Consider the following 72,089-nt stretch of genomic DNA (forward strand, 5'->3'; position numbering starts at 1 on the left):
GTGTAGTTCGTTTGCTAAGAGCTTTTCTAATGTCAAGTATCGTTTCCTTAGACCATGAGATTGTGCAACTCCTGGATACCGTAGGAATGCTTTGGGTGTACCAAACATCACAACATAACTGGGTGGCTATAAAGGTGCATTACAGGTATCTCCGAAAGTGTCTGTTGGGTTGGCACGAATCGAGACTGGGATTTGTCACTCCGTATGACGGAGAGGTATCTCTGGGCCCACTCGGTAATGCATCATCATAATGAGCTCAATGTGACTAATGAGTTAGCCACGGGATCATGCGTTACGGAACGAGTAAAGATACTTGCCGGTAACGAGATTGAACGAGGTATTGGGATACCGACGATCGAATCTCGGGCAAGTAACATACCGATAGACAAAGGGAATTGTATACGGGATTGATTGAATCCCCGACATCGTGGTTCATCCGATGAGATCATCATGGAACATGTGGGAGCCAATATGGGTATCCAGATCCCGCTATTGGTTATTGGCCGGAGAGGTGTCTCGGTCATGTCTGCATGGTTCCCGAACCCGTATGGTCTACACACTTAAGGTTCGGTGACGCTAGAGTTGTTATGGGAAATAATATGTGGTTACCGAAGGTTGTTCAGAGTCCCGGATGAGATCCCGGACGTGACGAGGAACTCCGGAGTGGTCCGGAGGTGAAGATCGATATATTGGACGAAGGGTATTGGAGTCCGGAATTGTTCTGGGAGTACCGGGTGACGACCAGCGTGACCGAAAGGTGTTTCGGAGGCCCCGTCAAGCGTTGGGGGGGGGGGCTTATGGGCCAAGGGGAAGGGGCACACCAGCCCACTAAGGGGCAGTGCGCCCCTCCCAACCCCTCTCACGTAACGTGGAGAGGTGGGGGCGCCTCCCCTAGGGCAGCCACCCCTCCCGGCTTGGGGGGCAAGTTTCCCAGGGGTGGGGGCGCCCAAACCCATCTAGGGTTTCCCCTGTGGCCGCCGCCCCTCCCCTAGGGAACCCTAGGGCGCCTCCTCCACCCCCTTCCCCCTATATATAGTGAGGGAGAGAGAGGGCAGCCGCACCCCTTGCCTGGCGCAGCCCTCTCCTCCTCCAACTCTTCCTTCTCCTCCGTAGAGCTTGGCGAAGCCCTGCAGGAATACCACAAGCTCCACCACCACGCCATCGTGCTGCTGGAGTTCTCCCTCAACTTCTCCTCTCCCCTTGCTGGATCAAGAAGGAGGCGACGTCCCCGGGCTGTACGTGTGTTGAACGCGGAGGCGCCGTCCGTTCGGCGCTAGATCGGATCTTCCGCGATTTGAATTGCCGCGAGTACGACTCCATCAACCGCGTTCTTGTAACGCTTCCGCTTAGCGATCTTCAAGGGTATGAAAATGCACTCCCTCTCTCTCGTTGCTAGCATCTCCTAGATTGATCTTGGTGACACGTAGGAAAATTTTGAATTATTGCTACGTTACCCAACAGTGGTATTAGAGCTAGGTCTAAGCGTAGATTCTATGCACGAGTAGAACACAAAGTAGTTGTGGGCGATGATTTGTCCGATTTGCTTACCATTACTAGTCTTATCTTGATTCGGCGGCATTGTGGGATGAAGCGGCCCGGACCGACCTTACACGTACTCTTACGTGAGACAGGTTCGACCGATTGACATGCACTGGATGCATAAGGTGGCTAGCGGGTGTCTGTCTCTCCCACTTTAGTCGGATTGGATTTGATGAAGAGGGTCCTTATGAAGGGTAGATAGAAATTGGCATATCACCGTTGTGGCTTTTGCGTAGGTAAGAAACGTTCTTGCTAGACACCCATAGCAGCCACGTAAAACATGCAACAACAATTAGAGGACATCTAACTTGTTTTTGCAGGGTATGCTATGTGATGTGATATGGCCAAAAGGATGCGATGAATTATATATGTGATGTATGAGATTGATCATGTTCTTGTAATAGGAATCACGACTTGCATGTCGATGAGTATGACAACCGGCAGGAGCCATAGGAGTTGTCTTAATTTATTGTATGACCTGCGTGTCAATGAAAAATGCCATGTAATTACTTTACTTTATTGCTAACCGTTAGCCATAGTAGTAGAAGTAATAGTTGGCGAGACAACTTCATGAAGACACGATGATGGAGATCATGATGATGGAGATCATGGTGTCATGCCGGTGACGAAGGTGATCATGCCGCGCCTCGAAGATGGAGATCAAAAGACGCAAGATGATATTGGCCATATCATGTCACTTTATGATTTGCATGTGATGTTTGTCATGTTTACATCTTATTTGCTTAGAACGACGGTAGCATAAATAAGATGATCCCTCACTAAAATTTCAAGAGATGTGTTCCCCCTAACTGTGCACCGTTGCGAAGGTTCGTTGTTTCGAAGCACCACGTGATGATCGGGTGTGATAGATTCTAACGTTCGCATACAACGGGTGTAAGCCAGATTTACACATGCGAAACACTTAGGTTGACTTGACGAGCCTAGCATGTACAGACATGGCCTCGGAACACAAGAGACCGAAAGGTCGAACATGAGTCGTATAGTAGATACGATCAACAAGGAGATGTTCACCGATGATGACTAGTCCGTCTCACGTGATGATCGGACACGGCCTAGTTGACTCGGATCATGTATCACTTAGATGACTAGAGGGATGTCTATCTGAGTGGGAGTTCATTAAATAATTTGATTAGATGAACTTAATTATCATGAACATAGTCAAAAGGTCTTTGCAAATTATGTCGTAGCTTACGCTTTAGTTCTACTAAAGATATGTTCCTAGAGAAAATTTAGTTGAAAGTTGATAGTAGCAATTATGCGGACTGGGTCCGTAAACTGAGGATTGTCCTCATTGCTGCACAGAAGGCTTATGTCCTTAATGCACCGCTCGGTGTGCTGAACCTCGAGCATCGTCTGTAGATGTTGCGAAACATCTGACATACACGTTTTGATGACTACGTGATAGTTCAGTGTGTGATGCTAACGGTTTAAAATTGTGGCACCAAAGACGTTTTGAAACGTCGCAGAACATATGAGATGTTCCAAAGACTGAAATTGGGATTTCAGACTAGTGCCCACATCAAGAGGTATGAGACCTCTGACAAGTTTCTTAAGTCTGCAAACTAAGGGAGAAAAGCTCAATCGTTGAGCATGTGCTCGGATTGTCTGAGTACTACAATCGCTTGAATTGAGTGGGAGTTGTCTTCCAGATGAGATAGTGATGGTTCTCCATAGTCACTGCCACCAAGCTATTAGAGCTTCGTGATGAACTATAACATATCAGGGATAGACATGATGATCCTTGAGCAACTCGCGATGTTTGACACCGCGAAAGTAGAAATCAAGTAGGAGCATCAATTGTTGATGGTTAGTAAAACCACTAGTTTCAAGAAGGGCAAGGGCAAGAAGGGATACTTCATGAAATGGCAAATCAGTTGCTGCTCCAGCGAAGAAACCCAAGGTTGAACCCAAACCCGAGACTAAGTGCTTCTGTAATGAGGGGAACGGTCACTGAAGCAGAACTACCCTAGATACTTGGTAGATGAGAAGGCAGGCAAGGTCGACAGAAGTATATTAATGTGTACTTTACTAGTACTCCTAGTAGCACCAGGGTATTAGATACCGGTTCGGTTGCTAAGTGTTGGTAACTCGAAATAAAAGGCTACAGAATAAACGGAGACTAGCTAAAGGTGAGATGACGATATGTGTTGGAAGTGTTTCCAAGGTTGATGTGATCAAGCATCGCATGCTCTCTCTACCATCCAAATTGATGTTAAACCTAAATAATTGTTATTTGGTGTTTGCGTTGAGCATAGACATGATTGGATTATGTTTATCGCAATACGGTTATTCATTTAAGGAGAATAATGGTTACTCTGTCTATTTGAATAATACCTTCAATGGTCTTGCACCTAAAATGAATGGTTTATTGAATCTCGATCGTAGTGATACACATGTTCATGCCAAAAGATATAAGATAGTAATGATAGTACCACATACTTGTGGCACTGCCACTTGAGTCATATTGGTATAAAACGCATGAAGAAGCTCCATGTTGATGGATCTTTGGACTCACTCGTTTTTGAAAAGATTGACACATGCGAACCATGTCTATTAGTATATATGCATGAAGAAAGTCCATACAGATGGATCGTTTGGACTCACTTGATTTTGAATCACTTGAGACATGCAAATCATACCACATGGGCAAGATGACTGAAAGGCCTCGTTTTCAGTAAGATGGAACAAGAAAGCAACTTGTTGGAAGTAATACATTTTGATGTGTGCAGTCCAATGAGTGCTGAGGCATGCAGTGGATATCGTTATGTTCTTGCTTCACAGATGATTTGAGTAGATGCTGAGTATATTTACTTGATGAAACACAAGTCTGAATTATTGAAAGGTTCAAGTAATTTCAGAGTGAAGTTGAAGATCGCCGTGACAAGAGGATAAAATGTCTGTGATATGATCATAGAGATGAATATCTGAGTTACGAGTTTGGCACACAATTAAGAAATTGTGGAAATTGTTTCACGACTAATACCGCCTGGAACACCATAGTGTGATGGTGTGTCCGAACATCATAATCGCACCCTATTGGATATGGTGCATACCATGATGTCTCTTATTGAATTACACTATCGTTTATGGGTTAGGCATTAGAGACAACCGCATTCACTTTAAATAGGGGACCACGCAATTCCGTTGAGACGACACCGTATGAACTATGGTTTAGAGAAACCTAAGTCGTCGTTTCTTAAAAGTTTGGGGCTGCGACGCTTATGTGAAAAAGTTTCAGGATGATAAGCTCGAACCCAAAGCGGATAAATGCATCTTCATAGAATACCCAAAACAGTTGGGTATACCTCCTATTTCAGATCTGGAAGCAAAAGCGATTGTTTCTAGAAACGGGTCCTTTCTTGAGGAAAAGTTTCTCTCGAAAGAATTGAGTGGGAGGATGGTGGAGACTTGATGAGGTTATTGAACCATGACTTCAACTAGTGTGTAGCAGGGCACAGGAAGTTGTTCCTGTGGCACCTACACCAATTGAAGTGGAAGCTTATGATAGTGATCATGAAACTTCGGATCAAGTCACTACCAAACCTCGTAGGACGACAAGGATGCATGCTACTTCAGAGTGGTACGTAATCCTGTCTTGGAAGTCATGTTGCTAGACAACAATGAAGCTACGAGCTATGGAGAAGCAATGATGGGCCCGAATTCCGACGAATGGCTCGAGGCCATAAAATCCGAGAGAGGATCCATGTATAAAACAAAGTATAGACTTTGGAAGAACTACTTGATGGTCGTAAGGCTATTGGGTGCAGATGGATTTTAAAAGGAAGACGGACAATGATGGTAAGTGTCAACATTAAGAAAGCTCGACTTGTCGTTAAGATGTTTTCCGACAAGTTCAAGGAGTTGACTACGATGAGATTTTCTCACTCGTAGCGATGCTAAGAGTCTGTTGGAATTATATTAGCAGTTACTGCATTATTTCTGAAATCTTGCAGATAGGATGTCAAAAACAAACATTGTTTCCTCGACGATTTTCTTGAGGAAAGGTTGTATGTGATACAACAAGAAGGTTTTGTCAATCCTGAAAGATGCTAACAAGTATGCATAGATCCAGCAATCCTTCTAAGGACTGGAGTAAGCATCTCGGAGTTGGAATGTACGCTTTGATGAGATGATCAAAGATTTTGGGTTTATGAGAAACTTGTATTTCCAAAAAAGTGAGTGGGAGCACTATAGAATTTTTGATGAGTATATGTTGTTAACATATTGTTGATCAGAAATGATGTAGAATTTCTGGAAAGCATACAAGGTTATTTGAAAAGTGTTTTTCAATGGAAAACCTAGATTAAGCTACTTGAACATTGAGCATCAAGATCTATAAGGATAGATAAAAAAAGCTTAATAGTACTTTCAAATGAATACATACCGTGACAAGATTTTGAAGGAGTTCAAAATAGATCAGAAAAGAAGGAGTTCTTGGCTGTGTTACAAGGTGTAAGTATTGAGTAAGACTCAAGACCTGACCACGACAGAAGAGAGAGAAAGGACGAAGGTCGTCCCCTATGCTTTAGACGTAGGCTCTACAGTATGCTATGCTGTGTACCGCACCTGAAGTGTGCCTTGCCATGAGTCAGTCAAGGGGTACAAGAGTGATCCAGGAATGGATCACATGACAACGGTCGAACTTATCCTTAGTAACTAGTGAACTAAGGAATTTTCTCGATTATGGAGGTGGTAAAAGAGTTCGTCGTAAAGGGTTACGTCGATGCAAACTTTGACACTAATCCGGATGACTTTGAGTAGTAAACCGGATTCGTATAGTAGAGCAGTTATTTGGAATAGCTCCAAGTAGCGCGTGGTAGCTACATCTACAAGATGACATAGAGATTTGTAAAGCACACACGGATCTGGAAGGTTCAGACCCGTTGACTAAAAAACCTCTCTCACAAGCGAGATATGAACAAACCCCATGGGTGTTGGATTCATTACAATCAAATAGTGATGTGAACTAGATTATTGACTCTAGTGCAAGTGGGAGACTGTTGGAAATATGCCCTAGAGGCAATAATAAAATGGTTATTATTTTATTTCCTTGTTCATGATAATTGTCTATTGTTCATGCTATAATTGTATTAACTGGAAACCATAATACATGTGTGAATACATAGACCACAGCATGTCCCTAGTAAGCCTCTAGTTGACTAGCTCGTTGATCAATAGATGGTTATGGTTTCCTGACCATGGACATTGGATGTCATTGATAACGGGATCACATCATTAGGAGAATGATGTGATGGACAAGACCCAATCCTAAGCATAGCACAAGATCGTGTAGTTCGTTTGCTAAGAGCTTTTCTAATGTCAAGTATCGTTTCCTTAGACCATGAGATTGTGCAACTCCCGGATACCGTAGGAATGCTTTGGGTGTACCAAACGTCACAACGTAGCTGGGTGGCTATAAAGGTGCATTACAGGTATCTCCGAAATTCTCTTTCCGTTTAACCTACTCAAACAAGTTTTTGCAACAGTAAAATTTGACCTAGATCCAGATTAGCCAACGAAGTTTCTTTCTTTCGCCGTTTGACTTTCGTTGCTTCTTTCGAGTTGATTCTTTTTGCAAACCGGAGTTCTTAAGCTGAACTTTCTGGTTGGATCTTTCATTCGAGTTTTACCTGTGCATTAGATGAGTACTGATTGTATGCTTGTTTGTTTGTGATAGAGTACCCGGAGTGTGCCGCTTGTTACTTCGACTCGTTAGGTTTTGCGGATCATCAGCAAGGCAAGTAACACTTTGATCATACTTTCCATACCCAGTTTTATTGCATTAGATCTATTCCTCAAACATTGCATGATTAGGATCTGATTAAATTGTGGGAATTGGGAAGTAGTTGAGGTAGTACCTATTACCTGTTTTCTTATCAAACCCTTGGGAGTTACTTCTACGTTGCTTTTATTATTGCCATGCTATGCTCGTAGACGTGGATTTGGGTTTGAGTGATATTCACGACAGATGTGAGTTGTTTATTAATGGTACAACTTAAGGTGGCAACTAAAACTCACATCTGGGTGGATTGAGGCACCTGGAGAACCCAGTGTTGTCTATATGTATAAGGTCCGCCACCCAGGCTCAAAGGGATCATAAGATTATTCATGCTGGAAACTTCCGTGTGCAGCCACAAGCTATTATGGGCTCTAGCATAGTTGAGTAGGTTACAAGATCTCTTGAAGAGGTGGACTAGCAGATGTAGGGGAAAGTAGGTGTACCGGTCCATCCAGAGTAAAGAGTGATTGTTTCTGAAAGACTGTGTCTCGGTCATCCGTTTCTCAAACATCATGTAGTGCGAGAACCAAGCGGAGGCGATCGAGTCTTGTGGGGAAAAGTGCGCAAACCTCTGCAGAGTGTACAAACTAATCATGGTTAGCCGTGTCCCCGGTTATGGACAACTTGAGTATCTAGTACCTGGATTATCATTTGAATCTCATCACCATGTTACTTATAATTAATTTTGTTGGGTTAATGATGACACTTAATTGGGATTGAGTTGGAGGTACCTTCTCAATGTTTCACAACCACCATGATAGTTAATTAAAATTTATTCCTTTGAAGTAGGATAAAATTGGCTTTTCGCAAAACTGTAACCATAGAGCTTTCCACCAGCCATATATGCATATAGTATAGCATTATTATTGTTCATTGCTCTCTATGTGTTACTTTGCCAGCATATTCTATGTGCTGACCCGTTTTCGGGCTGCAACGTTTCATGTTGCAGACTTTTCAGACGACGAGTAAGGTGCCTTAGGTCGTGGTCTTATACTCAGTGATGCCGCTGGAGTGATGGACTCACTTATCTTCCAAGTCTTCCGCTGTTATCGTTATTAGATGGCCTTAAGCCATGTTTATCATACTTAATCTCTTCGGAGATATTCGATGTAATAAGTGTGTGATTGCTACTCTGTTATAAATCCTCCATTTGTACTGTGCGTGTCAGCATTACTGATCCAGGGATGACACTGGTGCACAGCAGCACAGGCCATTTGAGGTCTGGTCGCTACAAAGTTGGTATGAGAGCACACGCTGACTGTAGGACACGACCACTAAGCTTAAGCCCTAGAAAGCCTCTCTCTTCTCATTTCTGACCCCTCTCCACTTTCTACTCTTTTAGGAATGGCGAATGCAAGAAGCAAGTTCATGCAACCAGATGAAGACACGCCGTTTGGTCGACACTTGAAGGAAGTCACCAAGTACTTGAACATAGGAATACCAAGCATCACCGGAACCTACAACGCCACATTACCTGAAGAGGAGAGCTGGAAGATTCAAGTTCACATTCCAGGAAGGACGTTTGTGCCAATTACGGAACCCATGAGATTGGTTTTCGAAGCACCAACTTGGAGTTTAGGGAAGAGCATGGCCGCACACATCGCCATGGGACGCATTGGAGAAGTCTACCACCAGGAGCTTAAGGATACAATTTATCAGATTTGTGGACGTCGAGACGCACAATGGGAGATGATCAAGACCAAGAAGGATGGGTCAATTGCAGCTTTCATCCAGGAGCAGAACCAACATATTCGTCGCCAGGAGAACCAGATGTGCACGAACAAGGAAGAACTGAAGAAGGCATTAACGAAGATCAAGGAGCTCCAAGAAGAACTCAAGGCTACATGCGAAGATTATTTGGAGGAAATCAACGCACTAGTGGGGAAGATTGACGACCTGGAGAAGAAGATTGGAGCATTCGTGGGAAATCCAGTGCCAAAAGCAGAAGTCGACGAATGCACTTGTCCGGATAACTACATCATCATCGACGACACCGACTCGGAACCAAGTGAAGACGCAGACATCATGGAGTCTTCAACGGATCAGAATTTCTAGTAGACCACCATATCAGTAGTAGTTTTCCCCCATTTAATAGTATAGTTCAAGCACTTTGTAACGCTAGTTACATCGATTGTTTTGCCTTGTTTGAATTGATTGAGTGATATTGATTGAATTTGTCTCATGAGCATATGGGTAGTGTTTTCTCTCTAGACCTCATTCTATTCTTAACTCTCATCTTTTCTAAACCTATCAGATGCCTCCGAGACGCGACACCGGATTTGTTTTCCCGCCAGAGATCACCCAGTTGATTCAGCAACAGAATGCCCTGATGCAAGTGTTAGTGCAGAACCAAGGCAACAACAACAACAACCCACCGCCACCACCACCTGTTGATCACTTAGCCTGTTTCTTAAGGCTAAACCCGCCGGTGTTTTCCAGTAGCACCGAGCCGATTATAGCAGATGATTGGCTCCGCAAAGTTGGAAGGGAGTTGACCACTACAGGATGCACAGATGCGGAAAGAGTGCGTTTTGCCGCACATCAGCTTGATGGACCCGCAGCATCATGGTGGGAGAATTATACAGCCACGCACCCTATTGACACTGTCACATGGGACCAGTTTCAGCAAGCTTTCTGTACAGCTCATGTTTCAGCAGGAGCTATGGCTATGAAGAAGCGTGAGTTCCGTAACCTATGCCAAGGAGGGCGCACCGTAGGCCAGTATGTGGAGGAATTCAGTAAGTTAGCACGTTATGCACCAGATGACGTTGCTACAGACGCTGCCAAGCAAGAGAAATTCTTGGAAGGACTGAATGATGAACTGAGTATGCAGTTGATGGTAGCAACCTTCAACAACTACCAGGAGCTGGTAGATAGAGCTCTCATGATTGAAGGGAAGCAACAGCAGATTGAAAACCGTAAGAGGAAGTATGGACAAGGGAAGTACAATTCTGGAGCCCAGCAGAAGCCACGATTTACCCCGAAGCCGGGAGGACAGTTTCAGCATACCCATGGAGGAGGTAGTTCGCACAACCATAATGGCTCCAAGAATGGTAATGGGAATGGAGGAGGAAACGGACAGAACCGCACCAACCCATCTACCCCAACCAAGAGAGATCTAAGTCACATTACTTGTTTCAAGTGCCAGAAGACGGGACATTATGCTACTGATTGTCCCGAAGCCCAAAATGGAAATGGCAATGGAAGCTTTGGGAAGAAGCCGAACCCGTTCAACAAAGGACATGTGAACCACGTGAGCGTGGAGGAGGTTGAAGCTCAGCCTAATGCAGTAATAGGTAAGTTTTTGGTTAAGTCATTTACTGCAACCGTTCTTTTCGATACGGGTGCATCGCATTCATACATATCAAGGGGATTCGTAAACAAGTTTAAGATGTCCACCCAAGTTCTCAAAACCCCTATGTTAGTAACCTCGCCAGGAGCAGAGTATATGGCCACCCAAGGATGTTTTCAGATACCATTGGCCATTGGTAGGCATGTTTTCCCCTCAGACCTCATTGTTTTGGAATCGCAAGGTTTGGATGTGATTCTGGGAATGGATTGGCTATCGTTGTATGGAGGAAACATTGATTGTGCCAGCAAGACAATTTTGCTTACCACCCCGGAAGGAAAAAGGATCAAGTATGTATCCCGGCATATGCCGAAGAGGACTCAAGTAAATTCCTTATCAGGAGTTGTACAGGAGGAAGTACCAGTGGTGAAGGATTTTCCGGATGTATTTCCAGTAGAGTTGCCAGGCATGCCACCAGATAGAGACATTGAGTTTTGATTTGAACTTTTGCCAGGCACAGGGCCAATATCTAAGAGACCGTACAGGATGCCCGCAAAAGATTTGGAAGAAATCAAGAAGCAGATCAAGGAGTTACTGGATAAAGGCTATATTCGCCCAAGTTCGTCACCTTGGGGATCCCCAGTACTTCTAGTGGAGAAGAAAGATGGATCACTGAGGATGGTTGTTGATTACCGAGGTTTGAATGAAGTGACCATCAAAAACAAGTACCCACTGCCGATGATCAATGATTTGTTTGACCGCTTACAAGGAGCTAAAGTATTTTCCAAGATTGATCTACGATCAGGATACCATCAGTTAAAGATTCGAGAGCAGGATATACCCAAGACGGCATTTACCACCAGATATGGATTGTATGAGTATACCGTTATGTCATTTGGTCTGACTAACGCACCTGCCTATTTCATGAACCTGATGAACAAAGTGTTTATGGAGTTTTTGGATAAGTTCGTCGTGGTGTTCATTGATGATATTTTAATCTTTTCCAAGGATGAAGAAGAGCATGAGGAGCATTTACGATTGGTACTTGAGAAGCTCAGAGAACATCAATTATATGCCAAGTTCAGCAAATGTGAGTTTTGGTTGAAGGAAGTTGGATTCCTTGGACATGTTATTTCTGGAGAAGGAATAGCAGTAGACCCTGCCAAGGTTGACACAGTGACAAGTTGGGAATCACCCACGACAGTTGGAGAAATCCGGAGTTTTCTTGGACTTGCAGGATACTACCGGAGATTCATTGAGAATTTCTCAAAGATTGCTAAGCCCATGACTGAGCTATTGAAGAAGGACACCAAATTCAATTGGACTGAGGAATGTGAAGCTAGTTTCCAAGAGCTGAAGAAACAATTGGTTACATCCCAGTGTTGATTATGCCAGATCAACGCAAGGATTATGAAGTTTATTGCGACGCTTCTCGTCGAGGACTTGGAGCAGTGCTTATGCAGGAAGGAAGAGTTGTGTCGTATGCTTCACGACAACTTAAACTCCATGAGAAGAATTATGCTACGCATGATTTGGAATTAGCAGCTGTGGTGCATGCATTGAAGACGTGGAGACATTTTCTCATCGGAAACCATTGTGAGGTGTACACGGATCACAAGAGTTTGAAGTACATTTTCACGCAGAAGGAGTTAAATCTCAGACAGAGGAGATGGTTGGAGCTCATTAAAGATTATGATATGAGATTGCATTATCACCCTGGAAAGGCTAACGTAGTAGCAGACGCGTTGAGCCGCAAGAGTCATATCAACACCCTCATGACAGGAGAGTTACCTCAGGAGTTAGCCGAGGACCTTCGCGAGCTATGTTTGGAGATAGTCCCTAGAGGCTATTTAGCGACATTGGAGATTCAGTCTACCTTGATGGAAAGGATCAGAGAAGCTCAGAAGACAGACAAGGAGATTGAAGAGATAAAGGAGAAGATGAGCAAAGGAAAAGCCAAGGGATTTCGTGAGGATGAGCACGATACCTTATGGTTCGAGGACCGCGTATATGTGCCAAATGATCCGGAGATCAGGAAGTTGATTTTGCAAGAAGCCCATGATTCACCGTACTCGATTCACCCAGGGAATACCAAGATGTATTTGGATTTGAAGAATACTTTCTGGTGGACCGGAATGAAGAAGGATATTGAGTATGTAGCAGTTTGTGATGTATGTCAGAGAGTGAAGGCAGAGCATCAGAAGCCAGCAGGATTGCTGCAACCATTGCCGATACCCGAATGGAAGTGGGATAAAATAGGCATGGATTTTATCACAGGATTACCCAGGACTCGTTCAGGCTATGACTCGATATGGGTTGTAGTCGTTTGACGAAAGTGGCTCATTTCATTCCAGTGAAGACCACTTACACCAGTGCTAAGTTGGCAAAGATATACATGACCAGGATCGTATGTTTGCATGGAGTTCCGAGGACCATTGTATCAGACAGAGGAACCCAATTTACCTCGAAGTTTTGGAAGCAGTTACATGAAACATTGGGAACCAGGCTGGAATTTAGTACAGCTTTCCACCCACAGACAGATGGACAGACCGAAAGAGTCAACCAGATTTTGGAGGACATGTTGAGAGCATGTGCACTAGATTATGGATCCAGCTGGGACGACAATTTGCCATATGCAGAGTTTTCGTATAACAACAGTTATCAAACCAGTTTGAAGATGGCCCCTTTCGAAGCCTTGTACGGAAGGAGGTGTAGAACCCCGTTGTTATGGGACGAAGTTGGAGACCGTCAGTTGTTTGGACCAGATTTGATTAAGGAGTCTGAACAGAAAGTAAGGTTGATTCGCGATAGGCTCAAGGTAGCCCAGTCCAGGCAGAAGAGTTATGCTGATTCTAAACGAAAGGAGACCGTTCACGAAGTCGGAGACAGAGTGTATCTTCGAGTATCACCCCTTCGAGGAGTGATGCGCTTTGGAGTTAAAGGAAAGTTAGCGCCCCGTTTTATCAGACCATACAGAGTGTTGGAACGTATGGGAGAAGTTGCCTACAAGTTGGAATTGCCCGAAGGATTGTCTGGAGTACATGATGTATTTCACGTTTCGCAGTTGAAGAAATGCCACGCAGAGATGGCTGAGATACCACTAAGAGATACTGTGCCACTGGAAGCGATACAGTTGGAAAGTGATTTGACTTATGAGGAGAAGCCAGTTAAGATTCTCGAGTATGCCAGCCGAGTTACCCGCAACAAGGTTATCAAGTTTTGCAAAGTTCAGTGGAGTCACCACACAGAAGATGAAGCCACCTGGGAGCGAGAGGAAGATCTACGGAAAGACCACTCCCACCTGTTTCCTAGCCAACCCGAATCTCGAGGGCGAGATTCATCTTAAGGGGGGTAGGTTTGTAACATCCCAAATTTTCAATTTGGTATGTTATACATAGATCATCATTGCATATCATGTTTTGTTGCATTTTGACAAATCCTCGATAAATCCTAAGCAACTCAAGGACCCTCGGAGAGAGTTGGGGATTTTCTCGAATTTTCATATTTGATTTTCATCAAATAATAAGACGAGGATTTTGGTTTTAATTATTTTCTCTCCGGAAAAATATTTCATTTAAAAAAAATAAACGAGAGGAGAAAACATGACTTCTCCAAAAAAATTGAAATACTGGAGGAAAAATGTTAAAATCATTATTTGGATTTTATTTGCAATTTTTATTGCATTAAAAATATTGCATGTTTTCAAAATATTTATTTTGATTTAAAAAAATGTTCACCCTATTCTAGATTTTCTAACTAGACAGGGAAAATTTATTTCATATTTTTCTGATTTTTATTTATTTTTCTATGAATTTTTTTCCGCGGAACTTTTATATAAAAAAAACGAGCGACGCCCGCTGGGCCGAAGCCCAGCCGAGCGCCGGCCCACCCCGCGCCTCTCCTCTCCGCGCACGGGAGCCCCGCCGCCGCCATGACCGAGTCCGGCCGCCGCACGCCTCCCCTCGCCGACCCCTCCCCCAAGCCACCTCGCCCCCCTCCTATATATATACCCCCCTCTCTTTCCTCTCACCGCCACCGCCGCCCTCATCGCCGCCGTCGTAGCCCGCGCCGCCGCCCCTCGCCTCGCCGCACCCCCCAGAGCCCCGCACCCCGCCGCCCGGAGCCCCGCCGGAGCTCTCGCCGGAGCCCGACGAGGTACTGCCCGCTGCCCCGTTGACTTTGCCGGTTTTCGTTTTAAAAAAAACCCTTCGTTTAAAAAAACCCTAGATCGGTTTTTTTTGGTTTTATTATTTTGCGAGCGTTCACCGAACCGTTCGTTTTAACGAACGCGTTCGTCGGTTTTTCTCTGTTAACGAACGTCCGTTATTTAACCGTTCGTCCGTTTTTCTTTTTCGTCGGATTTTTCTCGTTATTTTCTCGGATTCGATTTCTGATCGAATCTTCGATTCTGTTTAACTTCTCGCTCGTTTATCGGAATCAGGCGATTCAAGCGCCTAGAGTTTCGTCTCGAAATTCTCTTTCCGTTTAACCTACTCAAACAAGTTTTTTCAACAGTAAAATTTGACCAAGATCCAGATTAGCCAATGAAGTTTCTTTCTTTCGCCGTTTGACTTTCGTTGCTTCTTTCGAGTTGATTCTTTTTGCAAACCGGAGTTCTTAAGCTGAACTTTCTGGTTGGATCTTTCATTCGAGTTTTACCTGTGCATTAGATGAGTACTGATTGTATGCTTGTTTGTTTGTGATAGAGTACCCGGAGTGTGCCGCTTGTTACTTCGACTCGTTAGGTTTTGCGGATCATCAGCAAGGCAAGTAACACTTTGATCATACTTTCCATACCCAGTTTTATTGCATTAGATCTATTCCTCAAACATTGCATGATTAGGATCTGATTAAATTGTGGGAATTGGGAAGTAGTTGAGGTAGTACCTATTACCTGTTTTCTTATCAAACCCTTGGGAGTTACTTCTACGTTGCTTTTATTATTGCCATGCTATGCTCGTAGACGTGGATTTGGGTTTGAGTGATATTCACGACAGATGTGAGTTGTTTATTAATGGTACAACTTAAGGTGGCAACTAAAACTCACATCTGGGTGGATTGAGGCACCTGGAGAACCCAGTGTTGTCTATATGTATAAGGTCCGCCACCCAGGCTCAAAGGGATCATAAGATTATTCATGCTGGAAACTTCCGTGTGCAGCCACAAGCTATTATGGGCTCTAGCATAGTTGAGTAGGTTACAAGATCTCTTGAAGAGGTGGACTAGCAGATGTAGGGGAAAGTAGGTGTACCGGTCCATCCAGAGTAAAGAGTGATTGTTTCTGAAAGACTGTGTCTCGGTCATCCGTTTCTCAAACATCATGTAGTGCGAGAACCAAGCGGAGGCGATCGAGTCTTGTGGGGAAAAGTGCGCAAACCTCTGCAGAGTGTACAAACTAATCATGGTTAGCCGTGTCCCCGGTTATGGACAACTTGAGTATCTAGTACCTGGATTATCATTTGAATCTCATCACCATGTTACTTATAATTAATTTTGTTGGGTTAATGATGACACTTAATTGGGATTGAGTTGGAGGTACCTTCTCAATGTTTCACAACCACCATGATAGTTAATTAAAATTTATTCCTTTGAAGTAGGATAAAATTGGCTTTTCGCAAAACTGTAACCATAGAGCTTTCCACCAGCCATATATGCATATAGTATAGCATTATTATTGTTCATTGCTCTCTATGTGTTACTTTGCCAGCATATTCTATGTGCTGACCCGTTTTTGGGCTGCAACGTTTCATGTTGCAGACTTTTCAGACGACGAGTAAGGTGCCTTAGGTCGTGGTCTTATACTCAGTGATGCCGCTGGAGTGATGGACTCACTTATCTTCCAAGTCTTCCGCTGTTATCGTTATTAGATGGCCTTAAGCCATGTTTATCATACTTAATCTCTTCGGAGATATTCGATGTAATAAGTGTGTGATTGCTACTCTGTTATAAATCCTCCATTTGTACTGTGCGTGTCAGCATTACTGATCCAGGGATGACACTGGTGCACAGCAGCACAGGCCATTTGAGGTCTGGTCGCTACAGGGAGAGGTTGGGGAAGACTCCGTCTAGCAGCAGCACGACGGCGTGGTGGTGATGGAGGAGCGTGGCAATCCTGCAGGGCTTCGCCAAGCACCGCGGGAGAGGAGGAGGGAGAGGGGTAGGGCTGCGCCAAAAGAGAGGTGTTCTTATGTGTTTGCAGCCCCAAATACCTCAAGTATATATAGGGGAAGGGGAGGGGCTGCACTCCCATCTAGGGTTCCCTCCCCAGGGGTGGCGGCAGCCCCCAAAACCCATCTAGGGTGCGACCAAGGGAAAGGAGAGGGGGCGCCCCTAGGGTGGGCCTTAAGGCCCATCTGGACCTAGGGTTTGCCCCTCCCACTCTCCCTGCGCCTTGGGCCTTGGTGGGGGGGGGCGCACCAGCCCACCTGGAGCTGGTCCCCTCCCACACTTGGCCCACGCAGCCTTCTAGGGCTGGTGGCCCCACTTGGTGGACCCCCGGGACCCTCCCGGTGGTCCCGGTACATTACCAATAGCACCCGAAACTTTTCCGGTGACCAAAACAGGACTTCCCATATATAAATCTTTACCTCCGGACCATTCCGGAACTCCTCGTGACGTCCGGGATCTCATCCGGGACTCCGAACAACATTCGGTAACCATGTATATCTATTCCCTATAACCCTAGCGTCATCGAACCTTAAGTGTGTAGACCCTACGGGTTCGGGAACCATGCAGACATGACCGAGACGTTCTCCGGTCAATAACCAACAGCGGGATCTGGATACCCATGTTGGCTCCCACATGTTCCACGATGATCTCATCGGATGAACCACGATGTCGGGGATTCATTCAATCCCGTATACAATTCCCTTTGTCAATCGGTATGCTACTTGCCCGAGATTCGATCGTCGGTATCCCGATACCTTGTTCAATCTCGTTACCGGCAAGTCTCTTTACTCGTTGGTCACATTGTGCACATTATGATGATGTCCTACCGAGTGGGCCCAGAGATACCTCTCCGTTTACACGGAGTGACAAATCCCAGTCTCGATTCGTGCCAACCCAACAGACACTTTCGGAGATACCTGTAGTGCACCTTTATAGCCACCCAGTTACGTTGTGACGTTTGGTACACCCAAAGCATTCCTATGGTATCCGGGAGTTGCACAATCTCATGGTCTAAGGAAATGATACTTGACATTAGAAAAGCTCTAAGCAAGCGAACTACACGATCTTGTGCTAGGCTTAGGATTGGGTCTTGTCCATCACATCATTCTCCTAATGATGTGATCCCGTTATCAACGACATCCAATGTCCATGGTCAGGAAACCGTAACCATCTATTGATCAACGAGCTAGTCAACTAGAGGCTTACTAGGGACATGGTGTTGTCTATGTATCCACACATGTATCTGAGTTTCCTATCAATACAATTCTAGCATGGATAATAAACGATTATCATGAACAAGGAAATATAATAATAACCAATTTATTATTGCCTCTAGGGCATATCTCCAACAGTCTCCCACTTGCACTAGAGTCAATAATCTAGTTCACATCACCATGTGATTAACACTCACAGGTCACATCACCATGTGACCAACATCCAAAGAGTTTACTAGAGTCAACAATCTAGTTCACATCACTATGTGATTAACACTCAATGAGTTCTGGTTTGATCATGTTATGCTTGTGAGAGAGGTTATTAGTCAACGGGTCTGAACCTTTCAGATCCGTGTGTGCTTTACGAATATCTATGTCATCTTGTGGATGCTACCACGCGCTACTTGGAGCCATTTCAAATAACTGCTCTACTATACGAATCCGGTTTTCTACTCAGAGTCATCCGGATTAGTGTCAAAGTTCGCATCGACGTAACCCTTTACGACGAACTCCTTTTCACCTCCATAATCGAGAAAATTCCTTAGTCCACTAGATACTAAGGATAAGTTCGACCGCTGTCATTTGATCCATTCCCGGATCACTGTTGTACCCCTTGACCAACTCATGGCAAGGCACACTTCATGTGCGGTACACAGCATAGCATACTGTAGAGCCTACGTCTAAAGCATAGGGGACGACCTTCGTCCTTTCTCTCTCTTCTGCTGTGGTCAGGTCTTGAGTCTTACTCAATACTCACACCTTGTAACACAGCCAAGAACTCCTTCTTTGCTGATCTATTTTGAAATCTTTCAAAATCATGTCAAGGTGTGCGTTCTTTGGAAGTATCATCAAGCGTCTTGATCTATCTCTACAGATCTTGATGCCCAATACGTAAGCAGCTTTATCCAGGTCTTCCTTTGAAAAACTCCTTTCAAACAACCCTTTATGCTTTCCAGAAATTTTACATCATTTCGGATCAACAATATGTCATTCACATATACTTATCAGAAATGTTGTAGCGCTCCCACTCACTTTATTGTAATACAAGTTTCTAACAAACTTTGTATAAACACAAAAACTTTGATCACTCTATAAAAGTGTATATTCTGACTCCGAGATGCTTGCTCTAGTCCATGGAAGGATCTCTGGAGCTAGCATACCTTTTAGCATCCTTAGGATCGACAAAACCTTTCTGATTGTATCACATACAACCTTTCCTTATGAAAACTGGTAAGGAAACTTGTTTTGACATCCATCTGCCAGATTTCATAAATGCAGCTAATGCTAACATGATTCTGACGGACTTAAGCATCGCTACGGATGAGAAAATCTCATCGTAGTCAACTCCTTGAACTTGTGAAAATACTCTTTGCCACAAGTCGAGCTTCATAGACGGTAGCATTACCGTCCATGTCCGTCTTCTTCTTAAAGATCCATTTATCTCAATGGCTTGCCGATCATCGGGCAAGTTCACCAAAGTCCATGCTTTGTTCTGATACATGGATCCTATCTCCGATTTCATGGCTTCTAACCATTTGTCGGAATATGGGCCCACCATCGCTTCTCCATAGCTCGTAGGTTCATTGTTGTCTAGCAACATGACTTCCAAGACAGGATCACGCATTACTCTGAAGTAGTACGCATCCTCGTCGTCCTACGAGGTTTGGTAGCGACTTGATACGAAGTTTCATGATCACTACCATAAGCTTCCACTTCAATTGGTGTAGGTGCCACAGGAACAATTTCCCGTGCCCTGCTACACACTAGTTGAAGTGACGGTTCAATAACCTTATCAAGTCTCCACCAACCTCCCACTCAATTCTTTCGAGAGAAACTTTTCCTCGAGAAAGGACTCGTTTCTAGAAGCAATTACTTTTGCTTCCAGATCTGAAATAGGAGGTATACCCAACTGTTTTGGGTATTCTATGAAGATGCATTTATCCGCTTTGGGTTCGAGCTTATCAGCCTGAAACTTTTTCACATAAGCGTCGCAGCCCCAAACTTTTAAGAAACGACAACTTAGGTTTCTCTAAACGGTGTCGTCTCAACGGAATTGCGTGGTGCCCTATTTAAAGTGAATGCGGTTGTCTCTAATGCCTAACCCATAAACGATAGTGGTAATTCGATAAGAGACATCATGGTATGCACCATATCCAATAGGGTGCAGTCATGATGTTCGGACACACCATCACACTGTGGTGTTCCAGGCGGTATTAATTGTGAAACACTTTCCACAATGTCTTAATTGTGTGCCAAACTCGTAACTCAGATATCTCTATGATCATATCATAGACATTTTATCCTCTGTTCACGACGATCTTCAACTTCACTCTGAAATTACTTGAACCTTTCAATAATTCAGACTTGTGTTTCATCAAGTAAATATTCTCAGTATCTACTCAAATCATCTGTGAAGTAAGAACATATCGATATCCACTGCGTGCCTCAGCACTCATTGGACTGCACACATCAAATGTATTACTTCCAACAAGTTGCTCTCTTGTTCCATCTTACTGAAAACGAGGCCTTTCAGTCATCTTGCCCATGTGGTATGATTTGCATGTCTCAAGTGATTCAAAATCAAGTGAGTCCAAACTATCCATCTGCATGGAGTTTCTTCATGCATATATACCAATAGACATGGTTCGCATGTCTCAATCTTTTCAAAAACGAGTGAGTCCAAAGATCCGTCTACATGGAGCTTCTTCATGCGTTCTATACCAATATGACTCAAGTGGCAGTGCCACAAGTATGTGGTACTATCATTGCTATTTTATATCTTTTGGCACAGACATGTGTATCACTGCGATCGAGATTCATTTTAGGTGCAAGACCATTGAAGGTATTATTCAAACAAACAGAGTAACCATTATTCTCCTTAAATGAATAACCGTATTGCGATAAACATAATCCAATCATGTTTATGCTCAACGAAAACACCAATCTCGATGGTAGAGGGAGCATGCGATGCTTGATCACATCAACTTTGGAAACACTTCCAACACATATCATCATCTCACATTTAGCTAGTCTCCGTTTATTCCGCAACTTTTATTTCGAGTTACTAACACTTAGCAACCGAACCGGTATCTAATACCCTGGTGCTGCTAGGAGTACTAGTAAAGTACACATTCATATAATGTATATCCAATATACTTCTGTCGACCTTGCCTGCCTTCTCATCTACCAAGTATCTAGGGTAGTTCTGCTTCAGTGACCGTTCCTCTCATTACAGAAGCACTTAGTCTCGGGTTTGGGTTCAACCTTGGGATTCTTCACTAGAGCAGCAAATGATTTGCCGTTTCATGAAGTATCCCTTTTGCCCTTGCCCTTCTTGAAACTAGTGGTTTTACTAACCATCAACAATTGATGCTCCTATTTGATTTCTACTTTCGCGGTGTCAAACATCGCGAGTTGCTCAAGGATCATCATGTCTATCCCTGATATGTTATAGTTCATCACGAAGCTCTAATAGCTTGGTGGCAGTGACTATGGAGAACCATCACTGTCTCATCTGGAAGATTAACTCCCACTCGATTCAAGCGATTGTGGTACTCAGACAATCTGAGCACATGCTCAACGATTGAGCTTTTCTCCCTTAGTCTGCAGGTTTAAGAAACTTGTCAGAGGTCTCATACCTCTTGACGTGGGCACTAGTCTGAAATCCCAATTTCAGTCTTCGGAACATCTCATATGTTCTGCGACGTTTCAAAAACATCTTTGGTGCCACAATTCTAAACCGTTAGCATTACGCACTGAACTATCACGTAGTCATCAAAACGTGTATGCCAGATGTTTCGCAACATCTACAGACGACGCTGAGGTTCAGCACACCGAGTGGTGCATTAAGGACATAAGCCTTCTGTGCAGAAATGAGGACAATCCTCAGTTTACGGACCCAGTCCGCATAATTGCTACCATCAACTTTCAACTAAATTTTCTCTAAGAACGTATCTTAAACAGTAGAACTAAAGCGTAAGCTATGACATAATTTGCAAAGACCTTTTGACTATGTTCATGATAATTAAGTTCATCTGATTATTTAATGAACTCCCACTGAGATAGACATCCCTCTAGTCATCTAAGTGATACATGATCCGAGTCAAACTAGGCCGTGTCCGATCATCACGTGAGACAGACTAGTCATCATCGGTGAACATCTCCATGTTGATCGTATCTACTATACGACTCATGTTCGACCTTTCGGTCTCTTGTGTTCCGAGGCCATGTCTGTACATGCTAGGCTCGTCAAGTCAACCTAAGTGTTTCGCATGTGTTCCGAGGCCATGTCTGTACATGCTAGGCTCGTCAACACCCGTTGTATTCGAACGTTAGAATCTATCACACCCGATCATCACGTGGTGCTTCGAAACAACGAACCTTCGCAACGGTGCACAGTTAGGGGGAACACGTCTCTTGAAATTTTAGTGAGGGATCATCTTATTTATGCTACCGTCGTTCTAAGCAAATAAGATGTAAACATGACAAACATCACATGCAAATCATAAAGTGACGTGATATGGCCAATATCATCTTGCGCCTTAGATCTCCATCTTCGAGGCGCGGCATGATCACCTTCGTCACCGGCATGACACCATGATCTCCATCATCGTGTCTTCATGAAGTTGTCTCGCCAACTATTACTTCTACTACTATGGCTAACGGTTAGCAATAAAGTAAAGTAATTACATGGCATTTTCATTGACACACAGGTCATACAATAAATTAAGACAACTCCTATGGCTCCTGCCGGTTGTCATACTCATCGACATGCAAGTCGTGATTCCTATTACAAGAACATGATCAATCTCATACATCACATATATCATTCATCACATCCTGTTGGCCATATCACATCACATAGCATACCCTGCAAAAACAAGTTAGACGTCCTCTAATTGTTGTTGCATGTTTTACGTGGCTGCTATGGGATTCGAGCAAGAACGTTTCTTACCTACGCAAAAGCCACAACGTGATATGCCAATTTCTATTTACCCTTCATAAGGACCCTTTTCATCGAATCCGATCTGACTAAAGTGGGAGAGACAGACACCCGCTAGCCACCTTATGCAACTAGTGCATGTTAGTCGGTGGAACCTGTCTCACGTAAGTGTACGTGTAAGGTCGGTCCGGGCCGCTTCATCCCATGATGCCGCCGAATCAAGATAAGACTAGTAACGGCAAGTAAATTGACAACATCGACGCCCACAACTACTTTGTGTTCTACTCGTGCATAGAAACTACGCATAGACCTAGCTCATGATGCCACTGTTGGGAACGTAGCGGAAATTCAAAATTTTCTACGCATCACCAAGATCTATCTATGGAGTAATCTAGCAACGAGGGGAAGGGGAGTGCATCTAAATACCATTGTAGATTGCGATGCGGAAGCGTTGCAAGAACGCGGATGAAGGACTCGTACTCGTAGCGATTCAGATCGCGGTTGGTTCCGATCTAAGCACCGAAGGACGGTGCCTCCGCGTTCAACACACGTGCAGCCCGGTGACGTCTCCCACGCCTTGATTCAGCAAGGAGAGAGGGAGAGGTTGGGGAAGACTCCGTCCAGCAGCAGCACGACGGCGTGGTGGTGATGGAGGAGCGTGGCAATCCTGCAGGGCTTCGCCAAGCACCGCGGGAGAGGAGGAGGGAGAGGGGTAGGGCTGCGCCAAAAGAGAGGTGTTCTCATGTGTTTGCAGCCCCAAATACCTCAAGTATATATAGGGGAAGGGGAGGGGCTGCGCCCCCATCTAGGGTTCCCTCCCCAGGGGTGGCGGCAGCCCCCAAAACCCATCTAGGGTGCGGCCAAGGGAAAGGAGAGGGGGGCGCCCCTAGGGTTGGCCTTAAGGCCCATCTGGACCTAGGGTTTGCCCCCTCCCACTCTCCCTGCGCCTTGGACCTTGGTGGGGGGCGCACCAGCCCACCTGGAGCTGGTCCCCTCCCACACTTGGCCCACGCAGCCTTCTGGGGCTGGTGGCCCCACTTGGTGGACCCCCGGGACCGTCCCGGTGGTCCCGGTACATTACCGATAGCACCCGAAACTTTTCCGGTGACCAAAACAGGACTTCCCATATATAAATCTTTACCTCCGGACCATTCCGGAACTCCTCGTGACGTCCGGGATCTCATCCGGGACTCCGAACAACATTCAGTAACCACGTATATCTATTCCCTATAACCCTAGCGTCATCGAACCTTAAGTGTGTAGACCCTACGGGTTCGGGAACCATGCAGACATGACCGAGACGTTCTCCGGTCAATAACCAACAGCGGGATCTGGATACCCATGTTGGCTCCCACATGTTCCACGATGATCTCGTCAGATGAACCACGATGTCGGGGATTCATTCAATCCCGTATACAATTCCCTTTGTCAATTGGTATGCTACTTGCCCGAGATTCGATCGTCGGTATCCCGATACCTTGTTCAATCTCGTTACCGGCAAGTATCTTTACTCGTTCCGTAGCACATCATCCCGTGATCAACTCCTTGGTCACATTGTGCACATTATGATGATGTCCTACCGAGTGGGCCCAGAGATACCTTTCCGTTTACACGGAGTGACAAATCCCAGTCTCGATTCGTGCCAACCCAACAGACACTTTCGGAGATACCTGTAGTGCACCTTTATAGCCACCCAGTTACGTTGTGACGTTTGGTACACCCAAAGCATTCCTACGGTATCCGGGAGTTGCACAATCTCATGGTCTAAGGAAATGATACTTGACATTAGAAAAGCTCTGAGCAAGCGAACTACACGATCTTGTGCTAGGCTTAGGATTGGGTCTTGTCCATCACATCATTCTCCTAATGATGTGATCCCGTTATCAACGACATCCAATGTCCATGGTCAGGAAACCGTAACCATCTATTGATCAACGAGCTAGTCAACTAGAGGCTTACTAGGGACATGGTGTTGTCTATGTATCCACACATGTATCTGAGTTTCCTATCAATACAATTCTAGCATGGATAATAAACGATTATCATGAACAAGGAAATATAATAATAACCAATTTATTATTGCCTCTAGGGCATATCTCCAACAGGGAATTGTATACGGGATTGATTGAATCCCCGACATCGTGGTTCATCCGATGAGATCATCGTGGAACATGTGGGAGCCAATATGGGTATCCAGATCCCGCTATTGGTTATTGGCCGGAGAGGTGTCTCGGTCATGTCTGCATGGTTCCCGAACCCGTAGGGTCTACACACTTAAGGTTCGGTGACGCTAGAGTTGTTATGGGAAATAGTATGTGGTTACCGAAGGTTGTTCAGACTCCCGGATGAGATCCCGGACGTGACGAGGAACTCTGGAGTGGTCCGGAGGTAAAGATCGATATATTGGATGAAGGGTATTGGAGTCCGGAATTGTTCTGGGAGTACCGGGTGCCGACCAGCGTGACCGAAAGGTGTTTCGGAGGCCCCGGCAAGCGTTGGGGGGCCTTATGGGCCAAGGGGAAGGGGCACACCAGCCCACTAAGGGGCTGTGCGCCCCTCCCAACCCCTCTCACGTAACGTGGAGAGGTGGGGGCGCCTCCCCTAGGGCAGCCACCCCTCCCGGCTTGGGGGGCAAGTTTCCCAGGGGTGGGGGCGCCCAAACCAATCTAGGGTTTCCCCTGTGGCCGCCGCCCCTACACTAGGGAACCCTAGGGCGCCTCCTCCACCCCCCTTCCCCCTATATACAGTGAGGGAGAGAGAGGGCAGCCGCACCCCTTGCCTGGCGCAGCCCTCTCCTCCTCCAACTCTTCCTTCTCCTCCGTAGAGCTTGGCGAAGCCCTGCAGGAATACCACAAGCTCCACCACCACGCCATCGTGCTGCTGGAGTTCTCCCTCAACTTCTCCTCTCCCCTTGCTGGATCAAGAAGGAGGAGACGTCCTCGGGCTGTACGTGTGTTGAACGCGGAGGCGCCGTCCGTTCGGCGCTAGATCAGATCTTCCGCGATTTGAATCGCCGCGAGTACGACTCCATCAACCGCGTTCTTGTAACGCTTCCGCTTAGCGATCTTCAAGGGTATGAAGATGCACTCCCTCTCTCTCGTTGCTAGCATCTCCTAGATTGATCTTGGTGACACGTAGGAAAATTTATAATTATTGTTATGTTACCCAACAGGTAGGCGCGCCCCCTGCCTCATGCCCTCCTCGTTGATTGCTTTACGTAGACTCCAAGTCCTTTGGATCATGTTTGTTCCGAAAATCATGTTCCCGAAGGTTTCATTCCGTTTGGACTCCGTTTGATATCCTTTTCCTTCGAAACACTGAAATAGGCAAAAAAACAGCAATCTGGGCTGGGCCTCCGGTTAATAGGTTAGTCCCAAAAATAATATAAAAGTGTATAATAAAGCCCATTAAGCATGCAAAACAGAATATAATATAGCATGGAACAATAAAAAATTATAGATACGTTGGAGACGTATCAAGCATCCCCAAGCTTAATTCCTGCTCGTCCTCGAGTAGGTAAATGATAAAAACAGAATTTTTGATGTGGAATGCTACTTGGCATAATTTTCAATGTAATTCTCTTAATTGTGGTATGAATATTCAGATCCGAAAGATTCATGATAAAAGTTTAATATTGACAGAAATAATAATAATACTTCAAGCATACTAACTAAGCAATTATGTCTTCTCAAAATAACATGGCCAAAGAAAGTTATCCCTACAAAATCATATAGTCTGGCTATGATCTATCTTCCCCACACAAAATATTTAAATCATGCACAACCCCGATGACAAGCCAAGCAATTGTTTCATACTTTTGGTGTTCTCAAACTTTTCAATCTTCACGCAATACATGAGCGTGAGCCATGGATATAGCACTATATGTGGAATAGAATGGTGGTTGTGGAGAAGACAAAAAGGAGAAGATAGTCTCACATCAACTAGGCGTATCAACGGGCTATGGAGATGCCCATTTATAGATATCAATGTGAGTGAGTAGGGATTGCCATGCAACGGATGCACTAGAGCTATAAGTATATGAAAGATCAAAAAGAAACTAAGTGGGTGTGCATCCAACTCGCTTGCTCACGAAGACCTAGGGCAATTTGAGGAAGCCCATCATTGGAATATACAAGCCAAGTTATATAATGAAAAATTCCCACTAGTATATGAAAGTGATATCATAGGAGACTCTCTATCATGAATATCATGGTGCTACTTTGAAGCATGAGTGTGGTAAAAGGATAGTAGCATTGTCCCTTCTCTCTTTTCTCTCATATTTTTTTCTTTTCTCTTTTTTTTCTTTGGGCCTTTTCTCCTCTCTTTTTATGGCCTTTTTTTATTATTTAGTCTGGAGTCTCATCCCGACTTGTGGGGGAATCATAGTCTCCATCATCCTTTCCTCACATGGGACAATGCTCTAATAATGATGATCATCACACTTTTATTTACTTACAACTCAAGAATTAAAACTCAATACTTAGAACAAAATATGACTCTATGTGAATGCCTCCGGCGGTGTACCGGGATATGCAATGAATCAAGAGTGACATGTATGAAAGAATCATGAACAGTGGCTTTGCCACAAATACGATGTCAACTACATGATCATGCAAAGCAATATGACAATGATGGAGCGTGTCATAGTAAACGGAACGGTGGTAAGTTGCATGGCAATATATCTCGGAATGGCTATGGAAATGCCATGATAGGAAGGTATGGTGGCTGTTTTGAGGAAGGTATATGGTGGGTGTATGATACCGGTGAAAAGTGCGCGGTATTAGAGAGGCTAGCAATGGGGGAAGGATGAAAGTGCGTATAATCCCTGAACTCACCATTAGTCATAAAGAACTCATATACTTGTTGCAAAAATCTACAAGTTATCAAAGCAAAGTATTACGCGCATGCTCCTAGGGGGATAGATTGGTAGGAAAAGACCATCGCTCGTCCCCGACCGCCACTCATAAGGAAGACAATCAATAAATAAATCATGCTCCGAGTTCATCACATAATGGTTCACCATACGTGCATGCTACGGGAATCACAAACTTTAACACAAGTATTTCTCAAATTCATAGCCACTCAACTAGCATGACTCTAATATCATCATCTTCATATCTCAAAACAATTATCAAGCATCAAACTTCTCATAGTATTCAACACACTCATAAGAATTTTTTTACTAATCTTGGATGCCTATCATATTAGGACTAATTTTATGATTAAAGAAAATTACCATGCTGTTTTGTAGGACTCTCAAAATAATATAAGTGAAGCATGAGAGAACAAAAGTTTCTATAAAACAAAACCACCGCCGTGCTCTAAAAGATATAAGTGAAGCACTAGAGCAAAAACTATATAGCTCAAAAGATATAAGTGAAGCACATAGAGTATTCTAATAAATTCCGAATCATGTGTGTCTCTCTCAAAAGTGTATTCAGCGAGGATGATTGTGGTAAACTAAAAAGTAAAGACTCAAATCATACAAGACGCTCCAAGCAAAACACATATCATGTGGTGAATAAAAATATAGCTCGAAGTAAAGTTACCGATGGACGAAGACGAAAGAGGGGATGCCTTCCGGGGCATCCCCAAGCTTTGGCTTTTTGGTGTCCTTAGATTACCTTGGGGGTGACATGGGCATCCCCAAGCTTAGGCTCTTGCCACTCCTTGTTCCATAATCCATCAAATCTTTACCCAAAACTTGAAAACTTCACAACACAAAACTCAACAGAAAATCTCGTGAGCTCTGTTAGCGAAAGAAAAGAAAACACCACTTGAAGGTACTGTATTGAACTCATTCTTTATTTATATTGGTGTTAAACTTACTGTATTCCAACTTTTATATGGTTTATAAACTATTTTACTAGCCATAGATTCATCAAAATAAGCAAACAACATACGAAAAACTGAATCTGTCAAAAACAGAACAGTCTGTAGTAATCTGTAACTAACGCAAACTTCTGTAACTCCGAAAATTCTGAAAAAATAGGAAATCCTAGATAATTTGTTTATTGATCTACTGCAATTGGAATCAGTATTTTATCACGTTCTGGTGAATTTAAACAATTGTTTTCGTGAACAGAAAGTTTCTGGAATTTTCAGCAAGATCAAATAACTATCATCCAAGAAGGTCCTATAGGTTTTACTTGGCACAAACACTAATTAAAACATAAAAACACATCTAACCAGAAGCTAGATCAAAGATTTATTCCTAAACAGGAGCAAAAAGCAAAAAACTAAAATAAAATTGGGTTGCCTCCCAACAAGCGCTATCGTTTAACGCCCTTAGCTAGGCATTGATAATTATAATGATGCTCACATCAAAGACAAGATTAAAGCACAAAGAGAGCATCATAGAACATGTGATAAACACATCTAAGTCTAACATACTTCCTATGAATAGGAATCTTATAGGAAAACAAATTATCATAGCAAGCAAAAACTAGCATATGCAAGGAAGCGGAAAGAAACAATAGCAATCTCAACATAACGAGAGGTAATTTATTATCATGAAAATTTCTACAACCATATTTTCCTCTCTCATAATAATTACATGTGGGATCATAAGCAAATTCAACAAAATATCTATCACATAAAATATTTTCAACACGATCCACATGCATGCAAAGTTGACACTCTTCCAAAATAGTGGCATTAACATTAACTAAAGTCATGACCTCTCCAAACCCACTTTTATCAAAAAAATCATAAGACTGAACATTCTCCAAATATGTGGGATCTAAAGTTGACAATCTTCCAAACCCAGTTTCAATATTATTGCAAACACTATTATCAATCTCATATTCATCAGGGGGCTTAAATAAATTTTCAAGATCATAAGAAGAATCACCCCAATCATGATCATTGCAACAAGTAGTAGACATAGCAGAACTAGCATCCCCAAGCTTAGGGTTTTGCATATTATTAGCACAATTGACATCAAGAGAATTTATAGTAAAATCATTGCAATCATGCTTTTTATTCAAGGAGCTATCTTGAATCTCTTCATAAATTTCTTCATCACAATTTTTAGATTCACGAATTTCAAGCAAAACCTCATAAAGATAATCTAGTGCACTCAAATCACTAGGAATTGGTTCATCATAATTGGATCGCTTAAAAAGGTTAGCAAGGGGATGAGGATCCATAAACTTTTAGCAAGCGAAGATGCAAGCAAAACGAAGACACATGGCAACAAAAGATCAAACGGAAGGAGGGCGAATAAAACGGCAAAGGTGAAGTGGGGGAGAGGAAAACGAGAGGCAAATGGCAAATAATGTAATGCGAGGGATAAGAGTTTGTGATGGGTACTTGGTATGTCTTGACTTGTGCGTAGACTCCCCGGCAACGGCGCCAGAAATGGCTCGTTGACGGCAAATCAAATCTTGACTTGACTTGGCGCGAATCTCCCCGGCAACGGCGCCAGAAATCCTTCTTGCTACCTCTTGAGCACTGCGTTGGTTTTCCCTTGAAGAGGAAAGGGTGATGCAGTAAAGTAGCGTAAGTATTTCCCTCATTTTTTGAGAACCAAGGTATCAATCCAATAGGAGACCACGCGCGAGTCCCACGCACCTACACAAACAAATAAGAACCTCGCAACCAACGCGATAAAGGGGTTGTCAATCCCTTCACGGTCACTTACGAGAGTGAGATCTGATAGATATGATAAGATAATATTTTTGGTATTTTTATGATAAAGAGTAAAAAGTAAAATAAACGGCAATAGAAATAGCTTGTTGACGGGAGATTAATATGATGGAAAATAGACCCGGGGGCCATAGGTTTCACTAGTGGCTTCTCTCAAGAGCATAAGTATTACGGTGGGTAAACGAATTACTGTCGAGCAATTGATAGAATTGAGCATAGTTATGAGAATATCCAGGTATGATCATGTATATAGGCATCACGTCCGCGACAAGTAGACCGAAACGATTTTGCATCTACTACTATTACTCCACACATCGACCGCTATCCAGCATGCATCTAGAGTATTAAGTTCATAAGAACAGAGTAATGCTTTAAGTAAGATGACATGATGTAGAGGGATAAACTCATGCAATATGATATAAACCCCATCTTTTTATCCTCGACGGCAACAATACAATACGTGTCGGTTCCCTTTCTGTCACTGGGATCGAGCACCGCAAGATTGAACCCAAAGCTAAGCACTCTCCCATTGCAAGAAAGATCAATCCAGTAGGCCAAACCAAACTGATAATTCGAGGAGACTTGCAAAGATAACCAATCATACATAAAAGAATTCAGAGGAGATTCAAATATTGTTCATAGATAATCTTGATCATAAACCCACAATTCATCGGATCTCGACAAACACACCGCAAAAGAAGATTACATCGAATAGATCTCCAAGAAGATCGATAAGAACTTTGTATTGAGATCCAAAGAGAGAGAAGAAGCCATCTAGCTAATAACTATGGACCCGAAGGTCTGAGGTAAACTACTCACACATCATCGGAGAGGCTATGGTGTTGATGTAGAAGCCCTCCGTGATCAATGCCCCCTCTGGCGGAGCGCCGGAAAAGACTCCAAGATGGGATCTGACGGGTACAGAGAGTTGCGGCGGTGGAAATAGGGTTTTGGCTCCGTATATGGTGTTTCCAGGGTATATGGGTATATATAGGAGGAAGAAGTACGTCGGTGGAGCAACGAGGGGCCACGAGGGTGGAGGGCGCGCCCCCTGCCTCATGCCCTCCTCGTTGATTGCTTTACGTAGACTCAAAGTCCTCTGGATCATGTTTGTTCCAAAAATCACGTTCCCGAAGGTATCATTTCGTTTGGACTCCGTTTGATATCCTTTTCCTTCAAAACACTACAATAGGCAAAAAAACAGCAATCTGGGCTGGGCCTCCGGTTAATAGGGTAGTCCCAAAAATAATATAGAAGTGTATAATAAAGCCCATTAAACATCCAAAACATAATATAATATAGCATGGAACAATCAAAAATTATAGATACGTTGGAGACGTATCAAAGCCTAACCTGTATGACTATGGTAATGAGTATCTCTATCCGGACTAAGCCCTCCGGTTTATATAGACAACAGAGAGATCTAGGGTTACACGAGGCCGGTTACAGAAGGAGGAATCTTCATAATCGGTCGCCAAGCTTGCCTTCCACGCCAAGGAGAGTCCTATCCGGACACGGGTGCAGTCTTCATATCTTCACAGCCCATCAGTCCGGCCCATGATTAACAGGCCGGACGCCCGAGGACCCCTTAGTCCAGGACTCCCTCAGTAGCCCCTGAACCTGGCTTCAATGACGAGGAGTCCGGCACGCAGATTTGTCTTCGGCATTGCAAGGCGGGTTCCCCTTTCCGAACTCTAAGATTGTCTTCGGACGTAATGATTGTATCCGGACCTGTATCACACACCACACGCAACCGGAGAGAGAGAATATAATACTCCATGAGTCCAATCCGCTGACAACTTTTTTACAACATGACATCACGTCTGCCCGGTCGTAATTTTGAACCGTTTTTCGTCTGTCGCTTCACGTTTCGAGACGCGGTTGCCATTGGCACGTCTTGTCAAAGCAGAGATCGTGTCCCCTTATTGCGGGATTCTTTATCGACATGGACATGGGTAACCCAACCGTCTTTAGGGTACAACTCCTTGGAAATAGGCAAGCTTTAAGGTCCAGGAGGAGGTGTTCGATATCCACAGCCTTTATAAAGGGGAACAGACCCGTCTTTCTTCTCCATGCTTGCTTCTTCCTCAATCCTTACTACCTCGAGTTCCAACACCCAGGTTTCTATCGCTGCAAGCCTCAGTCATGTTCGGATCCAGCCGTCGAGGCCGGTGGGTGGCTTCTTCTGTCACGGAGGAGGATATCGCAAAGCTTCGGGCGGCAAGGTATCTGACCGCAGAAATCCTCCATCGGCTTCCCACGGAAGGGCAGGTTATCCCTACCCCCAGATCCGGCGAGAGGGTCATGTATGTGTCCCACTTCCTCCGAGGATTAGGGTTCGCCCTTAATCCCTTCGTCCGGGGGCTCATGTTCTATTATGGACTAGATTTTTACGATCTCGCCCCGAACTCTGTTCTTCTCATCTCGGCGTTTATCGTCGCGTGTGAAGCTTTCCTCCGAACTCCTCCACACTTCGGCTTGTGGCTCAAGACCTTCAATGTGAATCCGCAAGTGATAGAGGGGGAGCAGGCGGAGTGTGGTGGTGTCACAGTGAGCAAGCTTACCAGCGCAGCTTGGCTAAAAGGATCCTTCATAGAATCTTCCAACTTATGGTAGCAGGAGTGGTTCTATATCACCGAGCCCCGCGGGTCCAAGTAGGCAGCTGCGCCTGCGTGCCGATCCAGCCCCCAATTCGGCTTGCATCATGGATTAACAAGGGGTTGGACTGGGGATTAGTCGATGAAGTGCGAACTCTCCAGAGTCGCATCCGCAGCCTTATTGAGAAGGACATTGATCTTATCAACATTATTCAGGTTATGCTAGTCCGCCGGACCCTGCCGTGCCAGCGACGGCCTCTCCGCATGTGGGAGTTTAATCCGGAAGGGCCACAGACTCTTCAGCACTTCCTCGGCAATACGCACGAGGGAATGTGGAAATTATTTTTCGGGAAACGAAAGCAATGGCCGGACACCACCGAAGATATTGGTCTTGACTGCAACCATCCGGACACCTCGGTAAGCACTCAATTTCCGAACACCTTTTAGTCGAACGTACCGTAATTTGGCACTGAGCAAACCATCTTTTTCCAGGGCTGGATAAAGAAAGTGGAACGAATCAGGTGTCCGGCCCCTCTTCCAGAAGACTCAGCGGACGCCGTGCTAACGAGGATGCTGGCCCCGACACCATACCAGGTGCTTATGAAGGAGGGCAAGAACAGGGAGACTAGATGTGACCCCTGTTCTGGAGATGAATTAAACATCGTGTCCGGGGAAATCAAAGTTTCTTCGCCCAAAGACAAAGGTGCAGGAGGAGCGAACGTCCCCTCTCCCCATGGCAAGAAAAGGGCTGCCCCCAAAGATCGGGAGGGGAGGTCTCCCAAGAGAGGCAAAATGCCATCGTCGGGCGGCTCGGGCTTTGCAAGCGACATCGTTCCGCAGTTCCATCATGAGGACAAGCCTCCAACCAAATAGTAAGTGAAGCAGGGTGCTTTAAACATGTCCTGCTCCTTCCTTGTTACCGAAGTAGCATCTAATATATATATATATCTTTGCAGTCTGGCGCACAGTTGTCCTCAGCAATCTTCTTCCTCAGGAGATCTTCTCCCGGAGATGATGGAGAGCGATACGCCTCCCCCGTCCTCCTCGCCCAACAGGGCAGACGACTTCGAGGTGTCGTCGCGGAGGGTTTCTCCCGACCGACAAGCAGTGCGGGGGGCGAAGAGAACCTTACCCGAAGGTGGTCCATCCGTTGCTCGGGGTTCGGGGGCCAACAATGAAGGTCCCGGACTATCCGGTTTACAGCCAGAGATGATTCTGGAGACGAGTGAACGGGTTCCTTCAAAGGAAGGCCGTACTCCCGCGGCGGCTTCTGAAGATCCAGAAGCACCGGATATGTTGACGAGCCTGCTGCGTCAGGCGTCTGTCTCAGAGGAACAACGTACCTTAATGCGTACGGTGGTTGAGAAGATTCTGTCCGCGAAAAGCGGATTGAATGAAGCCTTTACGAGCTTGCTAAGAGGCTTTGAGGTTTGTGATATAATTTATCCAACTGTACCTTAAGCACAAAATGCACCTGTGTATAGATAGTATCCCCTGAGACTCGGATTGCCATCCCAAGGGAGGCGATCGGAGGATCAAAAAGATATGCTCAGGTAACAATCTGATGTAATTGAAACACATGCCGTTTCTCCCCTGGCGACTGTCCGGACTTCGGAGGTAGCCGAGCTGCAATGGAAGCTTGATGTGGCGGCGGATGACATTGCGTTAATCAATATGCGTCTTGACGAATCGCAAGGTATGTATTCGGAGCAGCCTGTACACATACATATTTGTAGCATAAGCATGACGCTGAAAGTTGTATAGTGGGATATGCATGGCTGCAGATGGTGCCGCCGCCGTTGAGATTCTTCGGGCGGAGCTGGCCCGGCCAAGGAGCAGGCCCGGTTTAGTAATGCGGCTGCCGAAAAGGCATCGGCTGAATTAAAGGCCGAACAAGCTGCTCGGTGCCAAGATGAGGAGAAAATATCCACGATGGCGCTCGAAGTGAAAAATGCTACTAGCCGCTGTGAATTCCTTGAGAAGGAGAATGAAGCCAAAATGGCTGAACTTGAGAAGGCCTTACGAGAGGCGAGAGAAGCGCGGTCTGAATCCAAAGCAGCCCGTGAGGAAATCCGGCAAGCAGGGGAGATTGCGGCTGGTAAGCCCTTTTTGCTATGGACTAAGTTCGGCGATCCGAACTATGCTCAGCTTAACCAGGTATGGAGTTCTCCGGACGAGTTTTTAGACTTGCCGAAGAGCTCTTCCAATGCAGCGCAGTTTTACCAAGCGCGAGAGGGGTATGCAACAGAGAGACTTTTCTGGTCACAATTTGGTGCGTCAAAGCGCCCTCTGCTGCTGAATGAACAGATGTCCCAATGGGCCGAGCTTCATAAGATATCCGGCGCTGCCATGAAGAACATCGTAGTCCGGCTGTGGCTGACTGAACCTGTTCCGAATAGCTACTTCAATTTGGTGCAGCGGCTTCTTGATGCGGTGCCACGTATCGACGTTGTGAAGCGGTCGACGTGTATTAAGGGTGCACGGATGGCCTTTGCCCGTGTCAAGACATACTTGGGGAAGATGAAGGCCATTGATGTTGCGGCGAAGAGTCTGCCCAAGGGCAAGGACCATCACGCACTGGAGCATTATTTTGAAGACGTCTTAGAGGCTGCCTGCTTGATAGAGGGTCAATGCTCAAAAGATATAGTATTCGATTGAGGTGTAAGGAAATTGTAAAAGACAATTTTATATTTAATCTATTTTTATGTTTTGCTCGAAAGCTTTTGTTCCTCCTGTGCGGCCGTTTTTATATAATCTGAAAGTTTTCCAGTCGTCGGCTTCAGCCCCCTCGTAGGAAGTACAGGGGTGTTCGGAAAAGCATTTGATCACTCTTGACCCAACGTCTTGGTCCATGAAGGAGGTGACAATGCGGCGAACCAGGCAATCAGACTATAGGGCGTTAACACTTTCACTTAGCCATAGGAGTTTTATGGTGGGTCTACGATATAGCCCCTAGTATGTACGCGGCTTATTTTTAGTACGATGCGCTGTACAGATGATCTGAAAAAGATCCTTCGTATAACACGGAGAGAATCGCGAAAGATTCCAATAAGTCATCGAGTGGTTGACCAGCTCTCGCCGCATCATGACAGTTAGTTTTCGGCTTTCTCTACTGAGGTGCTTGACCAGATGAACCGCACGCACAATCACAGTAGTTCTCCCTTTAATACCCTAGCCGATAGAGCAGAACGTAGGGTAGCAAGCACAGGAGCCGGGCAACCCAACTATAGACCCAAGACATGATTCGGAGCTGATGCATATAAGGCCAAACTCGCGACGCCGAAGTACGCTACAAAGCTGTTCGGACTTGCCGGCAACTCATTTGTTCTCATACCGAGCCCCTGGCGAGGTATGGCGAGATGTGTGTGTTAAACAACTGCAGGAGCAAAAATTCGGATAAACTAGAAAAAAGTCAATACTGGACACTAGTTACGTTTACTGGGAGCGGAGTGATATGCCAATTATTATAACAAAGCTGCTACCCTGGCTATTTGACATGCCGGGGGGTCGAAAGCTGAGGATAAAGGCACTTTACAGGCTCGGAATAGAGAGTTTGGTCTACAAAAATTTTATTTCGGACCTCCTGTCGCACGTCTGCGCCGCCTGTCCTCGGTTAAGGGATTCCTTGACAGGAATAACCCTTGGATGATTGTACGAACCCGAACTCTGGTGGAGTCCTTGGGGTGATCGGCCCTTGAGCCACCTGTGGAGGGGATAATAAAAAGGAAACAAGGGGCAGTTAGAAAGGTAGGGGGGTTTGCAGGCTCACCCGTATTGTCCTTCCGCCAGTGCCAGGGTATTTCAAGTGCATAATTATGTATGTGCGATACCCACTTCGAAGGCATATTAGGCGAATGGCGGAAGCCGAATTGCTAGTCCAATATGGACATTGATCGGTCATGTTGAACGAAGACTGGCGGCGTGGTGGCCGAAGTGGTATGCGGCACGTTAAGGCCGCTATGTAGTTCGGCTGAGGTAGCCGTAGTATGATCTCCTGTACGGAGGGAGTGTTTCGTGCACTCACCTCTAGGGGTGTGTGTCACGTATACCGTGTTTACTGTTTTTTACTTCGGGGGGAAATTGCTTCTGACCCCCGGTGTGTGGTTTGTGGATCTCTTCGTCGTCCCTATCGCCAGGCGGCCTCCTCCCCTTGTGTTCGGCGTTGAGCTTGCCGGCCTGCTTGAAGACCCAACAACTTCTGTTGGTATGATTAGCTGGTTTATCGGGATGGCCGTGAATCTGGCAGGGTCGATCCAATATCCTGTCTAGATTGAATGGTCCGTCTCTGTTCGCCTTGAATGGCTTTTTCCGTTGACCGGATTTGGGACTGCTGAATCCGGCGTTGACCGCTGTGTCGTGTGATCTTTCATTATCATTGCGAGTTTTGTGTTTGCTACGTCGTGGCTTGCCATTGCCGTCTCGAATTTCGGAAGTGCCCGGGTCGCCGGCACTGTTGCTTCTACGAGCAAGCCAGCTGTCTTCTCCCGCGCAAAAGCGGGTCATTAGAGCGGTAAGGGCTGTCATGGATTTAGGTCTTTCTTGGCCGAGGTGGCGGACAAGCCATTCATCCCGGACGCTGTGTTTGAAGGCCGCAAGGGCTTCCGTGTCCGGACAATCGACGATTTGGTTCTTTTTAACTAAGAACCTAGTCCAAAGCTCCCTGGCTGACTCTCCGGGCTGTTGGACAATGTGGCTTAAGTCATCGGCATCCGGTGGCCGGACATATGTTCCTTGGAAGTTGTCGCGAAAGGCGTCTTCCAAATCTTCCCAGCTGCCAATAGAATTTTTCGGCAGACTGTTTAACCAGTACCGAGCTGGTCCTTTGAGTTTTAGTGGTAGGTATTTGATGGCATGAAGGTCATCTCCGCGAGCCATGTGGATATGGAGGAGGAAGTGCTCGATCCATACCGCGGGATCCGTTGTTCCGTCGTATGATTCGATATTCATGGGTTTAAACCCGTCTGGGAATTCATGCTCCATTACTTCGTCTGCGAAGCAAAGAGGGTGTGCGGCGCCTCTATACTGGGCCACACTGCGACGTACCTCCGGTGGAGTTTGTTTACAATTTTCGGTCCGGGCGTGGATAGGTTTGTCACGTCCGAATAGGTAGCCGTCGTCGCGTGTCGAGGCACATCCTTGCGATCCATAGATCGATCTTGTGTGTCCTGCTTTACTGTCCAAGTCATGTCGACGGTCGTATGCACAACCCCGAGCTGTTTTATTCTTGCCTTTACGACGAGGTGGGGCGGTCCGGTGTTCGGGTTGAGTTGCCGCTTTATCCTGACCGCGTGGCAGTCGGTCGGCCGCGTTGTGCGATGATGGTATGGGCTCCAGCGCCTCGTCATCGAGCTGAGGTAACAATTTGCGCTTCGGGTAATTTTTGGCTAGGCCGTATTCTTCGGCGGACAGGACTTCTGTCCATCTAGCATTGAGCAGATCTTGGTCAGCTTGAAGCTGCAGCTGCTTCTGTTTCAGGCTCCTTGCAGTGGCTATTAGCCGGCGTTTAAAGCGTTCCTGCTCGAGAAGTTCTTCAGGCATGATGAATTCCTCGTTGCCGAGGCTCTCCTTTTCTTCGGAGAGCGGAAGATAATTGCTATCCTCCGAATCTTCGTGCGTGGCCTGTTCATCAGGGCTAACGTGCCCGCTCTCCCATTCATCCTGTCCAGAGATTGCCTCGGCAGGGTGATACGTCTCCAACGTATCTATAATTTTTTATTGCTCCATGCTATATTATCTTCTGTTTTGGACATTATTAGGCTTTATTATACACTTTTATATTATTTTTGGGACTAACCTATTAACCGGAGGCCCAGCCCAGAATTGCTGTTTTTTGCCTATTTCAGAGTTTCGCAGAAAAAGAATATCAAACGGAGTCCAAACGGAATGAAACCTTCGGGAACGTGATTTTCGGAACGAACGTGATCCAGAGGACTTGGAGCCTACGTCAAGAAAGCTACCAGGAAGCCACGAGGTAGGGGGCGCGCCTACCCCCCTGGGCGTGCCCTCCACCCTTGTGGGCCCCACGTTGCTCCACCGACGTACTGATAACCCACAAGTATAGGGGATCGCAACAGTTTTCGAGGGTAGAGTATTCAACCCAAATTTATTGATTCGACACAAGGGGAGCCAAAGAATATTCTCAAGTATTAGCAGTTGAGTTGTCAATTCAACCACACCTGGATAACTTAGAATCTGCAGCAAAATATTTAGTAGCAAAGTAATATGGAAGTAACGGTAACGGTAGCAAAAGTAATATTTTTGGGTTTTGTAGTGATTGTAACAGTAGCAATGGAAAAGTAAATAAGCGAAGAACAATATGTGAAAAGCTCTTAGGAATTGGATCGGTGATGGAGAATTATGCCGGATGCGGTTCATCATGTAACAGTCATAACATAGGGTGACACAGAACTAGCTCCAATTCATCAATGTAATGTAGGCATGTATTCCGAATATAGTCATACGTGCTTATGGAAAAGAACTTGCATGACATCTTTTGTCCTACCCTCCCGTGGCAGCGGGGTCCTAATGGAAACTAAGGGATATTAAGGCCTCCTTTTAATAGAGTACCGGAACAAAGCATTAACACATAGTGAATACATGAACTCCTCAAACTATGGTCATCACCGAGAGTGGTCCCGATTATTGTCACTTCGGGGTTGCCGGATCATAACACATAGTAGGTGACTATAGACTTGCAAGATAGGATCAAGAACTCACATATATTCGTGAAAATATAATAGGTTCAGATCTGAAATCATGGCACTTGGGCCCTAGTGACAAGCATTAAGCATAGCAAAGTCATAGCAACATCAATCTCAGAACATAGTGGATACTAGGGATCAAACCCTAACAAAACTAACTCGATTACATGATAGATCTCATCCAACCCATCACCGTCCAGCAAGCCTACGATGGAATTACTCATGCACGGGGGTGAGCATCATGAAATTGGTGATGGAGGATGGTTGATGATGACGACGGCGATGGATTCCCCTCTCCAGAGCTCCGAACGGACTCCAGATCAGCCCTCCCGAGAGTTTTTAGGGCTTGGCGGCGGCTCCGTATTGTGAAACGCGATGAATCCTTCTCTCTGATTTTTTCTCCCCGAAAGTGAATACATGGAGTTGGAGTTGAGGTCGGTGTAGCGTCAGGGGGCCCACGAGGCAGGGGCGCGCCCCCACCCTCGTGGACAGGGTGTGGGCCCCCTGACGTGGATTCTTCTTCTAGTATTTTTAATATTTTACAAAAAGATGTTCCGTGGAGTTTCAGGTCATTCCGAGAACTTTTGTTTCTGCACATAAATAACACCATGGAAAGTCTGCTGAAAACAGCGTCAGTCCGGGTTAGTTCCATTCAAATCATGCAAGTTAGAGTCCAAAACAAGGGCAAAAATGTTTGAAAAAGTAGATACGACGGAGACGTATCACGTACTCCTTCCTCCTATATATACCTACGTACCCCCAAACTACCATATACGGAGCCAAAAACCTAATTCCACCGCCACAACCTTCTGAACCCGTGAGATCCCATCTTGGGGCCTGTTCCGGAGCTCCGCCGAAGGGGGCATCGATCACGGAGGGCTTCTACATCAACACCATAGCCTCTCCGATAAAGTGTGAGTAGTTTACCGCAGACCTTCGGGTCCATAGTTATTAGCTAGATGGCTTCTTCTCTCTTTTTGGATCTCAATACAATGTTCTCCCCCTCTCTTGTGGAGATCTATTCGATGTAATCTTCTTTTGCGGTGTGTTTGTTGAGACTGATGAATTGTGGGTTTATGATCATGTTTATCTATGAACAATATTTCAATCTTCTGAATTCTTTTATGTATGATTGGTTATCTTTGCAAGTCTCTTCGAATTATCAGTTTGGTTTGGCCTACTAGATTGATCTTTCTTGCAATAGGAGAAGTGCTTAGCTTTGGGTTCAATGTTGCGGTGTCCTTTCCAGTGACAGTAGGGGCAGCAAGGCACGTATAGTATTGTTGCCATCGAGGATAACAAGATGGGGTTTATATCATATTGCATGAGTTTATCCCTCTACATCATGTCATCTTGCTTAAGGCGTTACTCTGTTCTTATGAACTTAATACTCTAGATGCATGTTGGATAGCGGTCGATGTGTTGAGTAATAGTAGTAGATGGAGGCAGGAGTCGGTCTACTTGTCTCGGACGTGATGCCTATATACATGATCATACCTAGATATTCGCATAACTATGCTCAATTCTGTCAATTGCTCTACAGTAATTTGTTCACCCACCGTAAAATACTTATGCTCTTGAGAGAAGCCACTAGTGAAACCTATGGCCCCCGGGTCTATTTTCCATCATATTAATCTCCCGACAACAAGCTATATCTGGCGCCGTTTTTATTTTGCTTTTATTTTACTTGGCATCTTTATCATAAAAATACCAAAAATATTATCTTATCATATCTATCAGATCTCACTCTCGTAAGTGACCGTGTAGGGATTGACAACCCCTTATCGCGTTGGTTGCGAGGATTTATTTGTTTGTGTAGGTGCGAGGGACTCGCGCGTAGCCTCCTACTGGATTGATACCTTGGTTCTTAAAAACTGAGGGAAATACTTACGCTACTTTGCTGCATCACCCTTTGCTCTTCAAGGGAAAACCAACGCAGTGCTCAAGAGGTAGCAAGAAGGATTTTTGGCGCCGTTGCCGGGGAGGTCTACGCAAAAGTCAACATACCAAGTACCCATCACAACCCCTTATCTCCCGCATTACATTATTTACCATTTTCCTCTCATTTTCCTCTCCCCCACTTCACCTTTGCCGTTTTATCCACCCTCTCTCTTCCGTTCGCCTTTTTCTTTCCTTTTTGCCCCTCGCTCTTTCTGCCGTTATGTCTGAAATTGGGGAAATTATTGTCGATATGGACAATAATAATATCATGGAAAATTCTGATGCTCCTGCTGAATAACCCCCTACCTTGCATACAATTTTTTTCCGAATTGGTAGTGGTAATATTATTGGAAAAGGTGTTATTCAAGATTTCTTTACTTGTGCCGGTGCTTTGCCTTCTATGGGCAGTTCCATTCTTCATAGAACTAGTAGCCTTGCGGACGCTATTGCCATGCTTGTAGTTGAACTTGAAAGACAATTTATGCACATGCATCCCTGCATACAGAGGAATTTCCTAGAATTTTCTAACATTGAGCATTCTTCTGTTAAGCGTGCCGCTACTATCTTTTTGGCTCATGAATTCAGATTTATTATAAAAGAGGCCAAAGAAATCTTTGTGCATTATAGGGTGGACGCTGGACGTCCTCCCATAGAAACTATCTTATTTGATCAAGAGGAAATAATGCGCTTTCAATCTCTAGATTATGTTGCTTTTAATGAAAACCTTAGAAAAAAGGTTCCTACCAATATTCTAGTTGATAGAATTTCTGAACTTAATGATGATTTTGCTATTCGAAATAACGAGCTAGGATATTCTCTCGAATATAGGCTCACAAAGTTCTGTCAAAACAACGCTTATAATGATGAATTGGTTGTGCAATACGAAGGGCCGGAGGAGGAACCTATACCTCCTAAAATTGATCTTGAGGACTTTTGTCCCATTAAATTTAGCCCTTTTGATTACTTTTTCTTCCCTCAAAGGAAACTTGCTGATGAACGTAGAGAATATGAAATGAGTTTTTATGATCTATCTCTATTACTATGGTACTACCTAGATCTATCCTTACTATTATGCCTAGCTAGGGGTGTTAAACGATAACGCTTTGTGGGAGGTAACCCAATTTTATTTTTAGTTTTTTTTTCTTTTTGCTTCTGTTTAGGAATAAATATTTGTTCTAGCCTCTGGTTAGATGTGTTTTTATGTTTTAATTACTGTCTGTGCCAAGTTAAACCTATAGGATCTTCTTGGATGATAGTTATTTGATCTTGCAGAAAATTCCAGAAACTTTATGTTCACGAAAATAATTGTTAAAAATCACCAGAACGTGATAAAATATTGATTCCAATTGCTGCTGATCAATAAACAAATTTTCTAGGTCGTCCTATTTTGGCTGATTTTTTGGCGTTCCAGAAGTTTGCGTTAGTTACAGATTACTACAGACTGTTCTGTTTTTGACAGATTCTGTTTTTCGTGTGTTGTTTGCTTATTTTGATGAATCTATGGCTAGTAAAAGAGTTTATAAACCATAGAGAAGTTGGAATACAGTAGGTTTAACACCAATATAAATAAAGAATGAGTTCATTACATTACCTTGAAGTGGTCTTTTGTTTTCTTTCGCTAACGGAGCTCACGAGATTTTCTGCTGAGTTTTGTGTTGTGAAGTTTTCAAGTTTTGGGTGAAAGATTTGATGGATTATGGAACAAGGAGTGGCAAGAGCCTAAGCTTGGGGATGCCCATGGCACCCCCAAGATAATCTAAGGACACCTAAAAGCCAAAGCTTGGGGATGCCCCGGAAGGCATCCCCTCTTTCGTCTACTTCCATCGGTAACTTTACTTGGAGCTATATTTTTATTCACCACATGATATGTGTTTTGCTTGGAGCGTCTTGTATGATTTGAGTCTTTGCTTTTTAGTTTACCACAATCATCTTTGCTGTACACACCTTTTGAGAGAGACACACATGATTCGGTAATTATTAGAATACTCTATGTGCTTCACTTATATCTTTTGAGTTATATAGTTTTTGCTCTGGTACTTCACTTATATCTTTTAGAGCACCGTGGTGGATTTGTTTTATAGAAACTATTGATCTCTCATGCTTCACTTAGATTATTTTGAGAGTCTTAAATATCAAGGTAATTTAAATAAAAAATCCTAATATGCTAGGTATTCAAGAATAGTAAAAACTTTCTTATGAGTGTTTTGAATATTAAGAGAAGTTTGATGCTTGATGATTGTTTTGAGACATGGAGGTAGTGATATTAAAGTTGTGCTAGTTGAGTAGTTGTGAATTTGAGAAATACTTGTGTTGAAGTTTGCAAGCCCCGTAGCATGCACGTATGGTAAACGTTATGTAACAAATTTGAAACATGAGGTGTTCTTTGATTGTCCTCCTTATGAGTGGTGGTCGGGGACGAGCGATGGTCTTTTCCTACCAATCTATCCCCTAGGAGCATGCGCGTAGTGCTTGGTTTTTGATGACTTGTATATTTTTGCAATAAGTATGTGAGTTCTTTATGACTAATGTTGAGTCCATGGATTATACGCACTCTCACCTTTCCACCATTGCTAGCCTCTTCGGTACCGTGCATTGCCCTTTCTCACATTGAGAGTTAGTGCAAACTTCGCCGGTGCATCCAAACCCCGTGATATGATACGCTCTTTCACACATAAACCTCCTTATATCTTCCTCAAAACAGCCACCATACCTACCTATTATGGCATTTCCATAGCCATTCCGAGATATATTGCCATGCAACTTTCCACCATTCCGTTTATCATGACACATTCATCATTGTCATATTGCTTTGCATGATCATGTAGTTGACATAGTATTTGTGGCAAAGCCACCATTCATAATTCTTTCATACATGTCACTCTTGGTTCATTGCATATCCCGGTACACCGCCGGAGGCATTCATATAGAGTCATACTTTGTTCTAGTATCGAGTTGTAATCATTGAGTTGTAAATAAATAGAAGTGTGATGATCATCATTTTCTAGAGCATTGTCCCAAGTAAGGAATTAAAAAAAGAGAGAAAGGCCATAAAAAAAGAGAAGTCCCAAAAAATGAGAGAAAAAGAGAGAAGGGACAATGTTACTATACTTTTACCACACTTGTGCTTCAAAGTAGCACCATGATCTTCATAATAGAGAGTCTATTGTTTTGTCACTTTCATATACTAGTGGGAATTTTTCATTATATAACTTGGCTTGTATATTCCAACAATGGGCCTCCTCAAGTGCCCTAGGTCTTCGTGAGCAAGCAAGTTGGATGCACACCCACTTAGTTTCTTTTGTTGAGCTTTCATATATTTATAGCTCTAGTGCATCCGTTGCATGGAAATCCCTACTCCTCGCATTAACATCAATCGATGGGCATCTCCATAGCTCATTGATTATCCTCGTTGATGTGAGACTTTCTCCTTTTTTTTCTTCTCCACATAACCGCCATGATCATATTCTATTCCACCCATAGTGCTATGTCCATGGCTCATGCTCATGTATTGCGTGAAGGTTGAAAAAGTTTGAGATTACTGAAGTATGAAACAATTGCTTGGCTTGTCATCGGGGTTGTGCATGATGAGAGCATTCTTGTGTGACGAAAATGGAGCATGACTAAACTATATGATTTTGTAGGGATGAACTTTTTTTGGCCATGTTATTTTGAGAGGACATAATTGCTTAGTTAGTATGCTTGAAGTATTATTATTTTTATGTCAAATGAACTTTTATCTTGAATCTTTCGGATCTGAATATTCATACCACAATTAAGAAGAATTACATTGAAATTATGCCAAGTAGCATTCCACATCAAAAATTCTGTTTTTATCATTTACCTACTCGAGGACGAGCAGGAATTAAGCTTGGGGATGCTTGATACGTCTCCAACGTATCTATAATTTTTGATTGCTCCATGCTATATTATCTTCTGTTTTGGACATTATTGGGCTTTACTATACACTTTTATATTATTTTTGGGACTAACCTATTAACCGGAGGCCCAGCACAGAATTGCTGTTTTTTGCCTATTTCAGAGTTTCGCAGAAAAAGAATATCAAACGGAGTCCAAACAGAATGAAACCTTCGGGAACGTGATTTTCGGAACGAACGTGATCCAGAGGACTTGGACCCTACGTCAAGAAAGCTACCAGGAAGCCACGAGGTAGGGGGGCGCACCTACCCCCCTGGGCGCGCCCTCCACCCTCGTGGGCCCCACATTGCTCCACCGACGTACTCCTTCCTCCTATATATACCTACGTACCCCCAAACTACCATATACGGAGCCAAAAACTTAATTCCACCACCGCAACCTTCTATACCCGTGAGATCCCATCTTGGGGCCTGTTCCGGAGCTCCGCCGGAGGGGGCATCGATCACGGAGGGCTTCTACATCAACACCATAGCCTCTCCGATGAAGTGTGAGTAGTTTACCTCATACCTTCGGGTCCATAGTTATTAGCTAGATGGCTTCTTGTCTCTTTTTGGATCTCAATACAATGTTCTCCCCCTCTCTTGTGGAAATCTATTCGATGTAATCTTCTTTTGGCGTGTGTTTGTTGAGACCGATGAATTGTGGGTTTATGATCAAGTTTATCTGTGAACAATATTTGAATCTTCTGAAATATTTTATGTATGATTGGTTATCTTTGCAAGTCTCTTTGAATTATCAGTTTGGTTTGGCCTACTAGATTGATCTTTCTTGCAATAGGAGAAGGGCTTAGCTTTGGGTTCAATCTTGCGGTGTCCTTTCCCAGTGACAGTAGGGGCAGCAAGGCACGTATAGTATTGTTGCCATCGAGGATACAAGATGGGGTTTATATCATATTGCATGAGTTTATCCCTCTACATCATGTCATTTTGCTTAAGGCGTTACTCTGTTCTTATGAACTTAATACTCTAGATGCATGCTGGATAGCGGCCGATGTGTTGAGTAATACTAGTAGATGCAGGCAGGAGTCGGTCTACTTGTCTCGGATGTGATGCCTATATACATGATCATACCTAGATATTCTCATAACTATGCTCAATTCTGTCAATTGCTCTACAGTAATTTGTTCACCCACCGTAAAATACTTATGCTCTTGAGAGAAGCCACTAGTGAAACCTATGGCCCCCGGGTCTATTTTCCATCATATTAATCTCCCGACAACAAGCTATTTCTGGCGCCGTTTTTATTTTGCTTTTATTTTACTTTGCATCTTTATCATAAAAATACCAAAAATATTATCTTATCATATCTATCAGATCTCACTCTCGTAAGTGACCGTGTAGGAATTGACAACCCCTTATCGCGTTGGTTGCGAGGATTTATTTGTTTGTGTAGGTGCGAGGCACTCGCGTGTAGCCTCCTACTGGATTGATACCTTGGTTCTCAAAAACTGAGGGAAATACTTACGCTACTTTGTTGCATCACCCTTTCCTCTTCAAGGGAAAACCAACGCAGTGCTCAAGAGGTAGCACAGGGTCTTCATTGTCTTCGGCTTCGTCCGGAGTATTTTTTTCTCTGGTGCCGGCGTTGTTGTCCTTTGTACGACGTGACTTAGACCGGCGTCGCTGACGCCGGTGCCGGGGCTGTGTCTTAGGAGGTTTGTCCTTAGCTGGATACTCTTTGTCATCGCTGTTAGTTTCTTTAGGTGTATCCACCATGTATACGTCATATGAAGAAGTGGCTGACTAGCGTCCGGTAAGCGGCGGGTTTTGGCCCTGCTCCTCGTCGGCATCGTCGTCTATACCGTCGTTGTCATCGGAGCTGTAATCGAGCACGCGGGTTAAGTCTTCGACAGTGGCTATTAAGCGGGTGGCGGGTAGGAAGCTGAATTCTCCCCCATCATCAGCCTCCAGTTCGAACCGGACATAATTCGGCTGTGAGTCCTCCGCCAGGGATAGATTCTTTAATGAGTTTAGCACATCGCCGAAGGGCGAGTGTTGGAAGATGTCTGCGGCGCTAAACTCAAAGATCGATAAGCGATCAATTTCAGCGTCCGCGGATGCCTGTGGCTCGGAATTTATGACCAGAGACGAGTCCGGAGTTCCGGTGACAAGGACGTCATGTGACTTTAGGTCGATGTTTGGCTCCAACGCCATGGAATCTGTGGCCTCTGCGGTGGGTTCGAGCCTCCCGTCCTTGGATGGCGCAGTATGCTCCGTATCTACGGCCAGAGCAGTTACAGGAGCAATCTCCTGGATGTGGTCTGATGACAGTTTTAGGTCATGTTCATCGGGGTGACCAGGAGAGATCGCCATGGTATCGAATCGAGCGAAGATCAAGTCTCTACGGACGTCCGCGACATAGTTCAAGCTCCCGAATTTGACCTGATGGACAGGGGCGTAGCTATCGATATTCTATAGATGGCCAAGCGAGTTGGCCCGCAGTATGAAGCCGCCGAATACGAAGATCTGTCCTGGGAGGAAGGTTTCTCCTTGGACAGCATTGTCGTTGACGATTGAAGGGGCCATCAAACCTTTTTGGGACGGAACAGTGGAACTCTCAATGAAAGCACCAATGTCGGTGTCAAAACCGGCGGATCTCGGGTAGGGGGTCCCGAACCGTGCGTCTAAGGTCGATATTAACAGGAGACAGGGGACACGTTGTTTACCCAGGTTTGGGCCCTCTCTATGGAGGTAATACCCTACTTCCTGCTTGATTGATCTTGATGAATATAGTATTACAAGAGTTGATCTACCACGAGATCGTAATGGCTAAACCCTAGAAGCCTAGCCTGTATCACTATGGTAATGAGTATCTCTATCCGGACTAAGCCCTCCGGTTTATATAGACACCAGAGAGATCTAGGGTTACACGAGGTCGGTTACTGAAGGAGGAATCTTCATAATCGGTCGCCAAGCTTGCCTTCCACGCCAAGGAGAGTCCTTTCCGGACACGGGTGCAGTCTTCGGTCTTCATATCTTCACAGCCCATCAGTCCGGCCCATGATTAACAGGCCGGACGCCCGAGGACCCCTTAGTCCAGGACTCCCTCAAGGTCACGGTTAAATTGATGTATGTTAAGCTGGTTAGAGGACCGAAAGTCAAGTAGCTAAAGCGTTGCAGGCAGCTAGGGTTCCCGCTCAAAGTCCATATTTTCATCTTGCAAGAGGTTGCGGACAGACTCCTTCGGCAATCAATCTTCAGAAAGGACACGACCCTGGGTACGGATGTTGCTCCCTCTGTGGTGGACCTGAAGATGCCAATCACATCATTCTCCATTATGCTCCTGCTCAATTTCTTTGGAGTTGAGTTCGTGAGTGTTTCAGGCCGTGCTGGAACCCTAGATCGATGACAGATATCCTTACGCTCCTGAACAATTGCTGTGTTCAACAATATTGACTTGCGTGGAGAATGTTAGGTGCCTTAATTAGCTTGGGCGTTTTGGACTACGCGTAACAAACTGGCCATTGAAGGAGTAATCCCATCTCATCCCGCTACATCTTTAAATGAGCTATTTTCCTGCAGCAATGAGTACCTCTACAGAGGAGGAAGGACTGTGAGGCGGCGACAGACATTTTCTGCAAGATAAAACCTTTTCACGGCGTCCACATGAGCTGTGAAACTAGCCATGTGGCTCATTTGGCCTTTTAGCCCTCTTTAGAGTCGTGATTTGTATCACCGTTTTAGCTGTAACTGTATGTTCGCAGAGTTAACTTTATTTTGTTTGTCTGGCGTTGTTGTCTTTATTAATTTAACGCCGGGCGCTCGTTGTGCCTGTTTCTTTAAAAAAAATAGAGGACCTTAAATTAGTAGCTCCCTTTGAAAATAATAGCACCTCAAATGAGAAATCTAAATGAATCTTCTTTTGCAAAAGAAGGCACAATAATTCTAAACGCATTCTCCCTGGGAGCTCTGGGAATCACACTTATTAATCTATCCCTGTTCCCCTCAGGGATAAGATGCCATGCCTTATTGCTTCGTGATGTTCCTTCGGCTGCTGGGTGGGGCATATGGGTTGGTCTGCAGTTTGAGCTAGATTTCGTGGTTCGCACCTGCAGGTTGAGTTGTGTCTGACCAGCTCCACATCAGAAAAGGCACAAACCCACGTGAGAGATCGAGTTTTAAAAACACGAAGCTGCCATCTTAAATTAGTCATGCAGTATGAACCACCCAGATATATTTTTGCTCATGGGAAGCTCGTCCCCATACATTGCTATCCGCCGGCCAAAAAGGCAAATCCTACTTACTATCTGCTCAGAAATTTGCAGGCATGACGTATACTCCCTCCGTCTCAAAATAAATAACTCAATTTTGTATTAACTTTGTATTAAAGTTAGTACAAAATTAAATCACTTATTTTGGAAGGAGGGAGTACTATTTATCAAGTACTATTAGCAAATCTTCATTCCCACCCACAAAAAATATCTTCATTCGCAAAATACTCCCTCTGTAAACTAGAATAACAGATTGTTTGGCAAGTTATGGCCTCACTAAATATAGCACTGCTGTTTGGCTACACAGGCCCCCATGTATTGAGGATCTCTTACCTCTTGACTGTAACTCTATAATTTTAGAATAAAACTGTTTTTACCCTTGTAAAAAATAAACTCCTTTTGTAGACAAATAACGTTTCATGTCACACTAAAGTAGTGACTTAAAACGTTTTTTATTTGTTTATAAAGGGAATAGTGATTATGGGTATAATTTTGATGCAAAGAGTGATTGATACCCATACTCTACGATGCCCCATTACAATTTTTTCCATTAAGCAAAATGGAGAGACAGTTATTGTCAACAGCATCCATGATCATGTTGGTAATCCCTATAGACACCACAACTGCTACTTTTTAAGCACCCATGACCATATATACTGGGAATTATTACTTTATAAGCATCCATGGCCATATTACTCCAATGCTAGTAGTACTGTTTTTGTTTAATAAAACTGGCGTAAAGCACTTGCCCGGTCCCCCGGTGCTGACTTAACAACAAATTAAGTAATTATTAAGGAACATGCTCCATCCATCAACGTTGAAGAGAATAAAGGAATAGTCAAGGGCGGCAGTATGTTCCCTAGCTCCTCCACTAGAGCAGACAAAACTTTCTAACAGCGGCTTTTCCCTAGTTTAAAATATTCCAACCGAACCCTAGTATTTTAGCAACCTATAGCTCTGGTCTCTAAGCCGATCTTAGATTCTGGCACAAGAATACAACGGCTCGTTTCTTTTACAACAGAGTAGCTTGCGAGAGTTCAACGGTTTCACACGCATGGGATCACGCGCAGGCGCAGGCGCAGGCGCAGGCCACGCATATTCTACTCCATCGATCGATCAGCTGCTGCCAGGGTTCCTCTGCTACTACAGTGCTCGATCCGGCCATTATTCTCGACCGGTTTATTATAAAATAAATAAGGAGTTAGAAGGTGCCGGAAGGATCGCCGATCTCGTTTGCCAGCAGCGCGCCATATTGCATTGTTTCATCGCTCGCCTGCAAGAAGGTCCTGCGTACTCTGCGCTCGCGTACGTACGTGTACATGGCGAATTTCGGTTTCGCTCTTACAATCTTCTTTAGGCGAGCCCCTCTTGCCCAATGTTGTTTCACTAGCTTTCTTTAGTCAGCTCTAGTGAACTATGTGCCGGTACAATACAAAAGTAGCGGCATTAGTTTATAATACAGTTAAAGAATTACTAGGCAATGACAGTGTTGCTTCCCTATGTGATCATGTATAATTAAGTGGCCTATTAACTTGCCTGCCACTCAGAGGCCTGAAACAAAAACTAATGGTCGATCCATGCACGGCCGGCAGAAGAAGAAAGTCACGGACACGCTTTTTTAGGTCGGCAATCTGAAGCTGCTGGAGCTGAACAGCGTGCACACGACCGATGGTGCCGGCAGCGAAAGCCCACGGTCACCACCGGGTGAGTTCGCGATCGATCGGTGCCGCAGCTCTCCTTTCACGATCGAGCTCCTGTGCGTGTTGCATTCTGTGGTGGCGGCAAACGGAGCGCGGCCTAGGAAACCCCCTTTCCTTTTCTGTATGTGTGGCTCGATCTGGATTAGGGGAGAAAAGGCTAAAAGGGACTTGGATGCCGCCCGCTTGCACAGGGGCGCCCTTTCTTTCGCCAAACCAGGGTGCCTATAGCGTCTCGTCGAATTGTCACGTTCACGTCAACACTCGTCTTTCTTTTTTGCCGTAAAAATCGCATCACGTCAACACTCAACAGCGCTTGCTTTAGCTAGTGAGAGATCGATGTGATGTCCCAAAGCTATGGAACGTAGGTTTGTTTACTATCTCTCGTTTTACTAACCAATCACAATTTGCCACTCGACTCCGGATTCCTTTAATGTAGGAAAAGGAGAGAGAGAAAAGGTGCAAATGTTATTTAGAGAGGGAAAACATCAAAGTAAATGAGAAAACTACATGGCAGAGGCCATTGTCAGACCATGCCGACAAATATCATCTCTAGAAAGATATGCAATGACGACCACCCGACGGGAGGCATTCCATAAAATGCGATAGTCCCACTCCTACACATTTCACATGACATACACAAGGACATTGCTGCAAAAAATTGCCTTGGCGAAACAAGGCGTCCGTGTTCTTATTACACCACTCGTCGAGGCAGAGACTTCGAGGGAGCAAAAGTTAGATTTTATAGCTCTTTCGGAGATCGAAAGACCAAACTTTACTTGTTTTTTGGATTCTATCATATGGCACTGCCTTCCACCTCAGGGAAGATTTGGAGAGATTTTTCTTTGGGTTAACAAGACATGGCTTCAGACCAATCTTGTGTTTGCTTTCAATAAATTTTATTATTTATACTTTTTATATGTGAAGTCATTACTTTTCATGGGACAAACATATGAAGCATATATAATTTCATGTTTATGATATTCAATTATTCAACAATTCACTCTTAGGATATAAGTGAAGCACGAGAGTAAATGACAAACTACTCAAAAAGATATAAGTGAAGATCAATGAGTAGTCAAATAATTAAGCAGCTATCTGAGGACTCTCTTTAAACTTTCAAATCTAAGTATTCATTCAAACAACAAACAAATATAAAAGGGCACTCCAAGAATATCGCATATAATGTGAACAAATAAAAACTTAGGCTCAAACCAAGAATAGCACCCCCGCAAAAAAACAAGAATAGCACATCTCATGCGAAGAAGCAAAAACTTAGGCTCAACCAAGACTAACCGATAGTTATTGATGAAGAAAGGTGGGATGCCCACCGGGGCATCCCCAAACTTAGATGCTTGAGACTTCTTGAAATATTAACTTGGGGTGCCTTGGGTATCCCCAAGCTTGAGTTCTTGTGTCTCCTTAATTTCTCTTATATCACAGTTTTCCTAAATCTTAAAAACTTCGTCCATACAAAACTCAACAAGAACTCGTGAGATAAGTTAATATAAATCAACTCAAAGCCTTATCATTCTTTACTGTAACAAATTACTAAAATTATAATTAAACATTGCATATTAAATGCCTCTGCATATTTAATACTCCCATCCTCAAATAGAATCATTAAACAAGCAAACACATGCAAACATAACAATAATCTGTCTAAACAGAACAGTCTGTAAAGGATGAAACAAAATTCATACTTCTTTAACTCCAAAAATTCTGAAAACTAACCACACTGTAGAAAATTTATCATAGGTTACTGTGTAAAAGTTTCAAGATTTTATCATGTTCTGACTATTCAGGAATATTCAAGACATAACAGAAAGCTTTCTGTTTTCAAACAACAACATATAGACTTGCAAACTGAGCATGATAAAGGCTATACTTGACACTTTTAATGAAATAAAAGATTCAAAACATTATTGTAAATAACAGAAAGTAAATCTCAACAAAATAAAACGATATGCTCCAAGCAAACACATATCATGTGATGAATAAAATTATAGCTCCAAGTAAGGTTACCGATAATGTTGAAGACGAAAGAGGGGATGCCTTCCGGGGCATCCCCAAGCTTCGACACTTGGGTCTACCTTGGGGTGCCTAGGGAATCCCCAAGAGTTGGGTCTTGCCACTCCTTATTCTCCTCATATCGTTATCTCACCCATAACTTGAAAACTTCAATCACACAAAACTTAATGGAACTTCGTGAGATATGTTAGTATGATAAGGAGCAAATCACACTTGGGTACTGTCAAGACAAGATTCATAATTTTTCTTACATAATGCCTACTGTAGTCTATCATTTCTACAATTTATATAGACCAATATAAGTCATAGAAACTATAAAAAGCAAACTATGCATTGAAAACAGAATCTGTCAAAAACAAAACAGTTTGTAATGATCTGAACAAAAACCATACTTCCGTAACTCTAAAAATTCTGAAGAATTAGGACAACATGGAAAATTTGTATATAAATCATTTGTAAAAATTTAAGAATTTTATCACATCCCAGTGAATTATGGTAATTCCAGCACTGGCCGTAAAAGTTTCTGTTTTTCCACAAAATCGATTCAACTATCATCCAAATCATCCCAAAGGCTTTACTTGGCACATTATTGAAACAAAAGTTAGAAAACATGATTACTACAGTAGCTTAATCATGTGAACACACAGAAACAATACGTATAAGTATTGGGTTGTCACCCAACAAGCGCTTTTCTTTAATGCCTTTTAGCTAGGCATGATGATTTCAATGATGCTCACATAAAAGTAAAGAGTTGAAATATAGCGGGAGCATCATGAAGCATATGACTAGCACTTTTAAGCCTAACTCACTTCCTATGCATATGGATTTTGTGAGCATACAACTCATGGGAGCAAGAATCAACTAGCATAGGAAGGCAAAACAAGCATGACTTCAAAACTTTCAACACATAGAAAGGAAACTTGATATTATTGAGATATGTAAAAGCATGTTCCTCTCTCGTAATAATTTTCAGTAGCATCATGAACAAATTCAACAATATAACTATCACATAAAGCAATCTTTTCATGGTGCATAAACATACAATTTTTATTACTCTCCACATAAGCAAATTTATTCTCATCAATAGTAGTAGGAGTATCATATGAAACTCAAAAATACTATAAATTGTTTAAACATCAAAAGAGTAATGTTTAGTAAAAGGATATTAATAATTATGACAATAATTATCACTATTTTTTATAACATAAGTATCATCGCAATAATCATCATAAGTAGCAACTTGGTCCCCATCATAATCAATTGAAACCTCTTCCGGAATAGTGAATTCAACATGAAATAAAGTCATGACCTCTCCAAATCCACTTTTATCATTATAATAAGATTCAACACTCTCCTAAATAGTGGGATAATTATTATCTAAAGTTGACACTCTTCCAAACCCACTTTCATAATTATTGCAATCATCATAAATAGGAGACATGCAATCATCATAGCAAATTTGATCATTGAAAGTAGGGGGACTAAAAAGATCATCTTCATTAAGCATAGCATCCCCATTCTTAGGACAAATATTAATTGTAGCAAATAAATATAACATCCCGAAATTCTAAATGTTGGACTGTTATATTAAATAAAATAATTAAGATTGCTTGTTTGATTGTTGTGTGATTGCTTGTGTGAAATTGGGTGAAAATTTGAAATTTTTGTAAGTTGAATGAGAGGGAATTAAAGGACTTTCCCAAAACTATCATCTTGCATTTTGACCTCCATGAATTCAAATTCATCTCAAACACAAAACCCTAGAGTGGAGATGACATGACTTCTTCCATTTGAAATGAAAAAACATTTTTCTTAGATTTGAATCCCATTTGAAAATATTTCAAATTCAGAACCTTTATGCAACTCAATGAGTTTCATGAGAGTAGATAAAATGACTTCTTCAAATTATAATAAAGAGATTCGGAAGTTCAAAAGAACCATTTTGAAAGTCCATTTTGAAGTTTTCTGAAACCCATTTCCAATTTGAAGTTATTTGAATTTCCAAATTTAAAATTCTTTAGAAATATTCAAAATGAGAGAAGGAATATGACACTTTAAAATTCAGTGGCAATTAGAAATATATTTGGTCAAAGAAAAACACAAAAGTATTGCAAGTGGTTTGAAATTCAAATTCAAACTCATTTGATTTTTTATTCAAATTATTTTTCTCCCAAAAATAAATATATGGAAAGAAGGGTAAAATGTTTCCTTTAAATGAAAAATTAGGAAAAAATAAATTTGAAATTATTTTGGTATTTTAAAAATAATTTTATTAGGTTTTATTGCAAAAGTAGCAATGTTTGAATTTTTATGAATTTTTGTGGACTTTATTCTACTTGAAAAATAGTTCATCTTATTCTTTGTATTTTTTTGAACATTTTGGTATATAATATGTCTAGGTAAAGTTTTATTTCTTTTCCTTATTTTATTTCCTTTCTCTATTTTATTTTAAAATAGGAAGGTAATTTCCTTTAAAAGGAAATATGCCCGCAGCCCACCTCGTGGATCCGACCCAGCTAATCGCGCGCGCACCGAATTTGGATCGGGTCGGTTGATCGATCCAATTGGATCCCTCCCTCTCTCTCTCTCTAACACGCGGACCCCATCATCCGATTGCCCCTCGCCTGCGCTCACCTTCCCCAACCTCCCGATTCCCTTCCTTCCTCGCCAAAGCACCACATCGGCAACTCCCTATCGGTGTCAAAACCAGCAGATCTCGGGTAGGGGGTCCCGAACTGTGCGTATAAGGATCAAAGGTAACAGGAGGCAGGGGACACGATGTTTACCCAAGTTCGGGCCCTCTTGATGGAGGTAATACCCTACTTCCTGCTTGATTGACTTTGATGAGTACAGGGGTTACAAGAGTTGATCTACCACAAGATCGTAACGACTAAACCCTAGATGTCTAGCCTGTATGATTATGATTGCCTCTACGGACTAAACCCTCTGGTTTATATAGACACCGGAGGGGCTAGGGTTGTACAGAGTCAGTTTACAGAGAAAGGAATCTTCATATTCGCACGCCAAGCTTGCCTTCCACACCAAGGAGAGTCCCATCCGGACACGAGGGAAAGCTTTTTATCTTGTATCTTCACAACCCATCAGTCCGGCCCACGTCACCTAGCCCGGACGTTCGAGGACCCCGTAATCCTGGACTCCCTCAGTAGCCCCTGAACCAGTCTTCAACGACGATGTGTCCAGCGTGCAGATTGTCTTCGGCATTGCAAGGCGGGTTCCTCCTCCGAATACTTCAAAGTAGTTGATCGTCAGTACTATATCTGACACTATACAATAGTCATACCTCTGAATCACAGGGGCCGAATACAAATAAGCTCTATCTTCCGAAGATTTTACTGGTGAGACGTTACGTCCGGCCACTTTATTATTTTGAACCGTTTTTCGGCCTCCTGTTTCGCGTTTCGAGACGCAGCCACTCATGACACGTCTTGTCAAAGCAGAGATCGTGCCCCCTTATTACAGGATTCTCATCAACACAGGTTTGGGAAACCCAACCGCGCTGTTTCGCGCGAACCCTTGGGAACAGGCGAGTTTTAAGGCTCGTGGGGGACGCATGATATTCACTGCCTTTATAAAGAGATAAGGTTTCCCCTCTTTACCCCACACCTTCCTCTCCTCAAGCTCCAGCGCTCAAGTTTTAAGCCTTCCTCCCCTCCGCAACTCCTTCGACCATGGCCGGCTCTCAAGGCAAGTGGATGGCCTCCTCCGTTACAGAGGAGAACATTAAGGAGCTGCGGGAAGCGCGATACCTAACCGCGGAAATCAAGCACATCCTTCCCAATCCAGAGCAGGTTATCCCCACTCCGGAGCCCGGCGAGAGGGTGGTGTTCATCCCCCACTTCCTCCGCGGACTCGGATGTGCCCTTCACCCCTTTGTAAGGGGCCTCATGTTCTAATATGGGCTGGATTTTCACGATCTGGCCCCAAATTCATTCCTCCACATCTCGGAATTTATCGTCGTGTGTGAGGCCTTCCTCCGCGTCCCACCGCACTTCGGCCTATGGATCAAGATTTTTAATGTGAAGCCGAAGGTGGTCGACAGGCAACACGCGGATTGTGGTGGAGCTATGGTGAGCAAGCTCCCCAAAGTTAATTGGCCAAAGGGTGTATTTGTGGACACCGTCAAGATATGGCAACAAGAATGGTTCTATATCACAGAACCCCGCGGCTCCAAGTGGGCGACCGCGCCGGCCTTTAGATCCGACCCCCGCTAAGGCTCACATCCTGGACCGATAAAGGTCCGGACTGGGGGTCGGTCCCTGAGGTGCTGCATTTGCAGAAACGCGTCAAGAGCATGATAGAGAAGAACATTACCCTCGCTAATGTAATCCAAGTGATGCTAATCCGCCGGGTACTTCCCTGCCAGCGGCGATCCCTCAAAATGTGGGAGTTTAATCCGGAAGGTCCGCGGACCCTACAACGGTTCTACGGCACAACACACAAGGGGATCTGGAAGCTGCTTTTTAAGAAGCAGAAATCGTGGCCAAATTCCTCAGACGACACCGGCATCGATTGCAACCATCCGGCCTTCGAGGTAAGTTCCTAAACCTCGGAACACCCATTGACTTTGTCAACCCAACAGAGAAGTATTGAGCAGTCCCTCCCCAAACAGGTCTGGACTAAGAAGGCGGAGCAAATCCGATGTCTAGCTCCACTTCCCGAAGACCCGACCAGTCCTTTACTAATGAGGATGCTAGTCCTGGCACCATACCAGGCGCCGGCCAAGAGGGACAAGAAGAAGAAAAGAAAGAATGAAGAGGACACTTCGGACACAGTGTCCGGAGAAGTTGATGCCCAGTCCTCTCACGAGGACGACGATGACGAGGAGGAGGAGGAGGAAGAAGAAGATCCTCCCCGCAAGGGTAAGAAGAGGGCGGCCTCTGAAGACTTAGAAGCCGAAGCGTCCAAGAGGGACAAAATTACCCTCCCGATGACTCGGAGTCAGACGCCGAGGTCATCCCAAAGCATCGTCGCCGGACTAAGCCCCAGGCCGACTCGTAAGTAGTCCGGGATTTATCACACTCATTCAATCTTTTATGCAATGTGATAATAACTCTAAGTTCTATCTCTTAGTCCGGCTCGCAATCTCCCCCAGCTATCCTCATCTTCGGGGGATCTGCCGCCAGAGATGATGGTGTTGGGGAACGTAGTATCTCAAAAATTTCTACGATCATGCAAGATCTATCTAGGAGAAGCATAGAAACCAGCGGGGAGAGTGTGTCCATGTACCCTCGTAGATCGAAAGCGGAAGCGTTAAGTAACGCGGTTGATGTAGTCGAACGTTTTCGCGATCCAACCGATCAAGTACCGAACGCACGGCACCTTCGCGATCTGCACACGTTCAGCTCGGTGACGTCCCTCGAACTCTTGATCCAGCTGAGGTCGAGGGAGAGTTTCATCAGCATGACGGCGTGCTGACGGTGATGATGAAGTTACGGGCGCAGGGCTTCGCCTAAGCACTACGACAATATGACCGAGGTGTGTAACTATGGAGGGGGGCACCGCACACAGCTAAAACAAATATTGAGTGTCTCTGGGGTGCCCCCTGGCCATGTATATAAAGGTGGGGAGGGAAGAGGTGGCCGGCCCTAGGGGGGCGCGCCAGGTGTGGGGAATCCTACTAGGACTCCCCAGTCCAAGTAGGATTCCCATCCTCTTTCCTATTCGGAGTAGGAGAGAAGGAAAGAGAGGGAGAGGGAGAAGGAAAGGGGGACCCCGCCCCCACCCCTTGTACAATTCGGTTTGGGCAGGGGGGAGGCGCGCGCCACCTCTTGGCCCTTCTCCCCTCACTCCACTAAAGCCCAATAAGGCCCATTACTTCTCCCGGTGAATTCCCGTAACTCCCGGGTACTCCAAAAAATACCCGAATCACTCAGAACCTTTCCAATGTCCGAATATAGCCTTCCAATATATCGATATTTACATCTCGCCCATTTCAAGACTCCTCGTCATGTCCGTGATCTCATCCGAGGCTCCGAACAAGCTTCGGTACATCAAATCACATAACTCATAATACCAATCGTCATCGAACGTTAAGCGTGCGGACCCTACGGGTTCGAGAACTATGTAGACATGACCGAGACACATCTTCGGTCAATAACCAATAGCGGAACCTGGATGCTCATATTGGCTCCTACATATTCTACGAAGATCTTTATCGGTCAAACCGCATAACAACATACGTTGTTCCCTTTGTCATCGGTATGTTACTTGCCCGAGATTCAATCGTCGGTATCATCATACCTAGTTCAATATCGTTACCGGCAAGTCTCTTTACTCGTTTCGTAATACTTCATCCCGCAACTAACTCATTAGTCACATTGCTTGCAAAGCTTATAGTGATGAGAATTACTGAGAGGGCCCAGAGATACCTCTCCGATACATGGAGTGACAAATCCTAATCTCGATCTATGCCAACCCAACAAACACCATCAGAGACACCTATAGAGCATCTTTATAATCACCCAGTTATGTTGTGACGTTTAATAGCACACTAAGTGTTCCTCCGATATTCGGGAGTTGCATAATCTCATAGTCACAGGAACATGTATAAGTCATGAAGAAAGCAATAGCAATAAACTAAACGATCATAGTGCTAAGCTAACGGATGGTCTTGTCCATCACATCATTCTCTAATGATGTGATCCCATTCATCAAATGACAACACATGTCTATGGTTAGGAAACTTAACCATCTTTGATTAACAAGCTAGTCAAGTAGAGGCATACTAGGGACACTCTGTTTGTCTATGTATTCACACATGTACTATGTTTCCGGTTAATAAAATTCTAGCATGAATAATAAACATTTATCATGATATAAGGAAATATAAATAACAACTTTATTATTGCCTCTAGGGCATATTTCCTTCAGTCTCCCACTTGCACTAGAGTCAATAATCTAGTTCACATCGCCATGTGATTTAACACAAATAGTTCACATCACCATGTGATAGTTCACATCGCCATGTGACTAATACCCAAACGGTTTTTACTAGAGTCATTAATCTAGTTCACATCGCTATGTGATTAACACCCGAAGGGTTTTCAGCAGGAATACTTCTGGTGTTCCTCTTGGGCTTAGGGGGTTTCTGAGTTTAAGCTTTGGGAGCAGACTTGGGCTTTGATGGAGCAGCCCCTGACTTGATTGCATATCCCATAAGCTTCTGAGCTTTGGGTGCCGGAGCATCCTCTTCTTCTTCTTCTGAATCTCTTACCATAGTTGATTTTCCAAGAACTTTTGCAGTAGTGGTTCTTGCCCTCTTCTTTTTTTGTCATGTCCTGCTGCTTCACCATCATCTGATTCTATGGTGAATTTCATTGTCTCTCCTATTGCAACCTTCCTTGGCTTTGACATTGGGACTCTTCTGGCAGGTGCCTTGTTTTTCAGGCCTGGCTTAGTTGTAGCAGCTGTGACATACTCTTTCTTCAGTACTTTCTTCTTTGAGGTAGCTTCATCCTCAACAGCCACATAGTCCTCATCCTCAGAGTCTGAGGTTCTCTTCTTCCTTGATCTAGTGGCTGCCTTGGGCAGGTTACTAGGTGTGCTTCTACTACCCTCATCATAGCTGCTTGAGGGATCTGAATCCTCACTCAATTGCACTTGTTCCTCAGATTTGTTATGACTGTCGCTCTGGTCAGACATCTTGGCAAACTCACTGACAGCAAACCCTATGAGTAGATGTAGATGAGGTAGAGTGGATGAGCATAAAAAAGTGCAGAGTTTTTGCAAAACAGATGACTCAAAAACATAGTTTTAGTTCTCCACAGAAAGCATTTCAGAGCTACCCATTTGATAAACTCGGTGATACCGAAGCAATTTTGGAGCCTAAACTAGTGAACTCGGTCAGACCGAGTCACAGCTCGGTGGCACCGAGACTGCTAGGGTTTCACAGAGAATCAAACTCGATCACACCGATGTGCAGTTTTCGGTCAGACCAAAAATGCATGTGCTATGGCCTAAGCCAAATCGGTGAGACCGATTTCCACAACTCGGTCGGTCCGAGATGAGTTCGGCGGAGACCTAACCCTAAATTTTCAAATCAAATCTAACCTAAAGGATGTTTTCTGTGGATAGAATGTTTGCATACGTGGTAAAGATCATGGGAAAGCAATGTGCTATGAATCAGAGTTAAGGACTTAGCACATACAGTCGAACCCATACCCTAGTTTGGCGGAGGTTCGCTACGGCGGCAACGGCGAAGCAGATTTTCGTTGACGGCGATGGAAACCAGCGGTGGGAGGTCGCTGGCGGCGAGGAGACGACCCTAAGACCCGAGGAGGCAGAGCAGGACACATGCGCGGGCTGAGGAGTTTGAAGAAATTTCCAAAATCTCACCCGTGGGTTTATATATCCTGACCCTGTCGGTGTGACCGAGTGGAACAACTCGGTGGCACTGAGATGCAGAATCGCAAGCGGTTACTGCAACTCGGTGTGACCGAAAAGTTCAAATCGGTTGCACCGAGATGGAAAACCTAGATCAACTTAGTGATCTCGCTGTGACCGAAGTGGATGACTCGGTCATACCTAAAAGCACAAAGAGGTTTTGGAAGTTTAACTCTATGACGAATCGGGAACTCCGAGTGCTCCTCATACAGAGTGGTTCGGATCTGACTTGATCAAACTTTGTGATGTAGCATGAATAGAGTTCTAGACGAGAAAAGCATAGATAGCTAGAGGGAGTTCTTAGGCATTCTTGTCCATCCATTCGGAAAAAGAGAAAACGCCAAACATACAAAACAACAAATGGATGTCCTCGAATGAGTAAAATATGCAACCAACATGCTCACACAATAAAATGGCAAATGAAATATGTGACAAAGCATGCACAATCACTTTAGCATCTATCAAGCAATTTGGTGATGACTAGGTCATCTATATATGAGTATATTGACTTAGGAGTCAAATGAGAACATTTGATCATAGGTCATACTCATCGTTTAAGCACAAGTGGGGTTACCACTTTTACATAAAGCATTGTTGTGTTCACATCATTAGAGTTGCTTTAGCTCAATTGATTAGAGTAAAGCTCCCCCTAGATGTGATATCCCCCCTAAGAGGGATGAACTAACCTTGGGTTTTGTCGATGATGACTTCATGTAGGTGTTGAAGATGTAGATGTTCAATGTTGATGTAGATCATTTGGAGCAATCCATTGGAGTGAGTTGCACTTTCAATACCTACACGGGTTAGTCCCACAAGGAACAAACAAGGATATCCATAGACATAGAGTGACGTACACATAGATGATGTCCATAAAAGCATTAGGTTACCTTGTCCCTTGTCTTACCAACAAGAGGGTTTGTGACTCCTTGAACTAGTGCAAGATATGGAAGTTGTTTGCACACGTCCTTGCCAAAAGATATGAGTGAGGTATGTTGGCGGAGTCACCCTCAAGAACTCTCTAGTTCTTCTTCTTCGGGATCCACACCATCTTGATGGGAATCCTTGGAGTTGTAGTCGTACTTGATGAAGTAGAACTTGACGTAGTCTTGGGAACCCACTTGACCAAGGCCTTAGGAGCTTCTTCAAATGCATCAATCTCCTCTTGAAGCTTGTCCTTGCCTTTTTGCTTGTGGTCTTGTGGTGGAAGATCATCTTGAGCTTGTGTTCCTTGGAAAGAAGTAGGATCATACTTCTCTTGTTGAGGAACAAACTTCGTCTTGGGGTATTGATCTTCTTCCCACTCAACTCCATTGGCATTGAACTTTCGTTCAAAACCAACACCTTGATTCTTTCGGTGTCTTCCTTGCTTGCGTACAATATCCTCAAATTGCTTACTTCCGGCAAGGCTCTTGTAAACACCTTTCTCTATAATTCCCTTCAATAAGCTATTTTCTTGCTCAAGTGTAACTTGGCTAAGAGAATCATTAGTGGAATCAAGAGAACTACTAGAAGCAACAACATTGGATTTGGCATGGTTATTCTTACTACTAGATGAAGAATCTTTCTTACTCTTGTTGCTAGATTTTATTTGTGGCATGTAAGTAGACAAGAGTAAACGCTTGGCAATGTAAGAAGAACTTTTCTTGCAAAGATCATCATTGATTGCCTTTAAGAACTCATGCTCTTGCTCAAGGTTGGGCTTTTCAAAGCGTAGCTTCTCATGAGTTTTTAAAAGTTCTCGATGATCTTCCAAGGTAGTTTCATGAGCTAACTTAAGAGTGTTTAGTTCTTTAGTTAGACGTTCAATCTCCTTCTTATCATCGTCATTCATTTTATCTTGATTAGCATGATGAATAGCAGGTTCATAATAGTTTTCATAACTAGAGTTGTCAACAAGTAAATCATCATCTCCTAGCAAATCATCTTCATCACTATTGAAATCAACATACTCGGGGTGTGATACCTTTGGGCCTTTAGCCATGAAGCATCTTCCAATTCCTTCATTTGGTGAGTCAAATATGTCGTAGGAGTTGGTTGACACAAGTGCTAGACCGGCAACACCTTCATCTTGAGTATATTCGGAGTCGGAGTGATAACTTCTTTCGGAGTGATGGTCGGAGTCGGAACCGGATACCCATTCACCAACGTGATCTTGATGTCTTCGTTTTGTGTAGCCCTTTGATGATTTGTCCTTCCTTTCCGAATCCTTGCTTCTCCGAGAGGTTCTACGTTCGTAACGATCATCTCTACTCCTTCTCTCTCTTGATGGTGATTCTTCTCTTCTACTTCTTCGTTTGGGAGAATCTTCTCTTCTTTTGTAGGGAGCCGTACACTCATTGGAGTAGTGTCTGGGTCTTCCACAATTGTAGCAATTTTGTTCATGACTTGAAGATATTTTGTCATTGTAGGACCTTGACTTGGAACTTCTCTCCTTGCTTCTACTCTTGTAAAACTTGTTGAAGTTCTTCACCATTAGGATCAATTCTTCATTGAAGGTTTGTTTCTCACTTGATGATGTGGGAGCATCACATGAGGCTTTGTAAGCACCGCTCGACTTGTTGTGGAGCTCTTCCTTATCCTTAAGTGACATCTCATGAGCAACAATTCTTCCAATGACTTCCGTTGGCTTGAGATCTTTGTAATTGGGCATCATTTGGATCAATGTGCACATGGTATCATATTTTTCATCCAAGGCTCTTAGGATCTTCTTGATGATGAATTTGTCGGTCATCTCTTCACTTCCTAAGCCGGCAATCTCATTTGTGATGAGAGCGAGCCTAGAGTACATTTCAGCGACACCTTCACCATCCTTCATTTTGAACTTGTCAAGTTGACTTTGAAGCACATCCAATTTGGATTCCTTGACGGAGTCGGTACCCTCGTGCATATCAATCAACGTATCCCAAATTTCCTTTGCATTCTCAAGATGGCTGATTTTGTTGAATTCTTCGGGGCACAATCCGTTGAAGAGAATATCACATGCTTGAGAATTGTATTGCAGCATCTTCAACTCTTCCGCGGTAGCTTCACGGTTCGGTTCTCTCCCATCAAAGAATTCACCTTGCAAGCCAATACACACAATAGCCCAAACGGCGGGGTTATGTCCAAGAATATGCATTTTCATCTTGTGTTTCCAACTAGCAAAATTTGTACCATCAAAGTAAGGACCTCTATAGTGGTAATTTCCCTCGCTAGACGCCATACTCTCCTAGGTTGTGAAACCAAGGCTATGATCACCAAAAGCTATGGAAATCAAGGCAAATGAAGACCAAAGCTCTGATACCACTTGTAGGATCGAAAGTATGTCTAGAGGGGGGTGATTAGACTACTTGACCAAATAAAAACCTAGCCTTTTCCCAATTTTAACTTGTCGGATCACAGGTTCCGGCAAAACCCTTAAGGTTCGAACTCTGGGGTGCGCGCGAAGTTCTTTCCCTCCTACCGATCCACGCCCTAGGTTTACTAAGATCTCGCGGACGAACTCAACGAACTCACAACGCATAAGACACAAGATTTATACTGGTTCGGGCCACCGTTGTGGTGTAATACCCTACTCCAGTGTGGTGGTGGTGGATTGCCTCTTAGGCTGATGATTAACCGTACAAGGGGAAGGACAACCTCCTGAGGTTGGGGTGTTCTTGTGCTCGGTGGACTTGTGGGTGTGAGGATGGGAGATCGACCCCATCCCCCTACTGTGGTGGCTAGTCCTATTTATAGAGGCCCTAGTCCTCTTCCCAAATATTGAGCAGGAAGGGAGCCAACAACGGCCAATTTGAAAGGGGACAACTAGTACAGCTTATCCTGACAAAAGTACTCTTCGCCTGCAAAAGGCTCTTGTGGTGACGCCACCTTGGGCTCCTTGGTGACCTCCGTCTTGCCGTTCTGCTGGTCTTGGTCTTGTTGCACTGATATGGAAACCTTTGCTTGATGCCTAGGTACTCCGCGACTGCGCTTGCCTCCTTAGCACCAAAGGGGAAACAAGGACACTGCACGCGGTGGCGCCCGCGTGGCGCCCGCCTGGTCTCGATCGTCATGGCTCACGTCATGAGAACCTCGTGAGGTTTGCCCTGCCTTGGTCTCTCCGCTCCTAGCGAGCCAACCTGGTGAGGCCGCTCCTGAGGAGGTCTTGTGTCGTCCGCCTTGCGAGGCTTGGCCCCTTGCGAGGGTCTTGAATGCCTTGTCGATGAAGATGGGCCGTACGGTCCCACGAGCAGAGCCACGCCGTGGGCCGCAGGCAGGCAAGTCTAGGGACCCCCATTCCCAGAACGCCGACAGTAGCCCCCAGGACCAAGGCGCGCTCGGCTTGGCTTTGAGGCGAAGCCAAAGGTCAAGTGCGGAGCGCCGCGGGCCCCAAAAGCTTGCGGCCTTGGTCGACGCGTGGCGGTTGATTGGACGTGGGCGTCTCCGCTTCCCCATGCTGCCTCGGCAACTGCCCGACTTGACAAAAGGCTGGCGCGGACAGCGCTTGCCTTCACTGCTCCCCTTCGCCTTTCTCGAGACCCCCTTTCTCGCTCCTCGCTGCCGAAACCTCCAGATCTGCTCCAACCTTGCTCTGCATCTGCGACCAATGGCACCGCGCAAGGTCAAGTCCTCCTCGTCGCAGGCTTGGTATGAACCAGCTCTTGATGCGCCCAACGTCACGGAGAAGAGCCTTGCCGCCACGCGCTTGCTGACGGCGGGGGAGAGCAACGAGAGGGGGAAGACGGAGCTCCGGCTTGCCTCCGACGTGCCGGAGCCCGAGGGGAACACCTTCTTGCCCTTCTTCACGAGCAGTATCGCCGCGGGGTTGGTTCCTCCTTTCTCTGACTTCTTCTATGAAGTCCTCGGCCATTACAGGCTGCAGGCGCTGCATCTTCATCCCAACTCCATCCTTCTCCTGTCCATCTTTGCCTACTATTGCGAGGCGTATCTGGGCGTGATGCCGTCCGTGGCTCTGCTGCGACACTTCTTCTTCCTCCGCGTCAGTGAAGGTCATATCTCCGGGTGCGCCAATTTCATTGCGCCCGGCAAGGCCAACTCGATCTCGAACACCGGGAAGAAGGTCGACAACCTCAGGGCCAAATGGGTCATGATGGGCGCCAAGTGCGTCCACCCATGCTTGGCGCTGCTGACGGAGGCGCCCCAATCCGACAAGGGCTGGTCTCATGCAGAGCTCACCGATGAGCGGGCGTCGTCGGTGTTGGCGCAGATGCAGGCCGACCTGAAGCCGGGCAACGCGAAGGCGATGAAGGTGACATGGGCCATGCTCCTGAGGGAATTCCTGATGCTGCGCGTTGCTCCTCTTCAGGCGCGTGCACGCCCCTTTGGAGGCTTGGAGATGAAGAAGACAAAATTCGCCTGAGCCCGAAGGCCCTGCCTGACGATGAGCTGTCTGCAGCTTTGTGCCTCTTAGTCGGGGATAACCAAGAGTACCCGCTGAGCGCCTTCGTTCCTTTGTTCCACCGCACAGACTGGGAGCAGATTGTGGCCGCCCGGCCGACTTTTGACGCGCGCGGGCTAGTGCCGCCCACGCCCTCCGGAAGCCCTGCGGCACCGAAGCCGGTGGAGCTGTCTTCTGACGAGTCCTGTGGGGAGGAAGAAGAGGAGGTGGACTCAAAGGCGACCCCCGAGGAAATGGGGGAGACTTCCCCCTTGAGCAAGGCCGACATCCTTCGCGCCCTGCCAGACGGCGCCGAGATCGACACCCGCCAGGAGGAGGGGGAGCTGCCCGTTATCCCGACAAGGGGCAGATCATCGCTGGTCTCTCGAGATGTCGCCTCCGCCTTGACGCCGCCTGGAGCTGCCTCCGGCCCTTCTGTTGCGCCGTCTTCTGCTCCCGGAGCCCGTGTGCCCACTCCTCAGGCTCCGAAGCTTTCAGGTTTTAGGCTCCCCAAGCGGAAGGTGGACTATGTCGCGGTGGATCAGTAAGTGCTTTGAGCTTCGTCTTGTTCCTGCTCGTACTTGCTATTTCCTGACGTTCACCCTTGGTTTGATCAGGACGACGCCTTCGGCAAAGAAAAGAAAGGAGGATACAGCGGCCGCGCACCCCTCTGCGGAGAAAGGAGACGACATCACTCGCGCCTCCCCAGCCCGGTCGCCCTCGCGAGGTCAAGAGGGGCATCGTCAGGAGGAGTCAGCCCCCGTGGCCCCGCTGGCTCCAGAAGTGCCGGTGCCTGGCTCGGCTGATGGGGTTCCAAAGGCTCAGGAGCCCTTGATCTCCCAGGCTCTGGTGACGATGCCGCCCCCTCCTGCTGCGCCCCTAGCCCCAGGCTCTTCTGCTTCCTCTGCCGCCTTGGAGCAAGTTCTTTCGGAGATGGCCCAGCAGCGGGAAGATCTCCTGGGCACGGACCCGCGCCTGGTATCCGCGTGCCTGGAGCTAGCCTCTGGCTGGCTTCACTCTGACTTGGCGGTTCGAGTGTCGCTGACCCAGGCCGCAGCAGCATCCGAGAAGGAGAAGCAGGCCGCCGTGAAGGCTGCGGCCGACCGCGAGGTGGCACTGAAGGACACCGTGGCCGGGAGCTAGAGGACGAGCTGAAGAGACTGTGCGACCAGCTCACAGGAGAAGTACGTAGTTTCCAGGTAAAGGAGGAGGAGATGAGGGCCCGAGAGGACGCCATCAAGGGCCGCGACACTGAGCTGGGATAGCTGGCGAAGGCGCAGGCCGCGGAGCGCAGCCGGCTGGAGGAGTTGGAGCGGAAGGCGAAGGCGAAGGAGGCCGATCTTGACGCCAGGGCGAAGGTCCTGGCTGAAGACCGCATGGCCTTCTCGCTTCTTGAGAAGAGGTACAGCGTGGCGCTGAAGTCACTGTACGAGAAGGGCTTGGAGAAGCCGCCGACCACCAACGAGGATGGCCCTGCTCAGCTGCTTCCCCACTTGGTGAAGGCGCTTGAGGAAGTCATGGAAGGCATCGGTCCCATGGCTGAGGCAGAGGCTTGTGTCCTTTCTTCAGCTGCACTAACGCGTGTCTTCAGCCATCTATACCTTCGCGACCCCAGTGCTCCTCTTGACGAGCTGCTGGAGCCTGTAGCTGATGAACACTGCACGGTGGCCGCCGCAGCCGTGAAAGGTCAAGTGGAGGCCCTGCTGAAGAAGTTCCGCGGCTTCGTCCTCGCGCCCTCGACCGGTGATGCCACCGACCCTGCGGCTCCATCTGGTGGTGCAAGTGAAGGCGACGCTACCCAGGGAGGAGCATCTTCCGCGGGTGATGGCGGTGTCCAGGGGTGACTTGCTTGCGGCCGCTTTCCTGTTTTTATCCCTGCAACATGTAGCATGCCTCGTGGAGGCGTCTAAACTCATGCTTGGTATTTGGGAGGACGATATGGCTTGTAATATTTGCTTTGAGATTTTGCAATTTTCTTCCTATTTGCTTTGTGTTCTGCGTCGGCACAGCCCGGCCCCGCGCATACCTCAACCGCCATTGGGCCGACTTGAGACCAGGACGGACCAAGGAGTGAGGGGCTACGTGACCAGTTAGGCTCCTGAGTCGCGATGCCCAGGACTCCCCCTTGACGCGCAAACAGCTTATAGGGAGAATACGCGAGGATAGTTTAATGTTCTACGTTGGCAGGGCCCGGCCCCGCGCGTACCTCAACCGCCGTTGGGCCGACCGGAGACCAGGACGGACCAAGGAGTGAGGGGCTACGTGACCAGTTAGGCTCCTGAGTCGCGATGCTCAGGAGTCCCCCTTGACGTGCAAACAATCTCCATACCTTTGCCCTCGCCGAGGCCCGGCTCGGGAGGGGCGCGCGACGACCAGGTCCGGGACCTGGTTGGGTGGCGTACGCTTGGGCGTGACCCAAGCGCAGCCCCCGTGCCCAGCCCCCTCGCGCGACTCTCCGGAGGGGAGGTGTTGCGGTGAGGCCGGACACTGAGCTCCGGGGCTCCCTGAGGTTGGTACGGCCGTGAGGCCGCCCTCAGTTGTTTATCACCAGCGCGGAGCATAGTGCTTCCGCTTGTGCACGGGCATAGCCGCTCCTCGGCAGTGTCGACGGCCAGCGCGGAGCATGGTGCTTCCACTTGTGCGTGGGAGGGGGGCTCCCTCTGCGGAGAGCCCCCGGGGCGTGTACAGCCCTGCCCTGACACGTGGCTTGCACGGCAGGGCTAGACGAGGTGTATCTGGGCACCCGTGAGCCAACGCGGGACTCACGAGGCCCTACCTCAAGGCGGGTTGCGCCTGGACTTGGTTCTTGTTTGCTGTGCTGGTCCTGCGAGGTGGTCAGACAACCTGCGCCAAACGAATTTCCTGAGGTTATCGCGTGAGAGGGTCAAGCACAACCGGCCCCAGGAGGTGACGTGAACAGGGCCGGCCCGCCAGACAGAGCTCAGCCACTGGATTTATCGACGCTGCAGGGACGGGCCCGAGCACAAACGTCGTGCTTATCCTACCCAAGCGAAGGATCCTGAAGAAAGACGGCCGGCGCGCGGTTCCCATAGTGGGTGGCGATCAAGCAGGTAATAATCATAGGTAGATTAAGCATGGAAAGCGTACTGGCAAGTAAATGCAGGGAAGACACATGCCACTGGGTCAGGCCCGAGCGGCTTGGGGATGATGCAGCCCGAGGGGCGCCCCCAGCAAGGTAAGCTAAAGACATAAGAAAAAGGGATACATGCCACAGGGGCGGACCCACGTGGCCTGGGAATGATGCAGCCCGAGGGGCGCTCCCAGCTAAATAAACTTGGAAAATGTCACCTGGTTCTGCTGATGAAGGGATGTCGGAGCAGCTGAAGGTAATCGGTGGAGGGGTCTCTCCTCACGAGCCACTGGGGCCCTGAGCCTCGGGAGGCTCTGGGTGTCCAGGTGGTTCCTTGAGGACCGTCTCCATCTTTGCCAGGGCGGCGTGGTGTCTGGCCTCCTGAGCAGCGCCGCAAGTTGCGCTGATAAGCGGACGACACGCTCGGCAGGCCAAAAGGCATGCGAACATAGCTGTGCGGTGGGCCCTCGCAGCGTCCACGCACGAAGGCCAGAGAAGCTCCTGAGAGGCGGCCCTGTTGAGCCCTGGGACGTCGATGCAGACGCGCAACCCAGCATCCTCGCCTGGATGGGGAGCTGCGCTTCGCGAGCGGCGGTCGCCGCGCATGGCCCTTACGTCTTGTAGTTCTTGAGTAGTCTTGGTGATGAACTCCTGAGCGGTGGGCGCTCCTCGCCCTGTGTTCTCCTGAGGGAGACATGCCATGAAGCACGCCTCCAAGTGGTGCCCGAGCGCCTCCCTCGTGATGTTGGCAAGGTCTGAGGCCCTCCAGAAGAGAGCCCCCGAGCCCTGCCCGAGAAGGGCGCCGGGCGCGCCTTCCTATGTGACGGAGGGAGGCGCCCCTGGCGCGGACGCTGATCCTGGCGAGGTTCCAGCCGCGAAGCCACCCTCCTGAGGTCCTGCACGGCGCAGCTGCTTCTTCTTCTTGGGGGTGGCCTCAGGAGGGCACTCGCTCTTGCTGTCGGGGTCGTCGATTGCTACAGCTTGAAAGGCGTGCTCAAGGGAGCACACCGCATCTCTTTCTTCACATGGGACCGTGATGATTCCGCCGCTTCCCGGCATCTTGAGGACATTGTAGCCGTGATGGGTCATTGCCATAAACTTGGCCAGGGCTGGATACCCGAGGATGGCGTTGTACGGCAGGCGGATGTGCGCGACATCGAAGTCGATGAGCTCCGTGCGGTAGTTCTTGCGTTCTCCAAAGGTGACAGGGAGGCGGACCTGCCCTATCGGTGTGGTGGAGCCGTCGGTCACCCCTGAGAAAGGCTTGGTAGGCTGAAGCTGGTCATATGGCACTTGGAGGTTGTCGAACGTGTCGACGGACAAGACGTTGAGCCCTGCGCCGCCGTCGATGAGGCACTTGGTGACTTGCACGTTGCTGATGACTAGGGAGCAAAGCATCGGGAGGGCGCCTGCGGTGGCCGCGCACTTGAGCTGATCCGCCGAACTGAAGGTGATGGCGCACTTGGACCACCTAAGCGGGCGTGTGGCCTCAAGCTTGGGAAGGACTGCATTCACTTCACA

This window comes from Aegilops tauschii, chromosome 6 (assembly GCF_002575655.3).
Source record: "Aegilops tauschii subsp. strangulata cultivar AL8/78 chromosome 6, Aet v6.0, whole genome shotgun sequence".
NCBI lineage: Eukaryota > Viridiplantae > Streptophyta > Magnoliopsida > Poales > Poaceae > Aegilops > Aegilops tauschii.